We start from the raw sequence: 72,089 nt of genomic DNA on the forward strand, positions 1-72,089 counted from the left end.
GACTTTGTCTATTTATCCTATCCATGCCCCTGATGATTTTATAAAACTCTATAAGGTCACCCCTCAGCCTCCGATGCTCAAGGGGAAGACAGCCCCAGCCTGTTCAGCCTCTCCCTGTAGCTCAAATCGTTCAACCCTGGCAACATCCTTGTAAATCTTTTCTGAAACCTTTCAAGTTTCACAACATCTTTCAGATAGGAAGGAGACCAGAATTGCACACAATATTCCAACAGTGGCCTAACCAATGTCCTGTACAGCATGACCTCCCAACTTCTGTACTTAATACTCTGACCAATAAAGGAAAGCATACCAAACACCGCCTTCACTATCCTATCTACCTGCAACTCCATTTTCAAGGAACTATGAAACTGCACTCCAAGGTCTCTTTGTTCAGCAATATTCCCTAGGGCCTTATCAGTAAGTATATAAGTTCTGCTAAGATTTGCTTTCCCAAAATGCAGCACCTCGCATTTACCTGAATTAAACTCCACCTGCCATTTCTCAGCCCATTGGCCCATCTGGTCCAGATCCTGTTGTAATCTGAGGTAACCCTCTTCGCTGTCCACTACACCTCCAATTTTGGTGTCATCAGCAAACTTACTAACTATACTTCTTATGCTCACATCCAAATCATTTATATAAATGTTGAAAGGTAGTGGACCCTGCACCAATCCTTGTGGCACTCCACTGCTCACAGGCCTCCAGTCTGAAAACAACTCTCCTCCACCACCCTCTGTCTTCTACCTTTTGAGCCAGTTCTGTATCCAAATGGCTAGTTCTCCCTTTATTCCATGAGATCTAACCTTGCTAACCAGTCTCCCAATGGAAACCTTGTCGAACACCTTACTGAAGTCCATATAGATCACCTCTACTGCTCTGCCCTCATCAATCCTCTTTGTTACTTCTTCAGAACACTCAATCAAGTTTGTGAGACATGATTTCCCATGCACAAAGCCATGTTGACTATCCCTAATCAGTCCTTGCCTTTCCAAATGCATGTACATCCTGTCCCTCAGGATTCCCTCCAACAACTTGCCCACCACCGACGTCAGGCTCATTAGTCTATAGTTCCCTGGCTTGTCCTTACCACCCTTCTTAAACAATAGCACCACGTTAGCCAACCTCCAATCTTCGGCACCTCACCTGTGACTATCAATGATACAAATATTTCAGTAAGAGACCCAGCAATCACTTCCTTAGCTTCCCACAGAGTTCTAGGGTACACCTGATCAGGTCCTGCAGATTTATCCACTTTTACGCATTTCAAGAATTCCAGCACTTCCTCCTGTTTTATATGGACATTTTTCAAGATGTCACCATCTATTTCCCAACATTTTGTATCTTCAATATCCTTTTCCACAGTAAAACTGATGCAAAATACTCATTTAGTATCTCCCCCATTTTCTGTGGCTCCACAAAAGGCCGTCTTGCTGATTTTTGAGGGGCCCTATTCTCTCCCTAGTTACCCTTTTGTCCTTAATGTATTTGTAAAAACCTTTTGGATTCTGCTTAAATCTATTTGCCAAAGCTATATCATGTCCCCTTTTTGCCCTCCTGATTTCCCTCTTAAGTATACTTCTACTGCCTTTATACTCTTCTAAGGATTCACTCGATCTATCCTGTCTGTACCTGACATATACTTCCCTGTTTTTCTTTACCAAACCCTCAATTTCTTTCATCATCCAGCATTCCCTATACTTATCAGCCTTTCCTTTCACCCTGACAGGAATATACTTTCTCTGGATTCTTGTTATCTCAGTTCCCATTTTCTAGGCATCCCTTTACCTGCGAACATTTGCCCTCAGTCAGCTTTTGAAAGTTCTTACCTAATACCATCATAATTGGCCTTTTTCCAATTTAGAACTTCAACTTCTCGTCTATCCTTTTCCATCACTATTTTAAATGTAATAGAATTATGGTCACTGACCCCAAAGTGCTCCCCCACTGACACCTCAGTCACCTGCCCTGCCTTATTTCCCAAGAGTAGGTCAAGTTTTGCACCTTCTCTAGTAGGTACATCCACATACTGAATCAGAAAGATTTCTTGTACACACTTAACAAATTCCTCTCCATCTAAACCCTTAACACTATGGTAGTCCCAGTCTATGTTTGGAAAGTTAAAATCCCCCAAAATAACCACCTATTATTCTTACAGATAACTGAGATCTCCTTACAAATTTGTTTCTCAATTTCCCTCTGAATATTAGGGGTCTATAATACAATCCCAGTAAGGTAATCGTCCCTTTCTTATTTCTCAGTTCCACCCAAATAACTTCCCTGGATGTATTTCTGGGAATATCTTCCCTCAGCACAGCTGTAATGCTATCCCTTATCAAAAACACCACTTCCCCTCCTCTCTGGCCTCCCTTTCTATCCTTCCTGTAGCATTTGTATCCTGGAACATTAAGCTGCCAGTCCTGCCCATCCCTGAGCCATGTTTCTGAAATTGCTATGATATCCCAGTCCCATGTTCCTAACCATGTCCTGAGTTCATCTGCCTTCCCTGTTAGGCCCCTTGCAATTAAATAAATGTAGTTTAATTTATCAGTCCTACCTTGTTCTCTCTGCTTTGTCCCTGCCTGCACTGATTGTTTGACTCGCTTCTGTTCTCAACTGTACCAGTCTCAGATTTACCTCTTTATCACTATCTCTATCACTTCCTCACCTTACTAGTTTAAATCCTCCTGAGCAGCTGTAGCAAATCTCCCTGCCAGTATATTAGTCCCCTTCCAATTTAGGTGCAATCTGTCCTTCTTGTACAGGTCACGTTTACCCCAAAAGAGATTCCAATGATCCAAAAATGTGAATCCTTCTCCCATACACCAGCTCTCCAGCCATGCATTCATCTGCTCTATCCTCCTATTCCTGCCCTCACTAGCTCGTAACACTGGGAGTAATCCAGACATTATTACTCTCGAGGACCTCCTTTATAAATTCCTGCCTAACTCTCTGTGATCTCCCTTCAGAATCTCAACCTTTTCCCTTCCTATGTCGTTGGTTCCAATGTGTACAATGATGTCCTCCTGGTCCCTCTCCCCTGTGAGAACATTCTGCACCCTCTCGGAAACATCCTTGATCCTGGCACCAGGGAAGCAACACACCATTCTGATTTCTCACTGCTAGACACAAAAACGTCTGTCTTGTAACTCGGACTAGAGAGTCCCCTAACACAATTGATCTCTTGGAACTCAATGTACCCCTCATTGCGCTAGAGCCAGTCTCAATACCAGAAACTTGGCTGTTTGTGCTACGTTCCCCGGAGAATCCATCACTCTGTACATTTTCCAAAACAGCATACTTGTTTGAAATGGGGATAGCCATAGAAGACTCCTGCACTAGCTGCCTACCACTCTTACCTTTCCTGGAGTTAACCCATCTATGTGACTGTATCTGTGACTTTTCCCCCTTCCTATAACTGCCATCCGTCACATCCCTTGCTCTTGTAAATTTCTCATTGCCTCTAACTGCCTGTCGAACTGAACCATTCGATCTGATAGGATTTGCAACCAACAGCATTTTTGCAGATATAATCCTCAGTAACAGGTAAACTCTCCCTAAACGCTCAGATCCAACAAGAAGAGCATATCACTCTACTAAAGGCCATTTTTGGTCCTCACAATCTACACACCCAGAAAATAGCACTGCCTTATTCCTCTACAAAACACTGCTGCAGGTTAAATTAATAGTTATGGCTACTCAGAAGGGAAGGGTGGAGAAGAGCAGAGCAATAATAATTGGGGACTCGATAGTTCGGGGCACAGATAGGCGGTTTTGTGGGAACGAGAGAGACTCACGTTTGGTATGTTGCCTCCCAGGTGCAAGGGTACGTGATGTCTCTGATCGTGTTTTCCGGGTCCTTAAGGGGGAGGGGGAGCAGCCTGAAGTCGTGGTCCATATTGGCACCAATGACATAGGTAGGAGTGCTGAGGATGTTAGACAGGCTTTTAGGGAGCTAGGTTGGAAGCTCAAAGTTAGAACGAACAGAGTTGTTGTCTCTGGTTTGTTACCCGTGCCACGTGATAGAGAGTCGAGGAATAGGGAGAGAGAAGAGTTAAATGCGTGGCTACAGGGATGGTGCAGGAGGGAGGGATTTCGGTATTTGGATAACTGGGGTTCTTTCTGGGGAAGGTGGGACCTCTATAGACAGGATGGTCTGCACCTGAACCTGAGGGGCACCAGTATCCTTGGGGGGAGGTTTGCTAGTGCTCTTGGGGGGGGTTTAAACTAACTCTGCAGGGGCTTGGGAACCCAGACTGTAACTTTAGGGTGCAGGACCTGGAGTGTAGGGAGGGTAGGAATATGGTATCAATCTTAAAGGATCGTGCCTGTAAACAGAAGGGTGGCTTGAAGTGTGTATACTTTAATGCCAGAAGTATACGAAATAAGGTAGGTGAACTCGCAGCGTGGGTTGGTACCTGGGACTTCGATGTTGTGGCTATTACGGAGACGTGGCTAGATCAGGGACAGGATTGGCTGTTGCAGGTTCCAGGGTTTAAATGTTTTAGTAGGGTCAGAGGTGGGGGTAAAAGAGGGGGGGGTGTGGCTTTGCTTGTCAAAGATAGTATTACAGCGGTGGAAAGGAAGATGGATGAAGATTTGCCATCTGAGGTAGTTTGGGTTGAGGTTAGGAATAGGAGAGGTGAGGTCACCCTGTTAGGAGTCTTTTACAGGCCTCCTAATAGTCCTAGAATCGTTGAAGAAAGGATTGCGAAGATGATTCAGGAGAAGAGTGACAGTAATAGGGTGATTGTTATGGGAGACTTTAACTTTCCTGATATTGATTGGGAAAGCTATAGCTCAAGTTCGTTAGATGGGTCAGTGTTTGTGCAATGTGTGCAGGAGAGTTTCCTGACACAATATGTAGATAAGCCAACAAGACGTGAGGCCATACTGGATTTGGTTCTGGGTAACGAACCAGGCCAGGTATTAGAACTAGAGGTAGGTGAGCACTTTGGGGACAGTGACCACAATTCGGTGATTTTTACTCTAGTGATGGAGAGGGATAAGTGTGTACTACAGGGCAAGAGTTATAGCTGGGGGCAGGGAAATTATGATGTGTTGAGGCATGACTTAGGATGTGTGGATTGGAAAAGTAGATTCCAAGGCAAGAGCGTAATTGATATGTGGAACTTGTTCAAGGAGCAACTATTGAGTGTCCTTGATAAGTACGTACCTATCAGGCAGGGAGGAAAGGGTCGTGTGAAGGAGCCGTGGTTTAATAAGGAGTTGGAATCCCTTGTTAAATGGAAGAGGGCGGCCTTTGTAAAGATGAGGCGTGAAGGTTCAATAGGGGCGATTGAGAGTTATAAGGTAGCCCGGAAGGACCTGAAGAGAGAGCTAAGAGCAGCAAGGAGGGGACATGAAAGGTCCTTAGTTGGTAGGATTAGGGAAAACCCTAAGGCTTTCTATAGGTATGTTAGGAATAAAAGAATGACTAGGGAAGGAATAGGTCCAATCAAGGATAGTAATGGGAAGTTGCGTGTGGAGGCTGAAGAGATTGGGGAGGCGCTGAATGAATACTTTTCGTCAGTATTCACTCAGGAACAGGACATTGTTGTCGATATGAATACTGAGGCACGAATAAGTAGAATGGATGGCTTTGAGATATGTAGAGAAGAGGTATTGGAAATTCTGGCAAGGGTGAAAATAGATAAGTCCCCTGGGCCTGATTGCATTTATCCTAGGATTCTCTGGGAAGCAAGGGAGGAGATTGCAGAGCCATTGGCCTTGATTTTTGTGTCCTCTTTGTCTACAGGAGTAGTGCCAGAGGACTGGAGGCTAGCAAACGTGGTTCCCTTGTTCAAGAAGGGGAGTAGGGATAATCCTAGTAACTATAGGCCAGTGAGTCTCACTTCTGTTGTGGGCAAAGTCTTAGAGAGAATTATAAGGGATAGGATTTATGCACATCTGGATAAGAATGATGTGATCAAGGATAGTCAGCATGGTTTTGTGAAGGGCAGGTCGTGCCTCACAAACCTTATTGAATTCTTTGAGAAGGTGACGAAGGAGGTAGATGAGGGGAAAGCGGTAGATGTAGTATATATGGATTTTAGTAAGGCGTTTGATAAGGTCCCCCATGGTAGGCTACTGCAGAAAATACAGAGATATGGCATTGAGGGTGAGTTGGAGGTTTGGATTAGGAATTGGCTCTCTGGAAGAAGACAGAGGGTAGTAGTTGATGGCAAAGATTCATCTTGGAGTGTCGTCACTAGTGGTGTTCCGCAAGGATCTGTTTTGGGACCATTGCTGTTTGTCATTTTTATAAATGACCTGGAGGAAGGGTTAGAAGGTTGGGTGAGCAAGTTTGCGGATGATACGAAAGTCGGAGGAGTTGTAGACAGTGAGGAAGGAAAAGGCAGGTTACAGCGGGATATAGAGAAGCTGCAGAGCTGGGCAGAAAGGTGGCAAATGGAGTTCAATGTAGCTAAGTGTGAAGTGATTCACTTTGGTAAGAGTAATAAAAAGATGGATTACTGGGCTAATGGTAGACTACTTGGTAGTGTGGAAGAGCAGAGGGATCTTGGTGTCCATGTACACAGATCTCTGAAAGTTGCCACCCAGGTAAATAGTGCAGTGAAGAAGGCATATGGCGTACTGGCTTTTATTGGTAGAGGAATTGAGTTCCGGAGTCCTGAGGTCATGCTGCAGTTGTATAAGACTCTGGTGCGGCCGCTTCTGGAATATTGTGTGCAGTTTTGGTCGCCATACTATAAGAAGGATGTGGAGGCACTGGAACGGGTGCAGAGGAAGTTTACCAGGATGTTGCCTGGTATGGTAGGAAGATCCTATGAGGAAAGGCTGAGGCACTTGGGGTTGTTTTCTTTGGAGAAAAGAAGGTTTAGGGGTGATTTGATAGAGGTGTACAAGATGATTAGGGGGTTAGATAGGGTTGACAGTGAGAACCTTTTTCCGCGTATGGAGTCAGCTATTACAAGGGGGCATAGCTTTAAATTAAGGGGGGGTAGATATAGGACTGATGTTAGGGGTAGGTTCTTCACTCAGCGAGTCGTAAGATCATGGAATGCCCTGCCAGTAGCAGTAGTGGACTCTCCCTCTTTATGGGTATTTAAGCGGGCATTGGATAGGTATATGGAGGATAGTGGGTTAGTGTAGGTTAGGTGGGCTTTGATCGGCGCAACATCGAGGGCCGAAGGGCCTGTACTGCGCTGTATTGTTCTATGTTCTATGTTCTATATATTTTAAGTTCAATCAAGAGACATATCTCAATAAAACATATAATCAAGAAAGAACCCACTCTACTCACTACTGCAGACTTACTGTAAGGCCACGCTAAAATATTCACTTCTGTTTCTGTACTGTGACCTCTACCAAACAGGTTCCTCCAAGATTAGTTGTGAATTTCACTGTTTGTTAATTTTCCCAGGCGCATCCAATGTCCAGCGATACACGAATTCAAACAGCAAAGGCAGTAACTGTGGAGGTTCACTGCTCTGTCAGTTTCTTTCGCTCTCTCTCTCCTGCACTGACCTCAACATATGCTTCCTTTGTCTGTTCTTCTCCCTGTTAAAAGTGCTGTTGTTTTGACTATTTTTTTCTCCAAAGTTCCAAAACAATGCAAAAGCGGTAATTGCTGCTCCTGGAATTCGAGGAAATCACCTCCAACATCTAAAATACCTCAATTGTTGAGAGCTGTTACAGCCAGAAATTTGTAACCTCTTTGCATCCTCTTCACAAGTTACTTGTTTACATCCATTTGTGTTGCCAGCAAATCATACCTTCCAGTCTTCATCTCAGTCATTTGTGTAATTTAGAACAGTTGAGGTCTTAGCACCATTTATGGCACAGCATTTTTGTCTATTTGTCAACCTAAAAAAATTATACCTACTCTTTGCTTCCTGTTAGCCAGTCAATCTCGATGAAGGGTCCTACCCAAAATGTCAACTATCCTCCCCCTTGGATGCTACCCGACCTGCTATGCTTTTACCAGTGCCACACTTTATCGACTCTGATTCTCCAGCATCTGCAGTCCTCACTATTTTCTAGTCAATCTTTCATCACTGCCAATATGCTGCCTCCTGAGATATTTTCTGCAATAGCCTTTGCTGTGGCACTATATCAAATGCCTTCTGGGAATCCAAGTTCAGTACATTGAATTGAATTGAATTTATTGTCAGGTGTACTGAGGCACAGTGAAAAACCTTGTCTTGAGAGCAATACAGGCAGATCACAGAAGTAAGTAGATTAGATGAGTAAAGAATAGTAAACAACATAAAAACAAAAACACAGGTACACGTCAATATTAAGAGTTTGTGAGTCCATTCAGTATTCTAAAAACAATAGGGTAAAAACTGTTACGAAACTGGCTGGTGCATGCGTTCAGGTTTCTGTACCTTCGCCCCAATGGTAGAGTATGTAGAAAAACATTGCCAGGGTGGGATGGATCTTTAAGAAGGTAAAAACAATGACTGCAGATGCTGGAAAGCAAATACTGGATTAGTGGTGCTGGAAGAGCACAGCAGTTCAGGCAGCATCCAACGAGCAGCGAAATCGACGTTTCGGGCAAAAGCGCTTCATCAGGAATAAAGGCAGTGAGCCTGAAGCATGGAGAGATAAGCTAGAGGAGGGTGGGGGTGGGGAGAGAGTAGCATAGAGTACAATGGGTGAGTGGGGGAGGAGATGAAGGTGATAGGTCAAGGAGGAGAGGGTGGAGTGGATAGGTGGAAAAGGAGATAGGCAGGTCGGACAAGTCCGGACAAGTCAAGGAGACAGTGCTTCCCACCCTATCTCTTGCAAAAATGCCATCCCATATTCCCAATTTCTCCGCCTCTGCCGTATCTGCTCCCAGGAGGACCAGTTCCACCATAGAACACACCAGATGGCCTCCTTCTTTAGAGACCGCAATTTCCCTTCCCACGTGGTTAAAGATGCCCTCCAACGCATCTCGTCCACATCCCGCACCTCTGCCCTCAAACCCCACCCCTCCAACTGTAACAAGGACAGAACGCCCCTGGTGCTCACCTTCCACCCTACAAACCTTCGCATAAACCAAATCATCCGCCGACATTTCCGCCACCTCCAAAAAGACCCCACCACCAGGGATATATTTCCCTCCCTACCCCTTTCCGCATTCCGCAAAGACCGTTCTCTCCGTGACTACCTGGTCAGGTCCACAACCCCCTACAACCCACCCTCCCATTCTGGCACTTTCCCCTACCACCGCAGGAACTGTAAAACCTGTGCCCACACCTCCTCCCTCACCTCTATCCAAGGCCCCAAAGGAGCCTTCCACATCCATCAAAGTTTTACCTGCACATCCACTAATATCATTTATTGTATCCGTTGCTCCCGATGTGGTCTCCTCTACATTGGGGAGACTGGGCGCCTCCTAGCAGAGCACTTTAGGGAACATCTCCGAGACACCCGCACCAATCAACCAAACCACCCCGTGGCCCAACATTTCAACTCCCCCTCCCACTCTGCCGAGGACATGGAGGTCCTGGGTCTCCTTCACCGCCGCTCCCTCACCACCAGACGCCTGGAGGAAGAACGCCTCATCTTCCGCCTCGGAACACTTCAACCCCAGGGCATTAATGTGGAGTTCAACAGCTTCCTCATTTCCCCTTCCCCCACCTCATCCTAGTTTCAAACTTCCAGCTCAGCACTGTCTCCTTGACTTGTCCGGACTTGTCCGACCTGCCTATCTCCTTTTCCACCTATCCACTCCACCCTCTCCTCCTTGACCTATCACCTTCATCTCCTCCCCCACTCACCCATTGTACTCTATGCTACTCTCTCCCCACTCCCACCCTCCTCTAGCTTATCTCTCCATGCTTCAGGCTCACTGCCTTTATTCCTGATGAAGGGCTTTTGCCCGAAATGTCGATTTCGCTGCTCGTTGGATGCTGCCTGAACTGCAGTGCTCTTCCAGCACCACTAATCCAGTAATGGATCTTTAGGAATGCTGGCGGCCTTTCCTTGACAGTGGGCCTGGTAGATGGATTCTATAGATGGGAGTTTGGCCTTTGTGATGGTCCAAACCGAGTTCACCACTCTCTGTAACTGTCTCTGATCTTGAATGGTACAGTTGCCAAACCAAGTAGCGATACATCCAGACAGAATTCTCTCGATGGCGCACCTATAAAAGTTGGCAAGGGTATTCGCTGTCATGCCAAATTTCCTCAGCTCCCTGAGGAAGAAGACACGTTGTTGGGCCTTTATAACCAAGACGTCCACATGAAGAGTCCGAGAAAGCTTGTTGTGGATGACCACTCCCAGGAGCTTGACACACTCCGCTTGTTCCACCTCAGTGCTGTTAATGTGTAGGGGGGCGTAAGTAGCATCTCGCTGAACGTCAGTAACGAGTTCCTTGGTTTTGCCGGCTTTGAGAGCTGGGTTGTTCTCAGTGCACCATTTTCCAGGTCTTCAACCTCCCGTTTGTAGTCTGTTTCGTTGCCATCTGAGATTTGACCGAGTATGGTGGTGTCATCAGCGAACTTGTAAGTGGCATTAGTCTGGTATTTGGCGATGCAGTCATGGGTATACAGTGAATACAGTAGGGGGCTCAGTATGCTAGAATGGAAATGAGGAGACATTTCTTCAGCCAGAGAGTGGTGGGCCTGTGGAATTCATTGCTACGGAGCGCAATGGAGGCCGAGACGTAAAATGTCTTCAGGGCAGAGATTGATAAATTCTTAATCTCGCAAAGCATTGAGGGATATGGGGAGAGTGCGGGTAAGTGGCATTGAAATGCCCATCAGCCATGATTGAATGGCAGAGTGGATGGGTCGGCCGAAATGGCCTGACTTCCACTCCTATTTCTTATGGTCTTCTGCACTCTCACTTCAAAAGAATGCCAATAAAACATGATTTCCCTTTCCCAAAACCTTGTTGACTCTGCCAGATTGTCTAAGAGCCCTGCTATAACTTCTTTAATAATAACTAAGGTTTTCCTATGATTAATGTTAACCTAACTGATTTTTGGTTTCCTGCTTTCCATCTCCCTCACTTTTTGAAAAGGGGTTACATCCACTATCCTCCTACCAAATGGAACCATACCCTAATTAACAGAATTTTGGAAAATTAAAACCAATACATTAACTATTTCACTAGCCAATTCTTTCATGGCCCTAGGGTGAAGTCCATCAGGACATGGGCACTTGTCAGAGTGCAGCTCCAACAATTTACTCAGTACTATATTTCTAGTGATTTTCCTGAGTTCCTTTCTTTCTTCCTGATTTAACACTACTTCTGCAATAATACTTATAACCTCTATAGTGAAGACAACTTTGCAAAGTACCTTTTCAATTCATCTGCAGTTTCTTTATTTTCTATTATTACACCTCCAGTCTCACTTCACTTCATCTCTATTGACCTATCCTTTATCTTAATTTGCTGATTCCCTTAAGCCAACTCTGTTGTTATGCTGTCTTAATTGCCCTTATTTAAACTTTTTAAAAATAGTTTTTAAATGCACTTCTCCCTCTCCCCCAAACTGAACATAAAATTCAATGATTGTTATTACCTCGAGACACTTTCACTATGAGATCATTAACTAATCCTGTTCACATTAACAGAAGGATTGAGAACTGGAAGACACTGATTTAATGTGGGTGGCAAAAGAACAAGGTGACAGAAGAAAAAATTTTTTTTTATGCAGTGTTTGGTTAGGAACAGGAACTCAGTTCCTATGAATATCTGGGAGGAGGATTCAGATATGATATTTAAAAAGGGAAATATATAAACACCTGAAGAAAAGAACTTTGCAGGGCTATAGGTGGATCAGTGACTAACTTAGTTGCTCTTACAAAAACTCAGCACGTACACAACAAGCTAAAATAGCCTCTATCCATGCTAAACACATTCTTTGATTCCATGATTCTGAAAAACTTTGTTTATATGCAACAGAGTAGATGTAAATAGCTAAAATATAATTTTGGACATAAATTAAGGCATGTTGAATTAATATAGCATACTACACAGATGAAAAATTTTAACAATGATGTCTTGGAACAGTTTATGAACAATGTGGTGATGCTGATACGTCTGTGAATGCGAAGAAGAACAAGATTGCCGTTTGAGTGTGCTGTGAGTTCAGTATGAGTCAGGAAATATTTCAAAGTAAACAGCCATTTGCAGAGTAAGCCCATATGGGAAATACATTTTAAGGAATGGGGTAACATTTTGGAAGAACTCCATGTTTCTATTGGTTCAAAGAAATTAAACTGATTTTTAAAAGAAATATGAGTGCCCCTAAGTTATAATTTTGCACATGTCAATCCCCAAAGGCACAGAAGACTACAGACAGGCTCATTATGCTCCAAAATGCAACAAGCACAGGCTATAATAGCCTAGATGCATGAAGCACTGATTCATTATGTAATGACTTTCATCCTTTTTAACAGTCTCTCCTAAATACAGCTGAGCAGTAACCTCTGAATTTATTATTAGCACAGCCTTAAAGAAAATAAAAAAGGATAAATTGCACCAGTTCATATTGGCATTGGTCTGATTATTCTTGGTGAAAATGAGAACCACTGACCAGGCTTTATTGTAGCTGAACATACAGCTACAGTGTGAGTTCAAAGATACAGTAATGGGGGAAGGGAATGTGGGATCGTGTTCAATAATGACAGAGATTGGTGAGTGGCAAAAATAGCCTCTTTATTGGGTATCCATAGTAGCACAGTTAGAGGTGGCGATGGAATCCAAAGTACAGGTTTACAGTAGCCTCTTTAATGCATTTAAAATTTTAGCACTATGGTGTTACATAGTTACATCTATTGTACACAAGTTTGCATGACATCTGTCCTAGGGAAGCAGGAGATGGTTTAAGCACTTGCTAAATGCTGGCTGTTACTCCTGATGGATTAGAAGGTCTGAACTTGCATAATTAAGAAGTATTGGTCCTTTTGCTTTAAACTTAGTAGAAATACTAGACCTATATGATCTAAATAAATGAGAAATTATACGTGTACTAAATAAAAGTTTAGAGGATATTAAACTGATCTCCCACAGCTGGGTCATGAGATTTCATCTACCATTATCAGTTCTGATAGTTCCTACACATTCATTCATGCAGTTTCACAGAAGCGTTGTTTTGATGGTAAGTTTCTTAAAGGGGGTAGCAGCCATATTTAATATGTATCTGTAAAGTATAAATCTATATGTTAGTACAAGATGGTAGTCCTAAATCAAAGTTAAAAATAGAAATTACAGTGTTATAGAAATAGGTAGTGTGTAAGGAAATTTCAAAGCGATAGAAAACAGCATCTTAGTGGAGGGAACTGTTTGATGTCCTGCAATCTATTCTGGTCCCGAGAAACGGTTACTAAAGGCTAATTAATATTATAATCTTCCTATAGTTTTGAGGGAGTTACGGAAACACGATGATGTGGGGACATTGTTCTGAGTATGTTACAGTATTAACATGTATTCAGGGATAGCCTTTGATACAGAAATGAATCAAAACACTGCTTGCAGCATGGGGCCAATAAGAATTGGCAGCCGAGGATGAGATGTTTAATTTATGTTGTAAGAGTAAAATGTGCTACAAAAATGCAATTTTATGAATGAATGAATTGAAATGAGGTATAGTAAACGTATGGCATCAAATGTGGTTTTATGAATGGATGAATAGAAACGCAGTGTAGTAAACATAGGGCACCGTGATCATAATACAATATCTCACCGTGATAGGAAGACGTCAAAGGATGGTCTAATAATTTCTCATGGAGGGACAAAGTCAGCCATTGAGGTATTGTGTCATGCCTTTCCTTATTGAAGGTGTCACATGCTGAGAGTCTTTAGTACAGATGAGAATTAACCAGGTTTAAAGTTACAATGGTCATGCATTTTGAGTGAAAACCTACACATGCACTGGTTATTGGTCTATTTTCCACAGATTGTATCTCACTCTGATTTGAAAATAACCTTTTGTTTGAATGTCTAATAATAAAATTGATTTTGTTTTCAAATCCTCTCTCAAGAAATAAATTTATATTTGCATGGCACCTTGGCATTTCCTCACAGCAATTTTCTTGTACACACTTAACAAATTCCTCTCTATCTAGTTTTGGAACATTTTCAGGGTTTTCTGACATTCCCTAAGGCAGCGTTGCTGATACACATAGTTTGCCTCTCCCATCTCTCAGCCATTGTAGTCAGCAGACAATGGTAGACTATGGTATGCTTCTCTCCTCTCACAAGCAGGCTATCAATACTAATATACCTCTTTCAAAATCATGGGCTCTTAGGTTACTAACCTCATGGCTGGTACATTATCAAGCACCTTCTGAAAATCCAAATAGATTACATCCATTGCTTCCCATGCATCTGTCCTGCTTGCTTCCTTCTCAAAGAATTCTAGTGAATTGTTAGACTTTGTGAAGCCACGCTGACTCTGATTGATTATACTGCATTTTTAAATGCTCTGCTATTACATCCTTTACTATAGACTCTAACCATCTCCCTATACAGATGATGTTAAGCTAACTGGTCTACAGTTGCTTCTACTTCCCTTTTGAAACAAACGTGTTACATTGGCAGTTTTCTAAAATTCTGGAACTTTTCCAGAACCCAAGGATTCTTGGATTACCATGAGTTCATTCATTATCTCTGTAACTACTTCTTATTTTAATGTCCAAGGAAGCATCCCATTAAGTCCAGGGATACATTGGTCTTTAGCCCCATTAGTTTCCTTAACACTTCTTCTAGAGGCCCATGTAATGTTCTGGGAACACGGCTTTGAATCTTGCCATGGCAGGTAGTGGAATTTGAATTCAATAAAAATCTGGAATTAAGAGTCCAATGATGATAATGAATCCATTGTCAATTATCAGAAAAACCCATTAGGTCCTTTAGGGAAAGAAACTGTCATCCTGATCTGGTCTGGCCTACATGTGATTTCAGACTCAGTCATGCGTCTGATTCTTATTTGCCTTCTGGACAAATCGGGATGGGCAATAACTGCTGGCCCCGCCATTGATGCTGACATTCCATGAATGAATGAATGAATTTTATTGTATTTAATTCCTCTCCTCCTTTTGCCCTTGATTGGTTAGACATTTTAGAATGCACTTATTGTCTTCTAGTGTGAAGACTGATGTAAGGTATTTCTTCAACTCTGCCATATCCTGGTTCTCAATTATCATTTCCCAGCCTCATTCTCTAAGGGGTCTATGTTCACCTTGGATTCTCTCTTCCTTTTTAGTATGATTAAAGAAACTCTTGCTATTTGTCTCGATGTTATTAGCAAGCTTAGCCTTAAAGTTTATTTTCTCACTCTTCATTTTTTTGGTCATCTTTTGTAAGCTTTTAAAACTTTCCCAGTACTCTGGATTACACTAATCATTGCCAATTTTATGCTCTTTTTGATGATATCCATAAATTTCCTGTGTTAACCATGATTAGCCTTTCACCTTAGAATCCTTCTTCCTTACTGGGAAGTATTTTTTGCTGTGAGCCATGAATTATTTTCTTAAATGTTCTACAATAGTCTTTACTACAAAAAACTTTCCCAGTCCATCCAGCCAGCTCGGCCCTCATTCATTTTTAATTACCCTTATTTAAGCTGAGTACAGTAGCTTCTGATCCAAATTTCACCCTTTCAGTGGGATGATAAATTCTACCATGTTATGGGCACTCTTTCCTAGGGGATATTTAACTTGGACATCATTTATTAAAGCTGCCTCACTCCAAGTCACCCGATCCAAAATAACCTAATCCCTGATGGGAACCGCAACATATTGTAGGAAACTTTCCACTCTTACGCATTCTTCCTCATGGTTGCCTCTCCCAATCCACAAGATTGAAGTCACTAATGATTAATTGACTGCCTTTGTTATATGTCCTCATTTCTTCACTGTCCAACCACTAGCTACTGCTCAGGGGCGTACAGACTACTCCTACTGGCATCTTCCATAACACTTTATTTCTGGCGAGTGTACTTATTCCATTTCACGATTCGGAGATGCTGGTGTTGGACCGGGGTGTATAAAAGTTAAAAATCACACAACACTAGGTTATAGTCCAACAGGTTTAATTGGAAGCACTAGCTTTGGACTATAACCTGGTGTTGTGTGATTTTTAACCTTATTCCATTTCATACAGATATTGCTACCCGACCACCTTTCCTTTCTGCCTGTCCTTTCAAAACGTTTCATACTCCTGAATATTTAATACCCAGCTTTGATCTCCTTGTAATCATGTCTCCATAATGTACTTGTGCTGTTAAGTTATTTTGTTCTGAATCCCATGTGCATTCAAAAGCCATTGGCTTTCTTTTTAATAATCTTTTTCCCTTTTGACCCTATTTATTGCTGTTATTCTATATTCGTAACCTGTGTCCCTTCCTGTCCTACCCTGTTAAAAATCGCACATCAAGTTACAGTCCAACAGGTTTATTAGGAAGCACTAGCTTTGAAAACTAGTGCTTCCAATTAAACCTGTTGGACTATAACCTGGTGTTGTGATTTTTAACTTTGTCCACCCCAGTCCAACACCAGCATCTCTAAATCATGTCCTGCTCTGGAGTATTGTTATTCTAATAGTTGTCCTATAATGCTGCCATATCCTTTTGTTTCATAGGTTTACACTCTTCCTTTCACTCCCATTAATTTGAAGCCCTCTCTACAGCTCTAGTTATTCAATTTGCTGGCACACTGTTTCCACAATGGCTCAAGTGAAGCCGATCCCACCAGAATAGCTCCCTTCTACCCCAGTATTAAGTGCCAATGCCGCACAAACTGAAACCTATTCGGTGCACACCACATTTAATTCCTTGATTTTATTTATCTTATGCCAGTTTGCCCACGACACAGACATTATCATTTAGGTCTTAATTTTTCAGCAAAGGTTTTTTTTCCCAGTCCTGTCAATGTCCTTGATACTAACAAATAAAAACAACTGGATACCTCTTTTGCCTTTCCAAGTTCCATTCCAGACCCGAGGACTGTCCTTAACCCTGACACCAGGAAGGTAACACAGCCTTCAAGACTCCCATTCAAGGCTACAGACAACACTATCTAACCCCTTATTTATACTGTCCCCTACCACTACTACATTCCTATTTCCTCTCCCAATTCAAATGTCTCTCCCTACCAAAAGGTACATAATAAGTTTGCTAATCATCCCTACAGTCCCCACCCTTGTCCACAAAGAAACCTCTTAACCATTGGACAATTGCAGGGATGGAAGCTCCTCAATTGCAACCCCCAGGTTTTTGTATGTACCTCACCTGTGGTCACACTCTTCTGTTCCTGATCACACACCAGTTTTGTTTGACCTTTGAAAGGTGTGACCATCTTCTGCAGCAAAGCACCTAGGTAACTTTCCACCTCTCTGACTTGGCACAATGGCTGCAGCTCAACTCCGATCTGAAGTTCCTGGAGGTGAAAAGACTTACTCCAGACACGAATCACATTGATGGCCAGCAGTTTCTACATGTTGCAGCAAGACATCACCTATTCTGCCATCACTAATCATATTTAGCCGATAGAATTAATTCTTTGAGATTCCCCACTCTTTATACTTCACTATACAATCAGTTCTGTTCTCATACAATCCCGTATAATAAGAAAACCGTGTAATAGCAGCATTATTGAAACTGATGGAGCTGGAATCATATTATAAACAATATACACTTTAAAACTTTGTTCTTTAGAAACAATGTCCCCAATTCGTCAATTGTGCTATAGCGAAGTTTTGGTAAAGAGTTGTGTTAAAGAAACATGTTATAGCAGAATGATCTGTAATTGTGTATTTTTATTTTCTATAAAAATAAACAAGTCACAATACTTCTCTTTTTAAATAGAAGTATTTTACTTTAAAGTCTAGAAGTATGCACTAGTCCTTCACAATCAGCTTCCTTCTTTTCATTCTTGTTACGGTGTGTTTGGTGATGTTACTCCCTTGCCAGTCAGCCTCTCATTGCATGCCTCCAATCCTCTCCCAGTTACCTTTCCCTCTGAAGAGTTTACTTCTTACAGTAAATCCTAGTTAAAGCACCTCCATCCCCCTTTATACCAAATTTCATCTTTGAACCAAATTGCCAAAGATTTTGTCAGTAACTCACTCAGCCATCATCTCAACCTGCTCACACTGACAGCTGCGTTATTAATCTACAGCCAGCCTATCCAAATACCCATGTTTAGCCTGTCCAATGTCTCAGCTACCTGCTAGAACTTATTAATTGGTCATATGGCATCTTGAATCAGCTAATTAGTTGTTTTTTGTTGAGACAGGCATGTTAGCCAAGGCACCAGGATTACTGAGTAATGAAATATAGAACTTGCACGCACACATTTTACTTTTATACAGATATCCTTGAGAGAATGACTATGACAAACCTATCCACAAGTTGGTTTATAGCACAGACTTAACAGTAATAAAACGCCCAAATCAATTACACTGGATCTTGAAATTGCTTGACAAACAATATTGGCTAAGACAGCAAATGAACTCTGCACTGTTCAGCGCTAATTAATTCTAGTTGAGTACCAAACAATTTATTGCTTGTTGAGTTGGCTGCAGAGAACAAAGTTGAGATGTTGTATTGCTTAAATGAAACAACCAAATTGCTATCTTCCACAAAATATCAGTGTAAAGTGAGCCAATTTTAAACTCTCCATGGAATAGTGAGGGTGCAGTGGTCAAGGGGGAAAAGAGTTTGTGCTGCATTCCCATATTCCCAGTTTAATTTGCCACATCCAGAAATGGTAAGCCTCTCACAACTGGGGACCTCATATGCGTAACAAATATGTAAGCCATCAGGTCTGCAAGCCATTTTAACAGCAGACTTTCCAACTGGATAATGATGGGAGGGGGCCCTCCTCTTCTTGTGCAGTGGTAGTGTCCCTAATCTTAGATCAGGAGACTGAAATTCAGGTCCCACCTGCTCCAGAGGTATGAAATATTATCTCTGACCAGGAAAGATAGTCTAACTGGGTAATGAAAATTAGTAGTAGATAGGGGAGAAATATTTAAAAGCTTCTGAAGAGGCAAAGATGACTATCCTGGCTATATAAGGATACCATGAGCCTTTACTACCACAGTTCCACTTTCACCCTTCAACTGTAGAATTGCAGTCACTGCACCATTCCCTTACCAAACTTCTACCTTTCCAGAACTTTCCAAGGCCAGAAGGGAGGTGTAAACATACCAACTCAGCTATGTTACAGTGGTTATGGGCATATAGCACAACAAAAACAGCATTAAGGTGATCTTTGATTAAAATTACAAGATAGCAGAGTGAGGTATGCTTGCAAATATAGTCTTATGGTGCTTAAAGAATGGATTTTACATATATTTATACTTAAACTGATGGTGAAGGAGTCAAAGAAGGATAAAAATTACATCTGGATTTCTTGGGCATAATCATAAAAGTGTGGTAAATTTGAGTATGCATTGTATAATTTTTTTATACAGTTCATTGGGTAAGTTCAGTTAATTTCAAATAACACTAGACATTAGAGTCCTAGAGATGTACTACATGGAAACAGACCCTTTGGTCCAACTCATCCATGCTGATCCGATATCCTAAACTAAACCCATTTGCCAACACTTGGCCCATATTCCTCTAAACCCTTCCTATTCATATACCCATTCCAATGCCTTTTAAATATTGTAATTGTACCAGCCTCCAACAGTCTGGCAGCTCATTCCATTCACGTACCACCCTCTGCATGAGGATGTTGCTCCTTAGGTCTCTTATATCTTTCCCCCTCTCACCCTAAACTAAATGCCCACTTGTTCTGAACTACCCTATCCTAGCAGAAAGATCTTGTCTATTTATCCTATCCATGCCCCTCATGATTTTATGAACCTCTACAAGGTCACCCCTCAGCCTCCGACGCTCCAGGGAAAACAGCCCTAGCCCCGAAAGATCGGGGGGGGGGGGGGCACAAAGAGAGGAGGGGAGTGGTGTTTTTGATAAGGGGTAACATTATTGCTGTACATAGGGGAGGGTATTCCTGAGAATGCATCCAGGGATTATCACCTTTTCGGGACTGTATTATAAATCTCGCAAAGTCAGCAGGAAATCGAGAAACAAATTTGTAAAGGAGTTCAGTTATCTGTAAGAATAATAGGGTGATTATGGTAGGGGATTTTAATTTCCAAAACATAGACTGGGACTGCCATAATGTTAAGGGTTTAGATGGAGAGGAATTTAAGTTTGTACATGAAAACGTTCTGATTCAGTAAGTGGATGTACCTACTAGAAAAGTTGCAAAACCTGACCACCTCTTGGAAAATAAGAGGAGGTGGGTGACTGAGGTGTCAAGGGTGGGGGGTGGAAAGCACTTTGTGGTCAGCGACTATAATTCTATTAGCTTTAAAATAAAAGGTGATGGAAGAGGATAGACTGGATATGAAAGTTGAAGTTCTAAAGTGGAGGAAGGCCAAATTCAACAGTGTTAGGGAAGAGCTTTCAAAATTTGACTGGGGACAAATGTTTGCAGGTAAGGCTGAAAAAAAAAAGTGGGAAGCCTTCAGAAATGAGAAATGAGTCCAGAAATATATTCGTTAGTGGTAGATGTAGGGAATGCTGAATGACTACAGAAATGGACATCCTAGTTAAGAAAAAGGAAGCATGTCAGGTATAGACAGCAGAGCTTGAGTGAATCCCTAGAAGATTAGAAAGGCAGGAGGAGTAAATTTGAGGAAATCAGGAAGGCAAAAGGGGACATGAGATAGCTTTGGTAAATAGGGTTAAGGAGAATTCAAAGACATCTTATAAATACATTAGGGACAAAAGGGTAACTGGGGAGAGAATGAGGAGATCAGTAAGGCAGCCTATACATGGAGCTGCAGGAGATGGCCAGGGGTGGGGGTGGGGGGGCATTGTGAATTACTAAATGAGTATCTTGCATCAGTGTTTACTCAGGGGAGAATAGGGCAGGATCAGCAAGATTAGCTAATGTGGTGCTACTATTTGAGAAAAGGTGGTAAGGAAAAGCCAGAGAACTATAGACTGGTGAGACTGACATCAGCAGTGGGCAAGTTGTTGAAAGTAAATCCGGTCTCTCAGGCTTGCATGTGTTTGGAAAAGCAGGGATAGTCAACATGCCTTTGTGCATGGGAAAAATCACACCTCAACCTTGATCATTACTATTTCCAAATAATAAACTCAATGGAGGATTGAATAGGGCAGAGCAGTTGAAGTGATCTATATGGAATTCAGTAAGGGGTTTGACAAGGTTTCTCTTGGTTGACTGGTTAGCAAGGTCTCATTGAATACAGGGAGAACTAGCTAGTTGGATACAGAACTGGTTCAAAAAACAAACAAAAAAAGTGGAAGATTGAGGTGGAGGGTTGCCTTTCAGACTGGAGGCCTGTGACGAGTGTATGCCACAAGGATTGGTGCTGAGTTCACTGCTTTGACATTTATATAAATGACTTAAATGGAAACAGTTAGTAAGTGTGCACATCACACCAAAATTGGAGGTGTGGTGGACAGTGAAGGAGGTTGCCTCTGATTACAACAGGATCTTCATTTGGATGGGCCAATGCTCTGAGTGGCAGATGAAGTTTAAAATAAGTGTGAGGTGCTATATTTTGGAAAGGCAAATCAGAGCAGGAGTTATAAACTTAATGGGAAGGTTCTTGGGAGTGTTGTTGAGCACAAAAAAAAAATCAGAGTTCAGATGCATAGTTCATTGGATGTGGAATCGCAGGTAGATAGGATAGTGAAAGCAGTATTTGGTATGTTTTCCTTTATTAGTCAGAGCATAGAGTACAACAGGAGTTGGTCATGTTGTGGCTGTACAAGACATTGGTTAGGCCACTTTTGATTGTGTGCAATTCTGGTCTCCTTCCTGTCAGATGTTGTGAAACTCGAAAGGGTTCAGAAAGATTTACAAGGATGTTGCCATGATTGGAGGATTTGAGCGACAGGGAGAGGCTGAACAGGCTGGGGCTGCTTTCCCTGGAGCAGAGGTAGCTGAGGGGTGACCTTAGAGGTTTATTAAAAAAAACCATGAGGGGCATGGATAGGATAAACAGAAGAGGTCATTTTCCTGGGATGGGGGAAGTCTAGAACCAGAGGGCATATTTTTAGGATGAGGGGGGGGTAAAAATTTTTTTTAAAAAAGAGACATTAGCAGCAATATTTTCATGCAAATGAGCTGCCAGAGAAAGTGGTGGAAGCTGGTACAATTACAACAACATTTCAAAAGGCACCTGGATGAGTATATGAATAGGAAGGGTTTGGATGGATAAGGGCCAAGTTCTGGCAAATGGGACTAGACAAGGTTAGGATATCTGGTCAGCATAAGCTAATTGGACCGAAGGGTCTGGTTCCATGAGGTACATCTGACTATTCAGCTTCTCCTTATAGCTCAAACCCTCCAATCTTGGCTACATCCTTTTAAATCTTTTGAAGCCTTTCAAATTTCACAACATCGTTCATATAGGAGGGAGAGCAGAATTGCACACAATATTCCAAAAAGTGCCCTAATTACCTGTACAGCAGCAACATTATCTCCCAACTCCTACACAATGCTCTGACCAATAAAAAAAGGAAAGCATACCAAAAACCTTCACTATTTGATTTATCTGCAACTCCACTTAAGGAACTATGAACCTGTACTCCAAGGTCTTTGTTCATGAGTTCTTAATGCTACAGTATGAAAAGGCAATACATTTGATTTTACAAAAGTTGGAAGTGTGAAACACTGTCAGCATTAGGGGTTATCATTAATGCCTTAAAATGATTAAGGCAAGGACTGTAAAAGAAAAATCCAAAATGCTGGTAAAAAAGGTAAAACCTTCCCTTTGGTTTATGTCAGCAGCACTCTAGGGAATCTACTATAGAGAGAGTGTGGGAACAGGCCAGTTGGCCCAACAAGTCCACACTGACCCTCCAAAAGAGAAACCCACCAAGATCCATTTCTCTGATTAATGCACCCAAGATTGGTGATTTAGCATGGCCAATTCACCTGACCTGCACATCTTTGGCTTGTGGGAGGAAACCCACGCATACACTGGGAGACTGTCGTATGGAGTTTGCACAGTCTCCGGAGGCTGGAATTGAACCCAGTTCTCTGGTGCGGAGGCTGAAGTACTAACTATTGGGCCACCCACTTTAAACCTTCAAGTCTTCCAAAAACTGGATATAACTCAAAGTTAGGCCAAAGCTAATAATTAAGGCAGGGGGGAAAATGTTCTAGACAGATATTTATTGCTCAAGCAAGAAGCTATCAAGTCATTTATCACACTCTGGTGGTTGCATGCACAAATTTGCTGCTACATTTCCTATGTTTGTAATTACACTTCAAAAAGAAACATTTCAATGGTAGTAGAGTGCTTTTAAAATCAAAAGGTTTTTTTAAAAACAGTGGCTTTCTTAATCTCACATTTAGATAATGTCCCAGTGAGGAATGAAGACTGGTGGTAGCAGTCCAACACAACCAGTGTTTCTATCTTATGTGCAACATTGTAGATATGGTCAAATTGGAGTCTGGTTGCTTTCAAATTTGCCGCTATTCAATTCCTGAAAACAGTATTACTAATAGTCCACTGGCCCAATACCAATATCAAACTGGTCAAGTTCAGTATTCAATATTCCATTGCTGGCATTATTACCAAACACTGCACACACCATTACCTGGACCTTAGTCATCAGATACCAGTACCCATGTTCTGAAAGTTTTCAGTACTCTAGTCAGAGGTATACAGAATGGAACCAGACTCTTTTGGTCCAACAAAGCTATGCTAACAGGTTTCCTAAACTAGTCCTATTTTTGTGTTCAGCCCATATCCCTCCAAACCTTTCCTAGCCACGTACCTGTCTAAATGTCTTAAAGTTTAATCGTACCAACTTCTACCTCCACCAGCTCATTCCATATGCACACTACCCTGTGAGAAAAAGGTTCCTTTACAATTCCTCTTGTCACCTTAAGACTACGCCCTCTAATTTTGGAATATCCTACCCTCAAAAGACCTCAGCTATTCACCTCATGATTTTAAAAAAATCTCTAAAAAGGTAACCCCTCAGCCTCTGAAACTCCAGGGAGGCAAGTCCCAGCCTATCCAGCCTCTCAAACCCTCCAGTCTTTTTTTAAAAAACCCTTTCCAGTTTGATGACATCTTTCCTATAGCAGGATAAGAAGAAATTGTGCACAGAACGCCAAATGTGGTCTTACTAGTGCTTTGTACAGCTGTAACATGTCCTAACCCCTGGCTTCTCCTTGCAGCCTCACATAATGGCACAATGTTAGCCACCCTCCAGTCTTCTGGCACTTCACTCATGACTATGATATTAATATCTCCAGCAGGCACTTCTTTCTACCTACCCACAATAGCTTGGGAGACATTTGATCAGGTACCAGGGATTGGTTTACCTTTTATCTTTTAAAAGCATCCAGCACCTCTACAAATGTCTGCTCTCAAGACATCACTATTTCTAGTTTCCACATCTTTTTCTATAGTAAACACTGACATTAGATATAGTCATTTACAGTCTCACCCATCTCCTGTGCTTCTACACACAAAGACAACCTTGATCTTTAAAAAGGAGCCTTATTCTCTCCCAGTTACTATTTTGCCCTTAATACACTTTAGCTGTAGCAGAGAAGAGCTTCCTTTTTTGCCCTCTTGATTTTCCACTTGTGCATTCCTATACCCACTATTACTATTCATGGGGGTCACTTGATCCGAACTGCCTCTACTTAACATGCCTTTTTTCTTGACAATAGCCTCAATATCTCTAGTTATCCTGTATTCCCTATTCCTGCCAGCCTCTAACAGGAAGATGAAGGCCCTGAACTTCCACTATCTGGCTTTTAAAAAGCCACACATGCCAGACATCCCTTTACTTTAAAAAGTAAATACTCCCCACTTCTCTCTCCCCCTCCCCCCCCCCCCCCAAAAAAAAACTTTTGAAAGTTCCATCTAATTACATCAAACCTGGCCTTGCACCAATTTAGAACTTCAACGTTGTGGATCAGGCCAATTAAATTTCCAAAACTATAATTTCTAATAGTTTTAAAATAGTCACTAGCCCCTCAGTCCTTATTTCCCTTAAAATTCCTCCAATCCTAGCCCTTAACACAATGGCAATCCCAGTCTCTGTTTGGAAAGTTAAAATTCCCTACCGTTAGAACTCAATTCTTCTTACAGCTGTGATCATGTATTTACTCTTCAATTTCTCACTGACAGTTAGGGGCCTATAATACAAAGTGATCACCCCCTTGTTTCCTAGTTCTACCACCTGCCTCACTGGAAGAGCCTTCAGGAATATCCAAGTATTGCTGTAATGTTTTCCCTTAATAAAAAAAAAGGCCATTTGGGGGTCTGTACCTGGAACATGGAGCTGCCAGTCAGTCCAGTCCCTGCCTTTGCCATTTTTCTGTAATAGTTATGATATCCCAGTTTCCTGTATTCTTAACTCATCTGCCTTTCTACTCAGCTTAATTCAATCTCATTTCCTGCTATGCTCTTGTCTGCCTTGTCAATTTAACTTGCTCCCTAAGTTCTGTAAAAGCCTCAACCTTTTGCCTACTTTACTGTAATAATTTGATAATGTGATTACATGAGCAATAATCCACCTCCACCATTCTCCTGGCATGGTTCAACCAGCAAAAGCTTTATTGAAAGCATCAGGCTTATGTGTTTCCAACACCATTATTCCATGAATGTATTTTCCTTTTTAGGAGAATTCACTTGTCTTTGAGAACTACCAATGATTCTCATCAAATTCAAGAATTTTTTTTGAAGGAATAATTAGAACAAAATATTTGAAGAGTGCATTGGCAGGATTTGCAGGAAGCAGAAATCACTTTTGCCCCCTTCCTTTCTCCAGATAAAAAGTTTAATTACTACAAACACTGCTCCTTCTGTTTAAAATTGTATTTTGCAAAACAAAAAGGAGTTAGTCAATGAAGAGTAAATCAGCTTTTAAAGATTGCATGCACATTTGTGTAGGTCTCTTTCTCTTGGAGTGAAACCAAGAACGTAAATGCTGCACAAATGATCAAAAAAAAAGGAAAGGGATTAAAAGCTGGTGTTTACAGCAATTCCAAAAATTTGAAGTATTGGCCAATATTTTTGCCTTCATACAGGACATGCACTGAAGTGATTGTAGGCTTTTTGTCCAAGATATTATTCCATATTATTTATATATATATATATAAAAAAAATGAAAAATTCAGGGAGTGTGCCAACCAAGCTCAGACAGAGTGATATAGGAGAAGTATGCCAAAACAGTACAAATACTTGGAGTAAAAATCAGTACTAATTGGAAGGAGACCAGAAACTCACCTGGGTGTCTGTATTCATCCAGTTATAGCTCAATGTGTTCCGTAAGAGAGAAGCATTAAAAAATGGTTCTACAAAATGAAACCTTGAACCTGAAGCATTTCAATCAATCAATACAAAAGAGTTTTATTGACATTTTTAAAAAGGAATATAAAAAGTCAGTTAAATCTAGCTTAGGCAATTTTCTTGAAATGGAAATAAACCTAAATTTATACAAAGTGAAAAAATAGATATCCCTTTGAGCAAGAGGCTATGCACTAACATGACAATCAACAATATATATATTTTTAAAGTCTGATAAACATCTGTGCAAAGAACCTGATCTGTACAGAAACAGATGGAATCTAATCATTGCTGCTACATTAAGGCAACCCTATGAATAATACATTTTGGAAATTCTTAATAAAGTGACACTGTAGTTTATTCCTAGCCTCAAAAGCAGCCAGAATTGCGCACGCACACAAAAACAAAAGTGTTCTTCTAGCAAGTCTTTGCATCTGAAAGATACTACTGACCATTCACTTCAGGGTGGAGATTTTCACAAACTAAACCTGGTTTTTGAAATGACAACTCCTTGTAGTTGTACTTTAGCAGTTTCATCATGTCTTGGGGCAGGGTTAAAGGAGTGGATAGGAGAAGTACACTGGATTTGCATATTGCAGAATTGAAAGTATTTCTACTGTGGACAAGTGTTTAAAATTTAAAAACAGGTTTAATATTTTCCACCCTGCAGCGTGTTTGGGACGAATAAAGCTATTACACACCGCAAATAATTCTGCTCAATAGCACCAACGCTGTTAAATTGTGGTGGCATTTACATGTGAAGTTTCAAATAGAGGTTAAAAAAAGCTTATTTTTAAAAAGCATGTCAAAACAAAGTTCTAACACTACGGATGAATAATCAAAGTTGATAATATTCAGCTAAAGAGATTGCTGAGGCAGTGTCATTACTCCATTACAAGCTTCTGTAAGAAAATGCACAAAATTTTCTTGTCAACTGATCAGAGCTTCGCAATTAGCTTTAAAAAGTGTTGCCCAGCCTTTAATACCATCTATGGCAGATGTTTGTTCAAGAATCTTCAAGTGTTTTGGAACAGTCCTGCCAAAACATGCCATAATCCACAGTATAGAAAAGGGAGCTGGAACAAGCAGCTGTATTTGCATTGGACCAGACATGGAGTGCTTTCTACTTTCTTCTGTAGTGTAGCTCACTGAAAAATCATCCAGTCAGACCTGCTGACCCATAAAATTGTTCAAATTACAGTGAGGTTGAGGAGACTGGCACAAGTGGGCAAGAATACTTGCTGAATGTGATCAATGTTAGATCGACAAACTGGACAGGCCTAGGTTAAAAAGAAAAAATGGTTACAAGTAAAATGGTGCAATTTTCAATTACTTCAAGGCCATTTTTTAAAAAAACAGCGACTTTTCATGCAAGTTAAAAATTAAGTACTAAATTATTCACAAAACTAAAGATAAACTTCCCTATTAAAAAAAATTGGCTCAGATGTCAGTATGTTGTTGGAATGGTACAACCAAATCTTACCTGTAGCTGATTAGCACAAGAGCCACAGCAAACCATGTGCCCACAGGGGCAGAAGGCAGTATTAATCTCCTCAGCACAACAGACCATGCATAATAATGCTTCTTTAAGTTTTCGAATCTTTTCCTGAAGCACTTGACTTTGCTGGCAGCTCTCCCCCTCACAAGTGTTACAGTTCAATTCATGTTCTGAAGATTTAAGTGGAGAGTTCTGGCCATCTTGATTGTGTGGAACAAAGTCAACAATGCCAGCATGATACAATGTTCTTCGTGTATGGTCATACACCTCCTTGGATGTGCGTTTGATATCAAAAACATATTTCTTACCCAGATTGATATTTTCATTGAGAAACAAAGAAGCAAGGTGGCCCTTGAAGTCTCTACTGTATTGCATCATGACAGCATTGGTCACAGTATCACACCTGAAGAGGATATTAATTCAGTTAAGCTCCAGAATGACAATTTTTAAAGTACATTGCATTGTGTTCCAAATATCTCAAGTTTTAAAATGGCAGAAGGCTTTGTTTTTAAAAGCAAAAAACTACATTGGTCTATTGGGAGCCCCACTTCAAAAAACATTTTAAATGGGATGGGATGTGGGGCATTGGTGACGAGGCCAATATTTATTGATCACCCTCAAATCACTGAGGTGGGGATGATGGTTAGCCACCTTTGAACTGTTGTAGTATTTCTATAATAAATGTTTTGCTGTAACCAAGTTGTTTACTTGCCCATTTCAAACGGATGAGTATTACATTATAAAAAAGTCAGTAAACTTACACATACCAGAAGACTTTTCTCTGCCATCCCCCCCCAAAAAAACAAGCAAAACAGTCAATACAAAAACCGGAGAAGTTTTAAAAAGACCACTGAACTTCAAATGTGAGGGTATTCCACAAGAGGTGTACATTTCTTAATAGGACTCAATTTTTCAACTTTCATGATGAGCATCAACTCAAAAAAAAATGTAGAAATAAAACTACATCCAGGCTTGGAATGACTACAGCTCTTTTAGTTAATGAAAGTCTACAAAAATGAAAACCAAAACTGCAGTAATAGCACACCTGTAGAAAGCATGGGTTTCAGTTATCGCACGATAAAGGGCACTTGCTGCTCTGGTGCTGATCAGCTTCAATATTAGGACGATGCTGCTACCAGACTCCCTTGTGATTGTAAGGTAAACATTTTTTGCAGATTGGGTAGCCATCTGGATAATAGGATATGAAATCCTGTCAGGCAAAAATCAGAGCATTAAAGAAAAGTATGTTGAAATCAAAAGGCAATTTCAATTACATATCCTCCTCAAATCATTGTTAACAGTCAGCAGCACAGGAAAGAGAAAATGGAACAGCTACACACCAGAAAAATGCTCTTAGTTTAGCCATTATTATACGCACAAAAAATCTTTACTGACAATGGGAAGGAGTTAAGATAAAAAAACGTTAGCTAACCTGTTAATTAGGTTCAAGTTCTCTTTGCAGACAGATATGCCATCAGGGCCCACTCCAATCATCAACTTCTGCCCATCACCATCTTTCACCGAATGCCATTCCACACCATAGTGTTCCAGCTTACATGCAATCTGCAGAAGCCGGTATTCAGCTCTACATTGACTCATTCCTTCCAGTTCCTTGTGCTTTGCAACAATACTATGAAACAAAAGCAGTGCTCACATTACTCCAAAGGTTATGGGAAGAAAGAAAAGGACAAAGGGAAGTCATTGCTCTCTCTTACAAAGCACACTATGAAAAAAAGACAAGAACACTTAATTTCATCTACCTATTCCTTCCCAAAAATAGAAAGTTTTGAGTGCAGATGACCTTTGTGGCAAGTTCTTTAAAGTGATTTATGACTTTACAAAAAAGGAAAATACACAGGCTCAGAATTTGAAATTACAAGATTGAACTGGAGAGAGGATTTGTCAATTCTTGGAAAAGGATCAGCTTCTGCTAAAACAAAAAAAAAGGTGTTCGAATAAACAGAAAGGCGGCTAAATGCAACATTATCCAGTTGACTCACCTGTTCAAAATGGTAGTGTTTAATTCATTCGCACAGAGGTCTTCATAAGAATACTTGGCGGTGTTTTGATTATAGTCTCCAAATTCTACTTGTGCTAGAAGTGCACTCAAGTCCAGAGCCTGTTCTGGTGAACAGAGTAGGCGCCCATTTAGAAGATCATCCTGGACATGCAGAAAAAACTGATGCCTAGAGTTTGAGGGAGGATTAAAAAAAAAGTGATTTGAAGTCATTACAGAGATTTTAAAAGAATGTTTATACAGCACAAATTCTTTTTACAATTTTGGCACTGGTGGGAAAACAAAATCCAGGTGTAATATGTTGTTAATGATAGATTACTAAAATGTTTGTTTAGAGATAACAGGAGAGCCAACAATTAGTATCATCACACTGGAAGTCAGCTGAACTTATGATCAGCTAAGAAAGGAGCTTTGATTTTAAAAAATGTCAAAAACAGCTTTAAGTACATCACATTAAGTATTGCCTACTGAAATTTTAGCCAAAGTTATACTAATGTCCAATATTTCTATGTCCAATATTCAGTAATTAACCAACATTGGATAGGTCAAAAAACAGCATTAGATTTAAATTCATCTGTTGTAAATCAAAATCTCCAAGTTAAATTTGTTTTTCCATACTTTACAAGTTCAAATTTCCCACTTTTTATAAGGGAAGACCACAGTAATGACTTCCTTAGGAGTAAAACATATTCCTGGAAAATGCAGTCAGTGGAATGGCTTCCAAAATTATAGGGCTGATCTCTCAAGGTCTGTTCAGATAGATAAGGAAGTTTTGCTGCTCCATAAATTTCAGAAGTGGATCAGGCTGGTCAATTTCAAATTGAAGCAATTTCCAATGAAATACATCCTTTTGATGCACATCCCCTAAATCACCATGAATACAAAACATTCATTTATGCACTACATTAAGCAACAGTATTAAAAAAGGTTACCAATACAGGCTTTAAATAATTTGTCAATTATGATCTTCATTGAGTGGTGGATAGTGTTTGGCACACAGTCAAACTCTGTTTCTAAGAAACATGTCAGGAATTTACCTTGCTTAGCAAGGTAAGAAACAGAAAACAAAACTAGCTCCATTATACCCAAATTTTGAATTCAAAGTGGAATAGGTCATTCCAATTTCAGTAACAGTAGAGGGCAATCTGCACATGCTACTTTGAAGCGCAATAGACGATAGTAAAATGAATGGCACACTGTCAAATGCTAGACAGGAAAAACTGCCAGGGAAGGCAGTGCGTGAAGGGCACAGCAGCATGAAGCAAAATTAAAGGGAGAATGAATCCATGTAAATTGGGAGAAGGAAGAGAGTGAAGGGAAACAAAAAACAGTCAGACGTTATAAAAGATAAAAAAAAGGATAAGAGCATGACCAGAAGGATCTTTTAGACTAGCCTCTGGAAAAATATGGCCATAAAATTAACTAGTTTGGGCACCAAGTTCTTTCACAAATACCATAAGAACCCTAAAACCCAAAAGCAACAATAAATGTGCAAAAGTTGGTTATTACCTCATTTAGCTAAAGGCATTAGTACTTCCAGAACACCATATTTGCAAAAGGTTACTCTCGGTCAAATGTTAAGTGTAAACAGAAGGTTACTAAAGGGCAAGCACGTTTCAAATCACAACAGAAAAGGAAACAGTTTCAATATCACAAAAGTACCACAGTCTCAACTGTACTAAGTTACTTAATATTAATTATTGTTAATTCAATAGCAAACATTGAATTACATGACTAGCTAGAAAATACCATATAGAGTATATTTAAAAAGGATTGGTTTATCCCCACAGGTTAAAGATTGTATTTTTGAAAAATGCAAAAAAAATTCTGATATCCAGCAAATAAGCCAGAGTTCAGCAGGCTAATAAATTTCATTACTGAATAAAAGCCACTGATTAATTCTTAGCAATGCCCTGCTTTCTGAAATGTAATTTTAAGCATCAATATCTCATAACAGAATCCTAAATCAGACCATTACTACACAAGCCAATGTAAAGGACAATATAGAATGGTACCTCCTCGACAATAAAAAAATGCACTTTTTGCAGCATGGATTCAGGAACAGAGCCAGTTATTGTCAATTCTCCAACAGCTGCCAAACAGTTGAAAGCCAGATCAAACAGTGAACCCTAGAGTCCTATGCCAGAAAAAAATTTTGTCTACAGTTGCTCACTCATTTTGTGTAAGATGACAGTTTGCGTTATACAAAATAACAAAAGTTCCAGGATTCCTTCAGGCTCAGAATTTTAAAAAAGATATACAAAGTTTCGATGTGTTTATTGAATGTGCTTTGGGGCAGTGAATTCAGTTTGCTTTGAGTAACAAAACTTGTAATTTTTAAAACTGGACTGGATACAGCCAGTGATCAAGCTGCTTGCCAATGACATCAAACTAAAATTTAAACTGGACATCTAAAACCAATTTGGATTTCAATAATATTTGCACTCATCTCTGTCCAATATTTCTTCAATTAACTAAGTTCTAGAATAAGTCAGGCACCTGAACAATTTCAAGTTCCTACTGAAAGATGGCAAAATCTAGATGGACAAGTTGCATGATCTCTATTTCATCATTAATACATTGTGAATATTCACTGATCAACAAAGCACATTAACAGGACAAAATTAAATCAGAAGCAAGTCTGCCCACAAACAGATCAGCCAGACACTTTAGTTGGCAGAAGAAAGTGAGGACTGCAGAAGCTGGAGATTAGAGCTTAAAAATGTGTTGCTGGAAAAGCACAGCAGGTCAGGCAGCGAAGGAGAAGGAGAATTGGTGTTTCAGGCATATTAAGAAGGGCTTATGCCTGAAACGTCGATTCTCTTTCTCCTTTAATGTTGCCTGACCTGCTGTGCTTTTCCAGCAACACATTTTTATACTTTAGTTGGCAGGTAAGGCTCAGGTGAATAGATCTCGTCCAAGACTCAAAACATTCTGAACTCAAAAATTAAATACATCAGTCAAGTATGTAGATGTTAAAGACTTCCACCATTATTACAAAGCTCTTTAATGCCCTTGCTAATATTTAGTTCAGGCCAAATAGATCTTTCAACATATAGCTGTTTGTGGAATGATCAAAAGTCATGAAAGGTGTTATACAAGCTTCTTGGCTATGCTAGAAGTTGAACAAAAAAACTTAGTCAATGCACAGTCAATGAGACATTAAGCTGACCTGCCAGAGCACAAGATACAATTGAACCAAAACAAAAAATTTCATCGCTTGATTTGGACAACTCAAATGAGGTGAGCTGCTCCCACCATATCTAATAGGTCCTCTGACAATTGGCTAATTCAACAGCAAAAAGGTTAGAGGCCAGATAACACAGATTTCCAGTTTGTGTCAGGGAGAAAAATAAAAAGTTGCCTGCAGCAGACTGTTTCATCCTGCAATTTTAAGTTCCGAAACTAGCCAAAACAGAAGCTAAATCACAAAAGTAGTGATTTTCTAGCTGCATTGTGGCCAAGCATCAGTACTGTTGGTAACTTTACTCCAGAAAGCAAGTGGTGAGCAGTGAGAGGTAATAATCAGTCAATGCATTCAATTTTTTTTAAGTTTTACCTTTTGATAGGTCTGAATTTTGACTATTGTTAAAAAACTTATTTGTGGAAGAGGTGACATTTAAACAGGTTAGATTTGGATCAAGTAAAAACTACATTAAAAACATAGCTAAACAACAGAACCATGGATACATAATACCAAAGTTTATACAAACTTAGTGGTACTGCTTCTCTCAATACAACAGAGAACATTTAGTGGAGCTTGTACTGGGGAATGGTGGGGCAGAGAGTAGGACCACACACTCATATCAAAACCAATAACAGAACTGCCTCCCACATACCCTAATTCATCTTGAAGCTAAATAAGATATGAAAGCATGTATTTTTCTATGTTAAAATTATACCGTCAATTCAGTGAAACCAGAGCCATGCGTGGGTCAAAAAAAGTCATTCATACAAGCTTAAGAAATAGACACCCATTCTATCTGGTTTAAGTTCTTGTGTTATCACTACACAAAGCGCACTTTGGGAAAGCTATTTCAAAGTTTCACTCGCTTACCATTATCTTAAAAAAAAGGAATTAAAACAATTTTAAAATCATTTTTGAAAACTTGCAGTACAATCCATTCCTCAAGAGTCTCTTTCAGAGCATTTTTCTGGAACGGTAAATATTAGAATTTGATATTTACCTCAATTAGTTATGTTAACAATCTCAAACCTAAATAAAAAAAACAAGCAAAATTACGAATATTACATCCAGACTCATTTCGGTTCAGCTTAACTGAAGAGTTAATGTTAGAGTCTGGAACGCTAGAACCCAGTAGAGCCCAGCTGCAGTTAAAGCGCTAGTTTCTGCTACAATGACCTGTAATAACACTGCAACGGCGAGGTTACTATCGGTCATCTGGAAGTACAAACTAACAGAAAAAAAAACTTAATGATTCCTTGCTAAAGTCGATACAACCAGACTTAGAGACCACACGCGAAACGCAAAGAAGGTCAAATATCAGACTTTTATTTAAACCAACAACAAGAACTCGAATTTTTTTTTTTACCTAGTTTGCTCCTGAAGTAAAAGATGAGGCTCCACAAAGAATTTAACTCTGAGTTTGAATCTGTAAGGAGGCATCCCTTCGATCTGCTGAGAGATTCTGTTCCTCAGGTTCAGCCACAGAGTCTCCCCCTTGTTGGCGGAATACTGCAGACCCAAATAGTCATCCTCTATGATGCCGAGCCTGTGGCAGACCTGGGCAAGAGAAAGCAGAGAGAGACCACCTTACACTATTAACTAAAAATAAAACACACAGAGGGAATGACTGAACTACCCCAACATCCAGACCAACCTTCCCCATCTCCCAGATTTTACAAAAAAAAACACAAAATGCAAAATAAACCCCAAAACAAAGCGACAAATCCCCTCCTCCCCAACGGGAGGAGCATGAAGCCGAACAAAATAAAACAAAAGCACAGGGAGTATACTTCAATCCATTAAATGAGAAAGTTAGTAAATATGGGGAGCAAGGGCAGATTGAAATCAATACAAATAGCTATAAAACTTATCAACCCAGGTGGGCAGCTCGGACAAAACACCGGGAAACATCCGGAAAACATCCGGAACAAGCTCCAGTCAGAAGTTTCGGTTTTTTGATCGACGACAGATTGAAGGGGGAGCTCAGGAAAGGGGGGAGTCCAGGCCACAAAGACCACCCTTTAGGCAGAGGGCGAGGGGTGGGGGGGGGAGTCTGGGGGGTGGGAAGGGCTCGGGGTGGGGGTCAGTGTGGACCTGTTGGGCCGAAGGGGATGTTTCCACTCTGTAGGGAATCTAACCTAAGGGCTGGGCAGGATGGGACGGGCGGAGTGGCCTGCCGCTCCTCCCGGGGTGAGTGTGGAGCGGCGCCCGCCGCGGGCCTTACCTGGTTCAGGCAGTCCTCGCCGTTCGCCTTGGGGTCGACCTCCACCTCCATCACCACCGAGTCGGGCCTGGTCACGTAACACAGCATGGCGATGGCCGGCTGGGGGACCCCGGGCACCCTCACCCCCTCTCCTTCACGATACAGCGGGCGGGCGGCACCGACCCTCCCTTCAGACTGACATCGAGGGCTCTGGCGGGATTCACCGGCCTAGGCCGCTAGTCCTCGCCTGGGCCCCGGCCCACAGTGCGAGCAGGACCCCCCCTCGGGCCTGGCCTAGTCTGGTCTGGTCTGGTCTGGTCTGGTCTGGTCTGCGCTCCTCTCCCTGAGCCCGCTCTCCGGGTTCTGGACGCTCCGCTCCGGCTTCTTTCCACAAATAGCCGGCCCTGACGTCAGCCACACACCGGAAAACCAATGGCACTGAAGCCTTTTTGCTGCTCCCTGACCAATAGGAAAACACCTCAATCCAAGACACAAACAGAAAGTGACTGGATCCACTCCCTCCAAATGAGATCACCGCTGATCACAGTGGGATCTATTATAGCTGGAGGGAGGTGACCATGTAGAGAGTTATAAAATCATCAGAGGAAGAGATAAGGTGTCTCTTCCCCCCCCCCCCCCAGGGCAGGGGATTTCAAGACTAAGGGAGGAGAAAGATGTTAAAAATGATATGAGGGTCATTTCTTTTCAGTGGATTGTTAGTTGGATACATTTCCAAAGAAAGTGGTGGACGCAGATACAATTACAACATCTAAAACACATTTGGATAAGCACATGAATAAGAAATATTTAGAGGGCTATGGGGCCAAGCAAAGGCAAGCGGGACTAGTTTAGTTTAAGATTATGTTTAGCATGGACTGGTTGAACTGTTTCCGTGCTGTATGTTTCTATGATATACTTTCCCCATTGTGTGTTCTCAGTGAGATCTCTCTTGCAGTGGGATCATCGGCTGCATTAATAGCATCTGCAGTTTTCTTTTCTGTCTCTAACCATTTCAGTGGAATATCTAATCTATGAAATCAGTCAAGACAGTGAAGTGGCTGGGAAGGAAACGTGCAGGTGGTGATCCCATGTATATGCTGTCCTAGTCAGTCTAAATGAAAGGCAGAAGTCAAATGACAACAGGTTAGAGTCCAACAGGTGTATTTGAAGTCGCACATTTTAGAAGCACTGCTCCTTCATCAGGAGAAGACTTATGACTTTGTCCACCCCAGTACAACACCAGCACCTCCACATCATAAATGAAAGTAGTCCTTGGAGTTGGAAGGAACTGTCTTTGCTGCATTTCATAGATATTACACAATGCTACCACTGAGCATCAGTAGTGGACAGAGAGTACATCATAGAAACATATGGCACGGAAACAGTTCAACCAGTCCATGCTGAACATAATCCTAAACTAAACCAGTCCCACCTGCCTGTGCTTGGCCCATAGCCCTCTAAACATTTCTTATTCACTTGCTTATCCAAATGTCTTTTAAATATTGTAATTGGACCTGCATTCACCTCTTCCTTTGGAAATTTATTCCACACACAAAATAACTGAAAAGAAATGACCTTCATATCATTTTAAAAATCTTTCTCCCTCCACCTTAAAAATATGCCCCTTAGTCTTGAAATCCTCCACCCTGGGGGAAAAGACACCTATCATTCACTTATCTATAACTCTCATGATTTTATAAACCTCTATAAGGTCACCCCTCAACCTCCCATGGTCCTTTGAAAAAAAGGTCCAGTTTGTCCAGCCTCTCCTTTTAAACAATGTTTAAAAGGCACCTGGATGGGTACATGAATAGGAAGGATTTAAGAGGGATATGGGCCAAATGGGACAGGTATCTGGTCAGTATGGATAAGTTGGACCAAAGGGTCTGTTTCCATGTGTATGACTTTCCTAAATGTCAAACATCCTATTTTCCTGATGAGCTTGTTTAAATTCAGTCAACAGCAGGAGCAAATCTCCCTGCACAGATGTAATCCCTAGTCCCATTAAAGTGTAATATGTCTAGATTGTACAGGTCCCATCTGCTCCAGATCAGTCACAATTCTTCAGAAATCTCACTTACATCAGTTCACCAGTCACACAATCAATTGATTAGTCCTTCTATTTTCATGCTTACTAGCATGTGGCACTGTGGATATTACTGCTTTTGATTAGGCTAGATTCCGTACAGTGTGGAAACAGGCTATTTGGCCCAACTAGTCCACACCGACCCTACGAGGAGTAACCCACCCAGACCCATTTCCCTCTGACTAATGCAGCTTACACACTGGTCAATTTAACACGGCCAATTCACCTGACCTGCACATTTTGGACAGTGGGAGGAAACCGGAGCACCTGGAGGAAACCCACACAGACACAGGGAGAATGTGCAAACTCCATTCAGGCAGTTGCCCGAAGTTGGAATCAAACCCAGGTCCCTGGTGCTGTGAGGCAGCAGTGCTAATCGCTGAGCCACTGTGCCGCCCTTTTGAGGTCCTGCTTTATAAATTCCTCCCTAATTCCCTGAACCATGGGCATAGAGATCTACAGTATAGAAAATGGTCTTTTGGCCCATCACATCTGTGCTGGTTGAAAATAACCACCTAACAATTCTAATCCAATTTTACAGCACGTGGTCATAGCCTTGTATGCCTTGGCATCACAAGTGCCCACCTAAATACTTACTAAATGTTAGGAGGGTTTCTGCCTGTACCACCCTTACAGGCAGAGATTTTCAGATTCCCACCACCTGCTGGGTGAAAAAGCTTTTCCTCACATCTCCTCTAAACCTTCTGGCCCTTACCTCAAATCCATGCCCCTTGGTCATTGATCCCTGCATCAAGGGGAAAAGTTTCTTCCTGTCTATCTATGCCAATCATTATTTATATATCCGAATCATGTCCCCTTTCAATCTCCTCTGCTCTAAGGAAACAACCCCAGTCTATCTAATCTCTTCAAAACTGAAATTCTCCAGCTCAGGCAGCATAGTGGTAAATCTTCTCTCCAGTGCAATCACATCCCTCCTATAATGTGAATTCCAGAACTGCACACAATACTATGACCTAACCAATGTTTTATACAGTTCCAGAATAACCTCACTGCTCTTAAATTCTGTGCTGCAGCTAATAAAGACAAGTATCCCATATGCCTTCTTAACCAATTTATCCACCTATCTTGATACCTTAAAGGACTATTTTACATGCACACCAAGGTCCCTTTGAATTTTGATGCTTCCCGCTTTCAGGACCTCATCCCTCTCCCTACATATGTAATTGATTGCAATGACTTCTGGCTAAATTCTCTCTGCCAGAAAGATTCCATGAAGCTCTCCATATTTGACCCTGGCACTAGGGAAGTAACACATTATCCTGGAGTCACAATTCATGTTGCAGAAACACCTGTCTGATTCTCTGACTATGGAATTCTCTGTATCTATTGCCACATAGTTGTCTTCCATTCTTCTTCATTCTTCCCTATACATATGAGTGTTCCATGATGCCACGAACTGCACTCAAGCTGTACTCCCCTCAGGAACGATCACCCTCACCAGTATGAGCTGACTATGAAAACTTGACAAGCTATTACTGAGTGAAAGAGAGAATAAAGTCCGCAGTCTTAAATACAAACTAAGTAGCCAACTTTCACTTTGAAGGTTATAAATACTGCTCAATGCTCTCCAAACAGTTGCAATTCCTGCATTGATGACATCACACTTCCATTGATCTCAGTATTCTCAATTTCTCCTCTTCCCTGAATTCCCACTTTGATCCAAAATGTCTGTTTCTTTCCAATGAAGACTCCCCCACACTGACCAAAAGCTACTTGTTAGCTCCTACGATTGTAATGAGTTTCCTTTTCAGCAAAATTCACTCCATGTTGTTTTCTTTAGTTAATGCATCTTCCTGAGACTATTAAACAAACAGCTAAATGAGCTTACTTACTAATTAACATATATTCCTTAGAATGATATCTTCAACAGCCTTGTAGAATGTCTTCTTCTAACACTTCAACAGACTTCTGCTCCTGGAACTTTTCTCTTCGACTTCTAAGCCACTTAGGACTTCTTTTCAGCCCACGCTGATTGGAGGCTGTTGATAACAGTACCTCTACTATTAGGCATCTCTTTTCTTTGAATAAACTTGTGCACGGCCAGACATCTGGATTGTTCTAATTGTGTTCCAGACTCCTACTTATAGGCAACAGCTTCTTTTATCTTTTTTTTTCTAATGCACTGAACTGTTTGCCACAAAAGGTTAAATACTTAATTAAAATGCATATAAAGGAAACAAATCTCCAAATACTGTGTCACCACTTACAGAGTAAACTAAAAGCCATGTAGGAGCAAATTACTGCAGATGCTGGAACCTGTACTGAAAACAACAAACACTAGAGATCACAGCGGGCCAGACAGCATCCCTGGAGAGAGAACAAGCTAATGTTTCGAGTCTGAAGAGTCATCTAGACTCAAAACATTAGATTGCTTTTTCTCCATGGATGCTGTCTGACCCATTGTGATCTTCAGCATTGTTGTTTTCAACCGAAAACCATGTCTTCCCGTTGTAGGGCGGCACGGTGGCACAGTGGTTAGCACTGCTGCCTCACAGCACCAGAGACCCGGGTTCAACTCCCACCTCAGGCAACTGACTGTGTGGAGTTTGCACATTCTCCCTGTGTCTGCGTGGGTTTCCTCCGGGTGCTCCGGTTTCCTCCCACAGTCCAAAGATGTGCAGGGCAGGTGAATTGGCCATGCTAAAATGCCCGTAGTGTTAGGTAAGGGGTAGATGTAGGGGTATGGGTGGGTTGCGCTTCAGCGGGGCGGTGTGGACTTGTTGGGCCGAAGGGCCTGTTTCCACACTGTAAGTAATCTAATCTAATCTAATCACCTTCAGAACTTTATGATACTACAGTAAATGACAATACATCTTTAAATAGACAGTAAAGAATGTAATGGGAAATAATTATAAAATGTCATCAAGAAAACATTTTAAAAGTTTGATTTTTAAGGATACTGTTAAAAACCTGTTTAAAATGTTTGTATTTCGAGTAAATTGTTTTGTGAAATAATAGCAGTAACCTGCGTTAAATGAACAAAAGCAGTTAAAATATGCTCCCAGGAGCACAGCTTCACTGAAAAGTCTTGTAATCTAAATGTCTTTGTTTGGAGTATAGGAGTCAGTGCAGGACCCCTACATCATTTGTTTTCCTTGACTCTGAAAGCTTCCAGCTATAATGTTGGGTAGGTGATCTGCTCCGAGACACTTATCATTGATGTGAGAGAACTCACTAAGCTTTGGGCTAAGGGATGACTCATCTGACCATTCTTCCCTCTGTGTGAAAACCATTTGGCCACTCAGCAATATTTTTCCAGTGTAGTATGGATGACATTGTAAACTTATTGGGATCACTGCACGAATCCATCTTGATTTAATTCATGACAAAGGAGATCAACTTTATTTGCACAAGAACCCCATCATTTCTCCTGCCAATTTTTGTACTTTGTTTTGGCTTCTTTCCATTACTTCACTTGCCTTAATATCCAAAAGGGTGGAGCGGAATCCCAGGCAATGGGCCAGAGACGGGCTTAAGACATGACCATCTGAGCTGCGTTTCCGTACAGACAGGCTCTCCTAGGAACACTGTTTGGTTGAGTTTACACAACAGTGCCTAAGGAAAAGGGTAACTTTTATGATAGAGTACTCCTGACACAGAGGATAGTGTGACGGAATAATATCTTGAATTTTACCATGAAGTTTAGCCTGTTCCCTTTGTGATCCGCACGATAATTTTGTTTTGCAAATCAGAAATGCTAACATGTATACCTAAATTCCTATCAGCCTTGCAAAATCAGTTGGGCAGAGAAACGGCAGATAGAATTCATTTGGAGAAATGAGGTACTGCATTTGGGAGGCTGAACAAATCAAGGGATTACACTGTGAATGATAGGACCCTGAACAGTACTGACGATCAGAGGGACCTTGGTGTGCATGTCTGCAGGTCTCTGAAAATTGCAGAACAAGTAAATAAGGAGGCATTTGGAACACTTGCCTTGATCATTCAAGGCATAGAATACAACAGTAGGGCGGTTATGCTGGAACTTTATAAAATACTAGTTAGGCCATAACTGGAGTACTGATTGTAGCTCCAGCCATGTCATAGGAAGCTGCAGGGGAGATTTGCCAAGATCCCAGCTGGCCGGGCATACTGAACTGTAAAGAAAAGTTGGATTGGCTGGGGCTGTTTTCCTTAAAGTAACAGAAGTTGGAAAGGGACTTGACAGTTGATTATGAGGGCCATCGATACAATAGATCGAGGGCAGTTTTTCCATTAGTCATGGTGTCAATAACCAAGGTGTTTAGGTTTAAGGCAAATGGAGAAAACGAAAAGGAGAGTTGATGAGAAAATGTTTCATCCCGAGAGGGTGGTGGTAATGTGGAAGAGTCTGCCTGAAAGATTGTTTAGGTCAGAAACTTTTGTAACATTTAACTAGTATTTAGAAATCCAGTTGCATTGCTATAGCTGGCAAGGTTACAGAGCTAAAAGCTGGAAAATGAGATTAATGCAGTCAAATCTTTGTTGACTGATACAAACACATTGGGCCAGATGGCTTCTTTCTGCATTTTAAAATGTGTATGAGTGTATAGACCAAAGTCAGTCTGAGATTGAATGTTTCACTTCCGCATTCTAATAGTGTTTTAGCAGGACTAAATGTCAGGAAGGCAAGCTTTTGGTCTTATCAGAAATAACAGAATAACACCTGAAGGTAAATCGAATGTCAAACTGAATTCAAGATTCAATTGGGAGGACACAGAAAAGATTCAATCACAGTAAGGTCTTACTAATTCTCATGAAATTAAACATATGACTCTTAATATTATGAAGCATTACTTTCAAGCATCTCTTCCTCACCAGTTTATTTGATGAATTAATTAAAATTGGTTGTAGTTTTGATTGCCAAAAGATCATTCAAGCCAATCATTTAATTCATTAAAAATTCTTGTTTCAAATCGCTCATGTCAATACCGTTGGGTTATTTACAATTGTTAAAGATGATTCATCGGGTCTGTTTAAAAAAAAACGTTCAGGCTCAGAGACAAGATGCTAACACTGCATTATGATATCTCCTACTTCAGAAATATATAAACTAACAATCAGGAGTCAACTAATTGGCTCCTGAAGCCTGATCAGTCACTTAGCAAGATCAAGGCAGAGTTATGGCCTAATTCCATAGATTTCTATTGTCCATTATTCCTCAACACCTTTGGTTAACAAAAATGTATCAATCACAGAATAAAATTAAACTGTCGATCTGGCATCAATCACTATTTATGGAAACGAATTCCTATCTGGTACCACCCTTTATTACACCATCATAGAATGATAGAGACATTATACTCAGAAGGCAGCCACTTGGCTGACTGAGTGAATTTTTTAAAGAAACAATTCCTAACTTCACTCTTGAAGGGCCTATGCCTGAAACATCCATTCTCCTGCTCCTCGGATGCTGCCTGACCTGCTGTGCTTTTCCAGCGCCACACTTTTTCATTCACTCTTGAAAGGTCTGGCTGTAATTTTTAAATTATGTATCCTAATCCTAGATCATAAAGCACAGAAAAAAATCTTTTGCTCTTCCATCTGTTCCCTGAGTACCCCGAAAACACTAATCAAATAGTTTCTAAAATCCATGGAATACAATTCTAGTTTGTGCATTTTCTTTTACCTGAAGTCAACTTCTCTAGTCTAGATATCATTTTCATAAATTTATGTTGCATTCCCTACAAGGTAGATCAATATAGCCTCCCCAAGATGTGGTGACCAGAACACTTTCAGGGATGGTCTAACCAGGGTCTGATATAACTGAAAAATGTCTTCTGGATGTACATTTCATTTACTTTTGTCTTATTACTTGCTGTATCTGTTCATGTTATTTTCAGTGATCTATGTACCCAAATCCCAAGTTTCTTTAGACCTCTTGTTTATGGTTGTATATTTTTTTCAGAAAAGTACCCAGTTACATCAATCTTGGTGAATCATCCAGTGGCCTTTTAAATAATTCCCTTCAGTCAATCTTCCAAACATAATCAAATGGACTTCCTGTAGCAAGGTGACCTCTGGAGATTCCTTGGCATTTGAGTCTCCAAAACTCTTGTTTCTTTGAACAAGGATTCTGCTCTTACCAGCCCTCTGCTTGATGATTAATCCAAAAGCAATCTTTTTCTTCTGCCTGACAAAGCAGCTCCTGCTTTTGACCTTTTCTCCTCTTCCATTCTAACTGGCTCAGAGAGTCTGAACAGCAACAAAGAGATTTTTTTTCTTTAAAATTTATACCTGACTGGTGGTGAGTTTAACCTGAGGGCCATCACACCTCAGATGAGCATTGGGGTTCAGAAGGTGGGACCTTCATGGTAACATCAACCAGTACAGGAACTTTACCTGTGCTCTTGGTGTTACTCTGTGTCTCAAATTAGCCATCCATCAGCAGCACTATTAGAGGTGTCATTATTCAAAAAACATGATGTTTTTGACATTTTGACAAACTGCCATTCTGGTTGTTTCTCAGGTGAAATTAGAAGATTCTGTCACACTATTTTGAAGGACTGTGTAGGACCGTAACCCCCCTGACTGGGGGCAAAGACTCAGGAACGAGGTAGGATTTAGGCAAGTGAAAGACTTTCATTCAAGCACAACTGGTTACTGCAGGGAGAGGATGAAAGACCTTCCCATAGTTTAGCCTCAATGTCAGAAACCAGTTGTTGTCTTAATTTATGACTCAGATCAGAAGAGAGATCAATGACACACTGATTTTTACAGTGAAATACAACATTTTAGTACATTTCATATTACAATAATCACATACCATGTGTTCTTCCTCTTTATTCCATATACCCAATCCTGTGAAACACCAAATCAATGATGGGTATTCCTGTGAGCACCCCCAGATTTCTGTGATCTCATGATGTTTTATAGACATCGTAATCGCAAGACCTTGGGATCTTTTTATGCATCCTATTAATTCACATTCCAAAGTTACTGGTTATACTCTTTTGGATCTGTCTCAGACTTGCTTATCTGGAATGAGCTGCCAGAGGAAGTGGTGGAGGCTAGTACAATTACAACATTTAAAAGGCATCTGGATGAGTATATGAACAGGAAAGGTTTGGAGGGATATGGGCCAGGTGCTGGCAGGTGGAACCAGATTGTGTTGGGATATTTGGTTGGCATGGATGAGTTGGACTGAAGGGTCTGGTTCTGTGCTGTATATCTCTATGACCGTCTGAATTCTGTTATTCATTATATCCCAAGTGTTATCTCTACCAAATGCAGTCATTCTTCTTATGTTTCCACTATCCCAATAATATATATATAAGAAGTTCTGAACAATCTATTTCAGTCAGGATATGCTGGCATCTTTTAGAGATTAGATAAGTATTTCCTGAGACTAGTTAACTTTTATATCTAGGGTTTAAATTTTTTTCCTCTAATGCTTGTATTATACTTTGTTTATATGTGTATCTATACTTACATTGAAGTCTATCTCTGATTATCTGAAGAATCTTCAACTAGAATCTATTTCTTAATATAGTAAATAAATTTAAAGAAGCAAATAATTACTACAAAATAACTTTGACTATTTAATGAGTTAGGTTAGCTAGTTCATGGACTGAGATTTATACCCCTTTTTTTCTAACAGGTGCTGCTCACTTAGTGGGACAACATCCTTTCATTAATGAGGCTACAATCAATCACTTGTCAATCCTTAGGCATCCTCTTATCAAACTGTCTTGGATGATTGCTTTTACGGCCTCCTGTTAACCATAGAGTAGCCCTGTTCAAAGATTCCATTGTGTTTTACTTACTGCTGGATCAGGCTGTTTAATTCTACTTATCCCTTGTTGGCTATTTTGTGGCTTTCAAACATAGGCCACTCTTGCAAACTACAATTGGGTTATTCCCAGTGAGTTGGCCAATGTTTATACCTCAATGAATCAAGCACATCAGTAAAAATGTAATGATTGACCTTGCTATGTGCTAATTGTTACAGTGTTTCCAACTTTCCAATAGTGAACTACACTTCAAGAGTATTTCATTGGGTGTGAAGTGTTTTGGGAAGTCGTGAGGTTGTAAAAGGTTCTATAAGAATGTAAGTTCTGTTTCTGTTTTTGACACCATTCCTAGAAGTTGAGAGTTAGGGAATGGGAGCTCATCATAGTTACATGATTTAGAATCGAGAACAACAGTCCTAAGGCTGTGGATCTCATTTTCAGGGTTAATTGTTAAACCAGGAACTACATCAACATTCAAAATTGGCCTGAACAGGTAGCTAAGGAAAAGAGATGATGGGGTTTATTTGCTCCATTTGAGGGTGTACATTGGCATAAACTGGTTAGGCCTGATGCTATGTTTCCAAGACGTAGCTTCAATTTATTTCTTTACCCTTCCAGGTGTTTTCCTGCAAACTGGGCTACAGTATAACCTTGAAGTTCAAAATAGTGGACTTTAACTTAAATAGAAGCATGGAAAATAAGAACCAGAATAGCCCATTTCGTCCTTCGAGTCTGCTCTATTCATAGTGTCATACAGTGTGGAAACAGTCCCTTCGGTCCAATTCATCCATGCTGGACATAATTCCAAATTAAACTAGTCCCACCTGCCTGCATTTGGCCAATATCCTTCTAAACCTTTCCTAATCATGTATCTATCCAAATGTTTTTTAAATGTTGTAACTGTACCTACATCTACCATTTCCTCTGACAGTTCACTCCATATACGAATACCCTCTGTGTGATAAAATTGCCCCTTAGGTCCCTTTTAAGTCAATCTCTTCTCACCTTAAAAAATATGCCCCCCTAGCTTTGAACTCACACGCTCTAGGGAAAAGACCTTTGCCATTCACCTTCTCCATGCCCCTCATGATTTTATAAATTTCTATAAGGTCACCCCTCAGCTTCCATTGAAAAACGTCCCAGCCGATTCAGCCTATCTTTATAACTCAAACCCACTAGCCATGGCAACATCCTGGTTAATCTTTTCTCCACCCATTGCAATTTAATATATCCTTCTTATATCAGGACAACCAGAACTATGCACAGTACTCCAACAGTGACCTCACCAACCTCCTGTACAACTACAACATGATGTTCCAACTCCAAACTCAGTGGTCTGTTTAATGCCTTCTTAACCACCCCATCTACCTATGATGCAACTTTCACAGACCTATGTACCTTAACCCCTAGGTCTCTCTGATCAACAACACCACCCAGGACCCCACCATTAACAGAAGAAGTCCTGCTGTTGTTTCTTTTATCAAAATGCAATCTCTCACATTTATCCAAATTAAACACATCTGCCAGGCCTCAGACCATCAAGATCCCTTTATATAATCTCGGGTAACCTTAGATATGATCAATGGTTATATTGAATATGATCCCAACTGTTCATCTAACTCAGTACCCTGTACCTGTTTTCTCCCCTTACTCTTTGATCCCTTTAGCCTTAAGAGCTCTCTCCTTGAAAATATATAATGTTTTGGCTTCAACCACTTTCGGTGGCAGAGAATTGCAGGTACTCCACTCAAAGTGCAGAAATTTCTCTTCAACTCATTCCTAAATGGTCTACCCATAACCTTAGACTGTGACCCCCTTGTTCTGACTTCCCCAGTCATTGGGAACAAACATCCTGCACATACCCTGTCTAGGAGAAAGTGAGGACTGCAGATGCTGGAGACCAGAGTTGAAAAATGTGGTGCTGGAAAAACACAGCAGGACAGGCAGCATCCGAGGAGCAGGAGAATCGACGTTTTGGGCATAAGCCCTTCTTCCTGATTCTCCTGCTCCTCGGATGCTGCCTGTCCTGCTGTGTTTTTCCAGCACCACATTTTTTAACCATATCCTGTCTAGTCCTGTTTGAAATTTATAGGTTTGAATAAGAACTCCGCCCACCCCCCCACCACATTTCTTCTGAACTCCAGTGAATTTCGGTCCATCTGCTTAGTTTCCCTTCATACATCAATCCTTCTGGAATCACTCTGGTATCTTACAATCGCAGAATTCCTACAGTGCAGATGGAGGCCATTCAGACAATCGAATCTGCATCAATCCTCCGAAAAGCATCCCATCCACTCTTCCCCTGATCAACCTTCCTCACGCATTAAATAAAAATTGCTATAGAAAGTGGTAAGCCCTAGAATTGACAGCAGTTTTAGAATCCACCAAGATATGACCAAGAAATTACAAAGAAAATTATATAGAATCATACAGTACAGAAAAGGCCCTTTAGCCCATTGGGTCAGCACCAACAACTCTAAGTATGTACTATCTCACTTTCCAGCACTTGGCCTATAGTCTTGAATGTTATGATCTTTCATGTGCTCAACCAAATTCTTTTTAAAGGTTGTAAGGTTACCACCTCAACTACTCTTACAGGCAGTACATTCCAGATTCCCACCACCCTCCAGATTCAATCATGTCTAGTTAGCTATTCATTCAATCTAGTCCACTACATTTGCTGCTCACTATGTGGTCTCCTCGATATTGGAGGGACACAACATAGAATGGGTGACTGGTTTGTGGAAAATCTATGTTCTGTCCATAAAAATAACCCCAAATTTCAATATTCCATAATGCTCCCTAGCCAACATTTCTGTTCTGAGGAAGGGTCACCGGGCCTGAAACATTAACTTTGATTTCTCTTCCACAGATGCTGCCAGACCTGCTGAGCTTTTCCAGCAATTTTAGTTTTTGTTTCTGACTTACAGCATCCACAGTTCTTTTGGTTTTTATTTCTGCCTAAGGCCCGTTACAGTACTCCAGCAAAGATCAATATAAACTGGAGGAACAATATTTCACCTTCTGCTCAGGTGCCTCACAGCCTTCAGGACTCAATCGAATTTAACAATTTTAGAGCATGAGCACCCTCTTCCTCATCTACTATCTACATCTACTAGTGCAGATTCTGTCATGGAATGAGTTACCTTTAGCATAGCCAATTCATTTTCAACTACTCATAGACCCCATCATCACCTAAGTAGCTTCTTATCTTTCCCGATCTATTATCAACAGTCCCTTTGTCTGCCTAAACTTTTCTCTCTTTCTCTGGGTTCCTTCTCTATCTGAACCTCTACTGCCAGCCACCCACCCACCACCCCCCCACCCAAACGCCCCCTTTTCCTAACTCCTTCTAGTCCTGAAGAAGATTCACCGGATTCTACTTTTTTTCTCCACAGGTACTGCCAGCCTTGCTGAGTTTTTCTTTCAGTTTCTGTATTTGTTTGTTCCAATATTACCTCCCTCCTCTTATAATGTATATCATGACTGATAAAGACGTGTGCTGTTTACCTTCTTAGCTATCCTATTAAAATGTCCTATCACCTTCAGGAATCTGTGGATATGTACTCCAAGATACCTCTGCTTCTTTGAGTTTCCGAATAACAACATTGGGACACACAGGAAGGGGCAAATATGCCATATGGAACAGAGTACTTTAACAATCAGTACTGGACACAATCTGCTCACAATCTATTTCAATGATTTGGATGTGGGAACTAAATGTAAAATTTATAAGTTCACTCGATACCAAAGTGGGTGGAAATGTAACTTGTGAGGAGGATACAAAGAAGTTTCAATTTGATTCAAGCAGGCTAAGATTGGGAAAGCTCATTTCTGATGAAGGGCTTTTGCCCGAAACGTTGATTCTCCTGCTCCTTGGAGCCTGTCCTGCTGTGCTTTTTCAGCACCACACTCTCAACTAAGAATGAGAAAGAACGTGGCTAATGGAATATAATGTGTAGAAGTGTGAGGTTATCTGCTTTTGTAGAGAAAATGGAATGTTTCTCTCATGGTGAGAGGTTGGGAAATTTTGATGTTCAGAAGAATCTGGATGTTCTTGTTCATGAGTTATTAAACGTTAGCATGCAGGCATAGCAATAAAGAAGGCAAATAGAGTCATGGAGATTTACAGCACAGAAACAGACCCCTCAGTCCAACTTATCCATGCCGACCAGATATCTAGTCCCATTTGTCAGCACTTGGCCGATATCCCTCCAAACCCTTCCTATTCATATACCCATCCAGATGCCTGTTAAATGTTGTAATTATACTAGCCTTCACCACTTCCACTGGCAGCTCATTCCATACTCATACCACCCTCTGCATGAAAAAGTTGCCCCTAAGGTCCCTTTTATATCTTTCCCCTCTCACCTTAAGCCTATGCACTCTAGTTCTGGACTCTCCCATCCCAGGGAAAAGACTTTTTCAAGTTTCACAACTCCCTTTTAATGCAAGGAGACCAGAATTGCACGCAATATTCCAAAAGTGGCCTAACCAGTGTCCTATACAGCTGCAGCGTGACCTCCCAACTCCTATACTCAATGCTCTGACCAATAAAGGAAAGCATACCAAAAGCCTTCTTCACTTTCCTATTTACCTGCAACTCTACTTTCAAGGAGCTGTGAATCTACCATCAAGGGTCTCTTTGTTCAGCCACATTCCCTAGGACCTTACCATTAAGTGTATAAGTCCTACTAAGATTTGCTTTCCCAAAATGCAGCACCTCACATTTATCTAACTTAAACTCCTTAGCCCATTGGCCCATCTGATCAAGATTCCAATGTAATTTGAGATAACCTTCCTCGCTGTCCACTACACCTCCAATTTTGGTGTCATCTGCAAACTTACTAACTATACCTCCGACGTTCATATCCAAATCATTTATATAAATGACGAAAAGTAGGGGACCCAACACCGATCCTTGTGGCACTCCACTGGTCACAGGCCTCCAGTCTGAAAAACAACCCTCCACCATCACCCTCTGTCTTCTACCTTTGAGCCAGTTCTGTATTCAAAGGACTAGTTCTCCTTATATTCAATGAGATCTAACCTTGCTAGCAGTCTCCCATGGGGAACTTTGTCGAACACCTTACTGAAGTCCATATAGGTCATGTCCACTGCTCTGCCCTCATCAATCCTGTTTCTTACTTCTCCAAATAACATGTTGGTCTTACTTGGAAGGGGAGTATTAAATAAAGGAGTAATGGTGTCTCGCTGCAATTTGACAGAGCCTTGGTGAGACTGCACCTGAAATATTGTATATAGTTTTAGTGCCTTTATTGAAGAGTGTACTAACATCGAGGGAGGACAATTTAGGTTCACCAGTGTAATCCCTGGAATTGTGGGATTGTTTTATGAGGGTACATTAAAGAAACTGGGCCTTATTACTCTTAAATATACAATTTGCCTTTCTAATTTGTTCTTGTTTCTGCAAATCACACAATCTACTCTTAGATTATCCTGTTTTGGCAAAAATGGAAGTGCATAGTGATAAGAATGTTACTAAGAAGTGTTCTAGTGATAAAATTGTGGGTTGTGAATGGATTTTTTTCAAGACTTTAAAGGATATGAACCATCAGAGGAGCTTCCAAAAGTCAAAAGAGTATTGTGTTGCCCTTGCAAAGCAGGTTTTGAAGAAGTGGTAAGTGAGGATATTGAAGAGCTGCTTGAGTCCCACTGTGAAGACCTCTCTACAGCTGATCTACAGCAGCTTGTCACTGAGGAGGATGTAGAAGCTGGAGATGAAGACGATGAAGTCCAGGATGCAGCACCATGAGAGCTTTCCACTTCCCTTTTGTCTTCTATCCTGAGGGAAATTGAGAAGCAGTTGCAGCTCTTAGAGGACAACAATTACAACGCAGAATGCAGCAGGATAGCAGTTTGTTTAATAAGATATCATCTAAAACCCCATGAACAGCTTCTTCAAGACAGAAGAAAATGGGGAAAGCAGCAAAAACTGGAAATCTTTTTTAAACCAACCCTCATGAAACTGTCAGAAGACAATCAACCATAACCATTCACTTCTGAAACTACAACTGCGCATGAAGTTGTTGATGATGATGATGACCCTCTGTCCCTGTACTAACAATGTTTTTTCAATGTAATGTGTTAAATTTACTTTTGTTTTGCTAATAAATATTTAATCCTTCATTCAGACTGTGCTGTACTTTGTGTTAGGCTTTTGGGTAGTTTTTGAGTGATTGTGAATGATATTTTATGTTGGTCTGACCCAACCCCACTTTTCCCATAGGCCCAATTAGATTAGATTAGATTAGATTACTTACAGTGTGGAAACAGGCCCTTCGGCCCAACAAGTCCACACCGCCCCGCCGAAGCGTAACCCACCCATACCCCTACATCTACATTTACCCCTTACCTAACACTAAGGGCAATTTAGCATGGCCAATTCACCTGGCCTGCACATCTTTGGACTGTGGGAGGAAACCGGAGCACCCGGAGGAAACCCACGCAGACACGGGGAGAATGTGCAAACTCCACACAGTCAGTCGCCTGAGGCAGGAATTGAACCCGGGTCTCAGGCGCTGTGAGGCAGCAGTGCTAACCACTGTGCCACCATGTCGCCCACAATTACTTGTACTGAGCGAGGTTTCACTGGAACACAACTATGGCAATATAAGAGAACTACCTGTATTGACTTTCAATTTTCTTCCAATCATACTGCACCATCTCACACTTCTCTGATATGAACCTCATCTGCAATCTGTCCACCCACAAACCACTTTGCTAACTTTTGTTGGAGTTCCACACAGTTCTCTTCACTACTTCCCAGCCTAGTGTTACCTGCAAACTTTGAAATGGAATGAAACCCATCAGTAAACTGAATCTGTTGCTTAAAAGATTGAAGAATGGCTAAAAATGCAAGAGAGAGAGAAGGAGAGCCATTTAAGACTGAAAGTGGGAAGAAGAGGCCTTTAATTATTTGGTCAGGAGAGAGAGAAAAGAGTAGTGGTCGAGTTCAACTTTGGGAATGTAGCTTCCAAAATACAGATGCAGTGCAAGAAGAGGTTTGATGATTCCACATAAATGTAATCATTATTGGTAAATCCTACTAACTGCACCATAGTACACCTACTTTACAGGACTCAATGTTGAATTTCACAAGTCTAAAGCCTGATCTTGTGGTTGTCCATTTTTCTTACATTCTGTCCATGATGGGTCCATTTTGTTTGTGTCCTATTTACTTCCTTCTTAGCTAAGGGGACCCATTTCACCCTTCACAACGTAATATATACTACTTTAATACCTTTACTTCTCTTTTAGTCCAATTAGCAATTTATTTAGCAGGTATAGTGGTCAATAGTGCAGAATGCCAGCTTGATGAAAGCTGAAAGTGTTCACTCATTGAAAAGTCAGTTCAGGATTTTGATGGTCTGCACTGCAAAAGAAGCCTGTTAGATTAAAACAGTCATATCTGGTGCACTAATGTTTAACAGAAAGGCAAAGAGCATGGAGGAATCTCAGAGTTGTGCCTAACAAGCTTAAGCATTATAGTTGCAGCTGTCACTGCTCAAAGGAGCTTCCAGCATCTCTCAGTGTTCTGAAAAGTGGCAGTGGCTCCATGGAAAAGGAACCTGCTGTGCCTTTCAGAACGGCTGGCCTCCTGCTCTCACTCTTGCCACCACTTTATCTCTCAGCTAGTCCAAATTGACACAGCCATGTCAAAGTGATGCATTCTGAAGCAAGGCCCTCTAGAACCAAGGAAGTCCTCAAGGACAATTGCAATTTCCTCAATTGAAAGACAGCAATGTTCTACGATCTATGTTGCAGTCACTGGAGAAGAGCTTTGTTGAAGCACGAGGATGGATATAGAGGATTTTGTATACTTGATATACGAATGGCTATGAGTTAGTATCATGAGCCAAGTCATAGGTGGTTTACCTTTGTCATTTGGAAGCCAGTTTCTGCATTGGCCTCATGGTCTGATCCAGCTGGAAAGGAGGGATACCAGGATATCAAGCAGTCATCTTCATCATGTACTGCCTGTGTTCCAGTACAGCTACACATTGAGGGAGTGGAATGTCTTTCAGCTGATAAAAAGATCTGAGCTCAGAAGAAGAATATGAATGTGTAATTGATGGCACACTGCACCTTGGAAATGTCTCCAATCCATTCTGTGCTCACTCTACCTGTTGTACCTGGCAAGAAGGATTGAGGATGAAGCTGACATTCCATGGGTAGCAAGTCTCAGCCACCTCTCTTATACAGCAGCATACTGCAAGCTATAGATGTTGATTACTGCTCAAGCAACAGCCTAAAGTAAGTCAGACAAATTAAAAGAAAGAGCCATGGTCACCTTCACAGTCACAAATAATTCTGTTCATATCCTACTTTGAGGCAAAATTTGTAGCTGCAGAAATTAACAGATTTCTCCCATACCTCCCTTTGCAAAGTAAAGACATCTCGCTCATTCAGTATCACCAAGTTGGGGGTAAAATAATTTTATCACAAACACAACAACAAAAATAGAACTGAACAAAGGTCACTCAACTTGAAATGCTAACTCTGATTTCTCTCCACAGATACTGCCAGAGCTGCTGAGCTTTTCAAGCAATATTTGTTTTTGTTTCTGATTTACCGCATTCGCAGTTCTTTCCGTTTTTATTTAAGAGAATTTTGTCTTGAAGATATATGTCTGATATGGCCTATGCTGAGTGCTTCTCTCCCTACCCTTCTCCTTTTTCTTTTTTTAGTAACTTGTTTTGCTTTGTGTAACCTTTTATCATTCTCTTACAACTTCCTCTGGGAATTAAACAAGTGTATCATGGAGATCTACCAAATCCAGAAGCAACCATTTCCAGAACAAGTTTTTATGTGATAAAAATCTACTGAAAGACCACTCTCTGTAGACTATTCAAACTTTAGCCAAATATAGGATACCTTCAAAAAAACTGCACAATTGCACCAGTGACCAAAATAAATAATGGCAACAAATAAGGTGTAAGATCTTCATGGTACGAGTTTAAGTCAATGTGATGACTGGAAATGGCAGGATTGGTTTTGAATTGGTGTCACACAGTGATTGGCATTTGATGTCCCTGTTCTACATGCTGCATGTGGATCTTAGGAGCATGTGTGCAAGCAAACTTCTTAATAAGATGGTACCTGTGCATATTGTATTGGAATTGTGTTGAAACCATGTTGAAGTCTTATTTAGCATTGTGCCTCAAGGCATTAACATTTTAGATTAGATTAGATTACTTACAGTGTGGAAACAGGCCCTTCGGCCCAACAAGTCCACACCGCCCAACCAAAGCGCAACCCACCTATACCCCTACATCTACCCCTTACCTAACACTACGGGCAATTTAGCATGGCCAATTCACTTGATCTGCACATCTTTGGACTGTGGGAGGAAACCGGAGCACCCGGAGGAAACCCACGCAGACACGGGGAGAATGTGCAAACTCCACACAGTCAGTCGCCTGAGGCGGGAATTGAACCCGGGTCTCTGGCGCTGTGAGGCAGCAGTGCTAACCACTGTGCCACCGTGCCAAATTTGTTGCTCAGTTTAATCTCTAATATGTGAAAACAATCTCAAAGAATGTTTTCCATAAGAACATAAAAACTAGGAGCAGGGGTAAGCAGTTCACCTCCTTGAGCCTGCTCTGCCATTCAATATTATCATGGCTGATCTCTTCTTGGCCTCAATTCCACTTTCTTGTCTACTTCCTATAACCCTTCAACCCATTATTAAGTAAAAATCAATCTCCTCCTTAAATTTACTCAATCTCTCGGCAGCCACCACAGGTTGTGGTGAATTCCACAGATTCACTACTCTTTGAGAAAAGTAATTTCTCCTCATCACCATTTTAAATCTGCTATTCTGTTTGCTAAAGCTATCACCACTCATTCTAAATTGCCTCCAAAGAGAAAACATACTTTCTAGACCTACTTTGCCAATCCCCTTTGTGGTCTTATATAATGCAATTAGTTCTTCTCTCATTCTTCTGAGGCTGAGAGAGTATAGACATAAACTGCTGAATCTCTCCTCATAAGACAAACCTCTCACCTTTGGAATCAATCTAGTGAACCTCCTCCTCTGAGCTATCTCCAATACAACTACAATCCTCCTCAAGTAAGGGGGTCAAATTGTCCACAATACTCCAGGTGTGGACTCCTTAATGTCTTGTATATTTCCCTACTATTAATCCTTGATTTCTTTAGCAAAAACTGCCAGAATTCCATTTGCCTTTCTTAATACCAGTTGTGCCTTCATACTAGTTTTCTGTGATTCATGCATGAGGATATCCAAGTCCCTTTGCACTGAAGTACTCTGAAGTTTCTATCCATTTAGATGATAAGTTATTTTTCTATTCTTCTGACCAAAACGGATCATCTCATGATTTTCCTCATTAAACTCCATCTGCCAAATTTTGACCCATTCACCTAACTTACTTATTCCATATTTATTATTTATTAATTCCTTTTTGTTAATTGCAACTTACTTTCCCACATATGTTAGTGTCATCTGTAAATTTGACAATAGTACATTCTAGCCCTGCATCCAAGTTATGAATATAAATAGTAGGACCCAAGGGCAAAACCTTATGGTAGCCCACTAGTTAAATCTTGCTAACCAGAAAAATACCCAGTAATCCCAAACTCTCTGCTTTCTGTTGGTTAGCCAGTCCTCTATCCAACCTAATAAATTACTCCTAGCTCCTTGTGAGCTTACTCTAGATATTCACCTTTTGTGCAGTACCTCATCAAAAGTCTGTTGGAAATCTAGATATACTACATCTACAGGATCCCCACTATCCATTTGCTTGTTGCATTTTTGAAAAATTTTAACAAATTAGTCAAACACTATTTACTCTTAATAAAACCATTCTGACTCTGATGGATTATGTTTTGACTTTCCAAATGTCCTGTTAATTATGGGTAATGGATTCAAACAATTTCCCAACGACAAAGTTTAAATGAACTGTTCTATATTTTCCTGCTCTCTGTCTCCCACCCTTTTTGAAAAATGGCATTATGTCAGTACTTTTCCAATCACTGGAACTTTACCCACATCCAGGAAATTTTGAAATATTATAAGCACTACATTTGCTACCACCTCCTTTGTATTTCCTTCGATGTCAGCCATGAGGCCCTGGAGACTTGTCTGTCATCAATCCCAACAGTTTTCTCAGTAGATTTTCCCTAATGATAATGATTGTTCTAAATTCACCCCTTTCTATAATCTCTGCACTACCTGTTATTATTGGAATGCTGCTAGTGTCTTCTATCATGAAAACTGAGACAAAATATTCATTTAGTATCTGTGGTATTTCTGTGTTCCCCACTATTATCTCCCCAGTTTCATTTTCCAAGGGACCAACATTCACTTTACCAACTCTCTTCCTTTTTATGCACTTATAGAAGCTTTTGCTATCCATTTTTATATTTTGTACTAATTTTCTTATATAAGTTGACCTTTGTTCATTTTATGACTTTTTTTAGTAACCCATTGTTGATCTTCCAATCTGACATTAGCCTCTGCAATATTGTATGTCTTAGGTTTTGTCTTTATGTTATATTTAACTTTCTTGTTTAGCCATGAATGTTTTCTCTCCCTCTTACAATCTTACATAATGTTAATCTTAAATAATCTTAAACATCTTGAAACAATGAAATAGGACAAGATAGGAAGACAGGTCCTTTAAAGAGTGAAAGTGCTTGCATTTTTAGCATCGTGTGCATTGGTACTAAATTATCTTTTAAGTTACAGTCACTTGACAAATTCAACAAATAATTTGCACAGAGGATGTACCTGCAAAGAACAAATGAAATGAATAATGTATTAATTTATTTTGGTTGATGAATCAATGTCCTGCAAGAACATCCTTTTTGCATCTGACACATGGGTATCATCACAGTTTGTACATCCACTTGAACTGAACTTTCCTTTGACATCTCAAGTGGAATATCGCTGGCATTGCAGTACTTACTCAGTACGATCGAAGACTATCAGCCTAGAATTTTCATTTACGTTTTGGAGAATGGTATAAATCTACAACTTTATGATGCTAAAATGAGAGTGGGACATATGCCATAATACGCCCAAATGTTGAACTGAGTTCTCAATTTTTACTACCCCACAGGGAGTCTGCTGAAAGGGAGTTCAATACAGCATCGACAGTGAGTCACATAATTCCTTCGGTCAGGGATTAGTGCTTGTCAAGTCAAGATCTTGCAACATCTGTGGCCAGAAACTATAGGGTTAAAATATAATTTGTTTTACTTCACAAACTGACCAAGATTATCTTCTATTATCGACCAGACCTGAAAGGCTGGAATTGCTGGTGCCTGATATGATGTGTGGTATGGCAGAAAGCTGTACGGTTACAAAATGATGAATCCTTGATAGCTGCTATTTGCATTGCACCAGACTGTAATACATAAAATCCTGTTTTAGGATATTAATCTTTGTCTGCTGAAATCAGCACAAAATGGTTACTGCAATCAGAGAAAGGTACATATGGAAACAACACAGACAGTAAAATTGCAGTATAGATCAAAGAGATCTTTCCAAAGAACATTTTTCATGAATTTTTGATTCATTGGCCATGTTCCAAAAGTAATATTATTAGCTGATCATGCCATGGAAGTTATTTTCAGGGTGTGATGGAATGAGGTAATTCTTTGATATGTGCCAGAAGTTTAGTGCGTTTGCTTCAATGTATCTGAGCGAGAGACTTGGAGACTTAAAAATTGATAAGTCTTTCTTCCTAATAGGTGCCTCTGTGCTTAGTTTCAGGTTGGTCATTGTGTGCAGTTGTGATGTTCGCTGGTGCATCAGTACATCACAACCAAAGCCTTGCAACAGATCTAATCACTGCCTGGGTCTGTTTAATGAATAAACAATAGCCTCACAGACATGGGGCAGACATATGAGCATTAACATTAACAACAGAAGTTGGCCATTTGGTCCTTCAAGCCTGCTCTGTCATTCTATAAGATTATAGCTGATATGTTTGTGATCCAAATTCCACATTCCCATTTATTCAACAGCCTTTGATTCCCTTTGTCCTTGAATAACATACTTTAAAACATAAACAAAATTATACTGCAGCAAATCTCTCACTGTTTCCAGTGGATGGGTTTCTGTATCAACATAGGCAATTTTCCAATTCCATATTTCCTAAATGAGTAGCGATCCATTTGAAGGTTTGATACACCATGACTTTCACCTGTCTATCATTCCCAACACTGATTTTGCTGAACTTTCCAAGACCAACTTAATTATCTTATTGGGGTCAGTTTGAGACACCCTAGATTCCTGTGTCTGGGAACATGTCTATTTGAAGTGAGAGACATCACTGGTGGAATTTTCAAGGCCCATGTGGGACTTTTGGAGGGGTGGGAGGCAGATTTATGTTTCCTGTTGGCCGATTAACATTTTAATGCTGAATTCTCAGGGACTTTTAGGCAGGTTGGTCCTTTCCCGGTCAAATTTCTTTTGTATTCATTGGCATGTCATTATTAACCCAGCCCATTGGAATCACATTACTGTGCACAATTTTGACAAGCAAAAACAGGAAGCAGCTTTGTTAGAAGCACAACCCTATATACAAGACATGTTCTTGTGGAACAGCTTCTCAAAGACATTGTCTGTCTCTGGAAGACAATACATACACAGACAAAACTGCAATGGAGACACTTAGAGTTCTAAAAACCACAATTCATTTATCAGGCACTTAAACAAATAATACACACTTTTAACTACCAGACTTATCTACTAGACTCAATCACCATCTTTCACTCCCCTGACTCCTGTAACTAAACCCACACATTATTACCCAGGGGAGTTTGCAGCACGGCAGGCTGAATCACTGCTCGATGTCTTGACCACACCTCCTATCATAGACCTCTTCTTGCATAAAGTTAATCTTCGAAGTGTTGTTGAACAAAGGGATTTCTTCAGGCTCTCTCTGCACAAGTCTCTGTGCCTTAGAACGTAGAGCATCGAACATTATGACGCAGTAAGGCCCTTTGGCCCTTCCTTATTTGGAATTATGCGTGCATGTGAGCAATCCCGAATGTCTTCTCCAAATGTATGCCTTATCTGATAGAGACAGCAGTTCCTCATTCCTGCAGTTTTAACTCTTAACAGCCCTGACTGACCAGTGTAATTCCATTTACGAAACAGCCATTTGTTAAGCCTATCATCAGTTCCTGTTATCTTCAGCCTTATCCAACAAAGGGAACAGGAACAGAAGTACAGATTTACACAATTTAAACAATTATAGTGATAGAGTGAAGTTTTACAGGCCAGTTTGATTTCTCAATCCAGAGCAGTCGCACTGTTTCATGTAAACTGGAGACGAGCAGTCAAACATGCTTAAAATAAAAATGGTGGTCAAACTTAAAAACAACTAAGAGAAAGGGGATACAACATAAAACTGGGGTCAGCAAAACAAACTCTTAGACAAACAGGCTGTAAAAGAAAGAAAGGGTGTGATTATAGGAAGCTGTCTAATGTTCCTGGAGAATGGAGAAAGCAAAATGGGATGAAGAGGGGAGAGTGACTGTTATAATGTTAACAGGGACAACAGGAAGGAGGATGGAGATGGATATAGTTTGGGGAGCCATGATGTGGAGGAGCTGGTGTTAGACTGGGGTGGGCAAAGTTAAAAATCACACAACACCAGGTTAGAGTCCAACAGGTTTATTTGGAAGCAGTGGTTCGAAAGCTAGTGTTTCCAAATAAACCTGTTGGACTCTAACCTGGTGTTGTGTGATTTATAGCTTGGGGAGTAAGGTGAACACTCTCGCACTGCTGGGGAGGGAGAAGAACCAGTCGAACTGAATCAGAGAAGGTATATGGATGATACTGTGCAATGGGATTTGAATGGAAATTGCCTCCACTGGAAGGGAGAGAGTGAAAGGCCCCAGATTGGGAGGACAGTGAAGATGAAAAGAGGGGAAGGGAAAAGAAAAGTCAAGGCCATCTATAATAATAGGGGTTATGTTGGTGGACATGTAATCAACAGGGAGAGGGTAAAGGAGGTCATATTTTAAAGTAAAGTTGATCACGGTCATTATGCTCTTCAATACTGTTGTCAAAAGGAAGGATAATGAGAATATGTAGTGCAAAATGAAGGGGCACAGACCTGCTCTCCTGTGTTTGTCAGGGTGAATTCATGTCCCAAAGAGCTCAGTAAAAACAAACCTACAAAAATGTAATGAGCAAGCATTCCTCAGTTGCTTTGCATTGAAGGCAAACAGTAACTTTGCTGTCAATTTGCTCACTCACTTCTAAGCCCCTGAATTGTTGCAGTGTTCAAAGCTTAAACTCCTGCTAACCAACTCTGAACCTCAAGCAAAAACATTTGTTACACGTGTAGTCACTATAATCACAATGGGGTCCACCAGCTCTCACATCAGGCAGGTACAAAACATCACCACACCCTGTATCTCTATTTTGTTTATTCAACTCTAAATTTGTTTTTTTTTTAATTTCTGACTGGTCTCTTAGTATTTAATTAGTAAAATATTTCTCCTATTTAACTTTAATTTGAAAGCTATTTATTGTAGATCATCAAATCAACAGCTTTTACCAACCAATGAACTTACACTTTTCCTGTAATGTCATTTGTTGCTTTGTGTTGTCTCACCATGCCTGAGCTGTCAAAAGCCCTTACAAATGATGAACCAGAAATAAGGAAAAAAAAACCTCTTCCCCTCTGCACTGAATTCCCTCACTGCTCCAAAATTTCAGAAATACGCACTTGTGTCTCACTCTAGATATGAACTCCTCTTACTTCCAATGCTTAATGTTGCATCACAAAATTCTTAAAATTATACAGAATCCACAAAAATGTTAACAAAATCAAAATTTTCCAGACAAAAACGCCTCCAGGAAATATTTTTTGCTTTATCATAACTCACTTCTCTATTTGAATGTTTCTAAATACTTTGCAAAATATTGTACTTTTGACAAGTTCTGTTTTCACCCTACAGAGCACAGCTGCATTTAAGTCTCAGTCGTTCATGTGTCACTGTAGTTCAACTTAATTATTCATTTTTATTCATTAAATGTGAGGATATTGAGATCCAGTTTTCTAGCAAAACAAACTGAACTAGGGAAGGTGATCTCAAGCTAATAAAAACCCTGAATTCCAATATTAATACAAAGGAACGCATTCAGTTGCATTAAAGCAGCGACCTTGGTCAAGGATCACAGGAGTAACATAGAATGTAATAGTTTGAAAACCACTGCAGTTTTTCTTTTTCATAGAGTCGTAGAGAAACATAGAGATGTAGAGCACGGAAACAGACCCTTTCGTCCAACTTGTCCATGCCGACCAGATATCCCAACCTAACCTAGTCCCGTTTGCCAGCACTTTGGCCATATCCCTCTAAACCCTTCTTATTCATATACCCATTCAGATGTCCTTTTAAATGTCGTAATTGTACCAGCCTCTGCCACATCATTTGGCAGCTCATTCCATATATGCACCACCCTCTGTGTGAAAAAGTTGCCCCTTAGGTCCCTTTTAAATTTTTCCCCTCTCACCCTAAACCTATGCCCTTTGGTTCTAGACTTCCCCATCCCAGGGAGTGTATATTTACCCTATCCATGCCCCTCATGATTTTATAAACCTGTAAAATGTTACGCCTCAGCTTCTGACACTCCAGAGAGAACAGCCCCAGTCTATTCGGCCTCTCCCTCCAGCTCAAATCCTCCAACCCTGACCATATATTGTAAATCTTCTCTGAACCCTTTCAAATTTTACAACATCCTTCCTATAGGAGGGAGACCAGAATTGCACACAATATTCCAAAAGTGGCCTAACCAATGCCCTGCACAGCTGCAGCATGACCTCCCAACTCCCTATACTCAATGCACAGACCAATAAAGGCAAGCATATCAAATACCTTCTTTACTGTCTTATTCACTTGTGACTTCACTTTCAAGGAGCTATGAACCTTCACTCCAAGGTCTCTCTGTTCAGCAACACTCCCCAGGACTTTACCATTAAGTGTATAAGTCCTGCCCTGATTTGCTTTTCCAAAATGCAGCACCTCACATTTATGTAAATTAAACTCCATTTGCCATTCCTTCGCCCATCTTCTGTATTGATGCATATTTTTATTATTTTTGTCAAAATCTATTAATTTTAAATGCCTGCCATTTTAGTCAGCCACAGATATGAGATTAAGTAACTTTTAAGTAAAGATTGACACGTGAGTCACCTGGACCTGATTCCCTCCTATTCATATTCTAAAGAGCACCCTTGATTTCTGGGAACAAGTTGTCTGCATTCATTTTGAATAATGATTGGGATGTAACTTAGTTAAACCACATAAAAGGGCAGTGCAAAAATATATAGCTCGCAGATATAGAAGTGCATTAGAGTGCTGAAGATGTGACACAATAACTACTACTAGGGAAAATTTACTAGGTAAATCAAAATGCCAATGTCCAATGGATCTAATGACTTGCATCCTAAAATATTAAAAGAAGTAGCTTCAAAAGGAGCGGATGGACTAGTGGGTGTTTTCCAAGAACCCTTAGATTTTGGAAATGTCCCAGGTGACTAGAAAATTGCTAGTGTAATACACATATTCAAAAAGGGAGGGAGATATAAAGCGGGTAACTATTAGTCAGTTAACTTCTGTCATTGGGAAATTAGAGCCTATCACAAAGGATGCATTAGAATGCAAACCATTTAGGAACACATAATACAACAAGCACTATCAGCACAGCTTCATGAGGAAAAATTATACCTAGCAAATTTATTAGAATTCTGTGAAGATGCAACAAGTGGCATAGATATAAGGAACCAATAAATATATTTGAACTTCCAAAAAACATTCATTTTGGTACTGTACATTAGGCTACTTAATAAGAGGCAGTAGTGTTGAGAGTAGTTTTAGCATGCATAGAGGATGGCTAAATAATAGAAGGCAGAAGTGGGTACTGCAGATGCTGGAGATTAGAGTCTAGATTAGAGTGGTGCTGGAAAAGCACAGCAAGTCAGGCAGCATCCGAGGAGCAGGGAAATCGATGTTTTGGGCAAAAGCCCTTCATCAGGAATCCCTGATGAAGGGCTTTTGCCCAAAATGTCGATTTTCCTGCTCCTCGGAAGCTGCCTGACCTGCTGTGCTTTTCCAGCACCACTCTAATTAATAGAAGTCACAAAATTAGAATAATTTAGACTATTTAAGGATGGAAAACTGTAGAGTACCACAGGGATGAGTGTTGGGGCTACTCTTATTTACAGTATAAATCACTGCATTTTAGAAGAATGAGAAATGATCTTATTAAACAGATACTTTTTTGTGTTTAAAAGGATAGATGCAGCAAGGTTGTTTGCCCTTGTGGTAGAGCCCAGGACCAAAGGGTATAACCTCTGAGTAAATGGTCACCCATTTAAGACAGAGATAAGGAGGACTTTCTTCTTTCAGAGTGTAGTGAATCTGTGGGATTATTTATTGTAGTTGTATGTAGAGTTTGAGTTATTAAGTATATTTAAGGCTGAGATGGACAGAACTTTTAATCAGTCAGGAATCAAAGATTACAGGGAAAAATCAGGAAAGTGAAGTTAAGGGTTATTAGATCAGCCATGATCTCACTGAACAGCGAAGGAGATGCATTGGACATCCTATGTCTTATGGTCTTATTGTTACAGTTGTGCGATCATTCCTGATTGATAAAGGGACTCCGCAGAGCCATATGTATGCAGCCAACAGCACTCTGTACCATTAGGAAGTTCACAATCCTGCCAATCCTATGTGCCCTTTCATCCTGATTTTTCCACCTCAAGGGAAGAGAGTGAAATCATCTCTTTTCCTGAATAGCCTCTGTTATTTCCCGAATACTTTAGTGTGTAACAACATTTATGATTTTGCCTTAGCTTTCTTTTTAACCAAATTAGTTTGAATTTTTACTGGTGGGGGCAATTAAGAGGACAGCTGTTTGCAAGACTGTGGTTAAATAATCAAAGGCTGTCTAAGAGTCTAGGTTAAGCAATTGCATCTGTTTTTATTACACTAAGTACAATTCATTGTGCACCAGCTTTAAAGAAATTAGTGAAATGTTTGAACTTTGCAAATTGAAATGAGTCCAAAACCTATCTTTAATTAAGAATCATGTAATTCATGCAGGTTTTAGTTTGCTGAGTGATTCAATCAATTAGCACAAGTTTTAGAACTAAACATACATAATTTTAAACATCTTGATATTCGATTAGAAACGGTTTTTCTTAATTGCTTCAGTATTCCTGTGAACGTTAGGTTAACAATTTATTAACAATTTATTATTGTTAGCATGATTAGTAAGAGGATGTAACATTGTTTGTACAACTTCTCTGTATCTAAACATACATGTCAGTTACTCTAACAATGAAGCATTGGTTTCGGGGGCCTAGGGAATAAGAAGTGAACATTCGCTTAGCATACATATCTCTAGGTACAGAGGTAAGGTGATACCTGAAACTCTCAACCCAAGCTGATGAAAAGAATCAATTCAAAGAATTTCTTAATTAGGAAAATGAACCCCTTACAATTAGGGACTAGAGTTTGAAACTCAGAGTGTTTTATGGCACAGTTTTACCTTATCTTCTGTGATGTAATACTTATAAGGTGCCATTCAATGTAACATCACTTCAGAGACAGGAGAAGAAAGGCATCATCTGTGCTGGCAATGTCCACGGCATCCTGGCCCTTAAAAATAAGTAACATATTTACTGATTGTTTGTTAAGTACTAATGAAATATTTCTCAATAAATTCTACTTGATTCATGAATATTGGTTGTTTGTATCTTGATAGGTCAAGCAGAACTGTGGATACTATCATTATAAATTAAGAATTTTTCAGTAAAAGGGCTTTAATACTCAAAACCCCATAAATTTACAGGTTGCATAAAGGAAAGAGGTGACAGTGACCTTTACAGCCACTGAGAGAGATGTCATCAGTTGGCTTCAGGCATTACCTCTTAATCAAGAATGTAACAAAACTTAGTCACCATCATCTTTTGAAGTTCTGTCTCCTGAAGCGCAGTGTGTTTCTGGGTGGGGACACCTCATCTTTTCCTACTTCCTCCTGAAGGTTTCCCTCAGTACCTCCTCATTTGCGCATCCTGCCCATGCTACAGACCAATTTGTATTTAAACTATCACTCTAGACTGAAGTAATGAAATGTTATTATCTACCTTCTTGTGGTAAGCTAAAACCTCACAGGTTACATTTGCTGATACCCAGCAGAGTGCATAGTAGCAGTGAAATTTCTGAAATAAATTAAAAATGAAACAAAAGTGAAACAAACATGTAAGTGAAGAGATGAAAATGTTAAATGAAGTTTTTAAATTTTTAAAAATATATTAGCTTTATAATATTAAGTGTATGCATATTTAAAGCAAAATTGGAGGTGAGTTCTCACAGTCAGAATTTATCATTGGATCTTTGATGCCAGCAGAGATGGGAACTCTCAAAATGCTGACCACAAGTCTTTCAACCAATTTGCCTCTGCATAAGTAATTCAAAAGCACATCAGCTCCAAATTATCGAATGACACTTTTTAAACGTTCCCTAAACAGAGCTAACCTGCTTCAAAATGGTAGTTATTTCAGGACTGTATAAGGGAGGGTTTCTTGAACACTTAGTGACCAAGCTTGGTACTTTTTGGAGCATTATTCCATAAAAGCAATCTCACCCTTTCAAATCTCTCAGTGTTCACAGGGTACACCTGCACCTGCACGTACCATTCCAGTCACACAATGCTATGCAATCAGCTCAGAAGCACCTCCCCCACTCCAGAACAGGTATGTCTGGCACATGTGATTGCGTTTTGTACCCATTAATAAAAGTATTGATGCATTCAGCACAGAAGGAGACCATTCATCCCATTGTCTTCACCTTAGTTTCTTTCAAAGCCATATGCAATTAATCCTATAAAAGCAAAATAACTGTGGATGCTAGATATTAGAAATAAAACAAAGTGTTGAATAAGCTCAGCAGGTTCTGCATTTGTGGAGAAAAAATGAGTTAACATTTCAAGTCCAAAGACTCCTCTTCAGAACTATTCCACAAAAGAGTCATATTGAACTCAAAATATAAACTCTGTCTCTCTACAGATGCGACCAGACTTGCTAAGTTTCTTCAGAACTTTCTGTTTTCATCCAATTAGTTCCACTTCCCCACCATTACAGAATCATATGTTGCTATTCATGCTAATTGCACCTCAATATATCACTGTTCTTAAGAATTTGACCTTATGCTGGCATGTGGAAGATTCTTCGCATAATTTTGCTGAATTATATAAAAATCTGTCGATGGTTCAATCAACACAGTGTGTTTACAAATGTTCAGTGCAGTTTCTTCTTTTCTTTTGATTAGCTACTGACATTCCCAGATATGCCACACTGACAAAAGCTTTGCAAGAAATAAATCCTCAGCATTTTCACAATACAAGCAAGTGCATATCGAATTTAGAAGAATCAGAGAAGGAATCATATAGTCTCAAGAAAGAAGATTAAATAATCAAAATGTTCACATTCTCAAGTAACATACACAGGATAATTTTCCAATCAAACATTTCCAGTGCAGGATCGAACATGTACAGATTGCAGAATTGGCATTTTCACTTTATGATTATGATTTCGGACTCCTGAAATCCCACACTGCCAGTTTTCATGTTGGAAACCTTGCTTCGCAAAATTACCACTGTTGTTTAATTTTTAAAAGATCAAGAACAATCCAAATTTTTACCAGCTTTCAGTTTCTTTATTACTTACTGATGATAAAGAGCACATGCTGCATTGTTGTTCTCAAGTCACACACAGAATCAGAAGCATTATTTACATGACACAATTGCTCAGCCATCTGGAACCTTTTAGCAATGGACCCTTGCCACCACCACAAGCCTTCTGGGCACGGCTAACTGATGCATCATCGGGTTAAATTAAGAACTGTTTTTCACTCTGTGCTTGTTTATGAACAATGAAAATAAGCAGCCAGGACTTTGGCTCACCAGCACAGATCTTTTTCTGTAATCTGATCATCAGATACTTGAGCTGGAGCGCTAATTTATAAGATTGTCTTTTCATTCATTCGGTTACATGAAGAGTCAGGGATCTATATTGTGACTGGATAATTATCTGACAAAAGTTCCAGTGAAAAGAGCAGGATTATAAAGAAAATTACTGTTGAAGCAATCTTCTGGGACATGAATGAAAATCTGCTGAAATAAGCAAAGGTGATTAGTGTATAATAATCAAATAGCTAATTTTTGGGTTATAAACCTAACAAAAACAACATATTAACAATCCTTAATTACAGGAAAGAACTATGCTAAGCTGAACAGAAATCAAATCCAGTCTAACAACTGAATCGAGTATATGATAATTCTTTCCATTTTCCAGTGTGGTGTTTTCAAATACTCGGAGCTAGCTGCAATTTAGATGCAAAACTGCACTGTTATCCCAAAAGAAATGACATATTTGCTGGCAGGGACCTGGAGGTGCTAGTTTACATGGTGGTGGAAAGGCGGGCTGTCCTTTTTCCAGCTGACTGCCAAAAGAGGCCATGTTACCATACTCACAGCCTGATTTGAAATAGCAGACCAGGTCAGTGCAGTGTCCCAGGCAAATTGCTATGCACAGCAGTACAGAAATAAAGTTAATGGTCTTCTGTGCTCTAGAAGGTTAAATGCCACTAGTTTTCTCTCTGCTACCTAACACTGCATACATATCTCATAAAGGCTCATGGACTACAACTCATTATTGAATACATCATGTCTACTCAATGGTTCTTGATTCACATCATCTGCCAAAACTACTAATCTTTCCTGACCTCTACACTTCCTACTCATTCACTTGGACACCTCACCATTCCTACCCCTATTTTACCTTTAATGGCTCTTCCATCCACTCCTATCATACCAAGTTGTCCATTTTGTCCTATTGCCAGAAGGAAATGTCTCATGATCATGTTGGCTCCAGCATGCCTGCTTCCATAGATTACCATAGACACCCAGGTCCAACAAACTCAATGTTTGCTAGATATGTGCAAGGACATACTTTTCACCATCATTCTAGCCATTGGCACTCAGCATCACTGGCAAGGCAAGAGGAGGTTGAGAAACTCAACCTCAGTCCTGGTACCACTTGCTGTCAGAGAGAGGAGGTGGCACACACAGGACAGCCAAAGACTTCCTCATAGAACACCAGATGTACTCACCTCTCCAACTTGCCTGCCTGCAATGCCAAAGCTAACAGAAGGACTGCATAAGCTTGCATCTGGGCAGGATACTATCAGCCCCCAAGGGTCATTCAGCAATGTCTTTCAGACTAGCAAGGCCAATTGCAGAGCATGGTCATTGAAACCCTGAACACTGAAACACTGAAGTAGAGGAGCACGGTGGCTCAGTGGCTAGCACTGCTGCCTCACAGCACCAGGGACGCAGGTTCGATTCCAGCCTTGGACAATTGGCTGTGTGGAGTTTGCGCATTCTCCCCGTGTCTGCGTGGGTTTCCTCCGGGTGCTCTGGTTTCCTCCCACAGTCCAAAGATGTGCAGGCCAGGTGAATTGGCAGTGCTAAACTGCCTGTAGCGTTAGGTGGATTAGCCAATGGGAAATGGACCTGGGTGGGTTACTCTTCGGATGGTCAGAATGGACTTATTGGTCCGAAGAGTTGTTTCCACACTGTAGGGAATATAATCTTCAACCTAGCTGTGGAAATCAGAAAAACACTTAAGACGTAGTGAGAGAGAAAGGGAAGTGCCATTTTTAACTGGTTTGGTTTACATGTGACTACAGACCCACAGCAATTTGGTCAACTCTGAACTACCCTCTGGGCAATAGTTATTGGTCTAGCCCTCAGCCTGTGATTTTTCAAAAAGATTATCTACAACATCAGGCAGGAACTAAGGATATCCTGGGCCACCATCATTGAGCTGTATCATCTGCTGGAGTAGGACTTGTGCTCAGAAGGAATGGGTAAGGATTCGATCCCACTGGCCATCAAAGTTACATCTCCTTGGAATTTTTATGCCGATGGCTCTTTCCAAAGAACAACTGTGTCTGTGTGGCATCTCCCAGTCCACAGCCTACATACACATTAAGATGTCACTGATGTCATCTCTCAATATAAATTTTACCAACTTCTTTCTTCCCCTGTGATGAGGAGGGTTGAATAGATTGGGCAGTGGGATTCTCCAACTTTGCTAGCTTTCCCTACATAATGGTACTATAGATTCTACGCAGGTTGTTTCGAGGATGCCCTATTGCATGCCTGCAGAAGTTGTCAAGTTCTGCTTCATCAATCTCCAGCGTATCTGTGACCATTGCTGCTAGACTTTGGAAGGGTGTGCCTGCTACTTTGGAAATGCAATGATATGTAGATCAGGTTCCCTACAGTCCACACCGACCCTCTGAAGAGTAATCCACCCAGACCCATTTCCCACTGACTGATGCACCTAACACTACAGGCAATTTAGCATGGCCAATTTACCTGACCTGCACATCTTTGGACTGTGGGAGGAAACCGACGCAGACACGAGGATATTGTGCAAACTCCACGCAGACAGTTGCTGGAATCGAACCTGGGACCCTGGTGCTGTGAGGCAGCAGTGCTAACTACTGAGCCACCTTACTGTGTGTACTGACTAGAGAACTCTCTCTAGAGAGAGACTGGAACTCTAGTGATTCTCTGGTCATTTGGGGAGGCAAGAGCTAACCTTGCAAATATGCCTCATGTCACCTTTATGAAACCTTTGGACTGACATACAAGCCTGTGGCAGGGCTCTGCAATATAGCCCAGAAAACATATGCTGTACCATTTTTACAATTGATACTGTACTTGGGAATGAGTGGCTTTACTAGTTTGGATAGGGTGGAAAAGCTGAGCTTGTTTTCACTGGAGTTAAGAGAAGTAGGTGTCGGGGATATGTGGCTGGGGTTGGGTGACTTGATTGAAATGTATAAGATCCTGAATAGTCTTGTCAAGCTGGACATGGAAGGGATGCATCATCTTGTGGGTCAGTCCAGAACTTGGTGGTACTGTTTTAAAATCAGTCGTCATCTTTCAGGGCACAAATGACACCAATTTATACTGTGCACTTCGGAACCCTCTGTCTCAGAAGGCAGTGCAAGTGCGTCATTGAATATTTTTACGATCAAATGGACAGAATCTTCTCAGTTGTGGAATCAAGGATTATCGAGGGTAAGTCGGAACACAAACAGTTTAGCCATGATCATGTTGTATGGTGAAGCGGGCTGGGGAGACTGAATGGTCCAATTCTGATCCTATTTCATATGTTTGCATGTTCATTTTTTTTGTAGCAAACAGTACCCTTCACATATGCGGCTGACAAAGAAGGAGACCACAATAGAGCTATGCACCATTGAGTGGGAGAAGCCAGATGGAAACCAATTGAAACCAGCTTCCAGCATAAAAGAGCTGAGTTTGAACTTCCTTTCATTGCATACTTTTCTGTTGGTTATATAGCATGCAACCATGGTCATCCACATATGTATGGATCTGGTTATTTCTGTACTCCTTGAACTCTTCTGTTGCTGAATAAATGTTTTCTTCTCCACATGATTGCAAGTGTGGATTTCTGCAATGAGACAATGCCAATAGTTTAAGATCTGGTTATTCTCATTCACCTCCTTGGGCTCTTCACCCCTTACATATCCTCCTGAGGCTGTGTGGCTATCGCTAGAACTTTCTTTCTGGGCTTCTCTGTGATGATGTAATTTCTCTCCCTTTTAATGCTGTAATTGGCATTGCATCGAAACCACAAGAAATCCTTCAACCACAAAGTCCATTTTAGCTCGTGCATCCAAAATCTGTGGGGGAAGTCAGCAATAGAACAACATATGAGTAATGATACTCCTGAGCCCTTGCATCAATCACAGTGATGTGTCATGGGCTGATGCAGTTTTCTGTGGAGCTTTTGCAAGGAGGACAATGTCATGCTTCGATAAGGACCTCTGAGCTATGTAACCTTATCCTGATTGTGTTGCCCAACCAAGATGATAATGCTGCAATGGGAAAGTGAAATTCAGGTCCCCTCATCCCTCATGATAGCACTCTCTCCAAGGAAAGCCATCCTTTGAACATCACAGACCTGCACACTTATAGCTTGGTGGGAGATTGTGACAAATCTAAGGCCATGTATTCCCATATTAGGTTTGAGAAGTGATGTAGAAATGACAAATCCAGATGGGACTTCTTTGGTTAGAGTTGTGTACATGACAAAACAGGGAGGCATTTAATGATCAATGATTTCTTGAGGCCATTGTTTTTAAAGTTCTTTCTCACAGAAAGAATGACCTGCCAATGAATGCCAGAGGCAAAAATACGATAAAACTTGCAAATGATACACACTGACCTGACTTGTCTTGTCCACTTCAAAATTTAGCTGCAGTATGCCCAATATGTTCATTTCTAAGTATTACTTTTTTAAAACTTGTTTTTCCTTCTGGGGTAGCAATTTGGTGCTAAATGGATGGTACTATTGAATCAGTGGAAGCATGATTAATGCATTTGCCACCAGCAAGGCCTTACATTCAAGGAAGACTCTTGCAAAGAAAACAGCAATGTAACCCACTCTACAACAATTTTGTCTCATTATTGCAAGTTGAGACTGTATCAAAGATGGGAAAGTTTAACTTTGTGTCCTTCTGAGTGACTTGTAGACTCCATCAGAGAAGCAGCATAGTTCTGTTCCCATTTCTGTTGCTGAACCTGGACCCCTATGACCTTTCAGAGCCCTGCCCCTATTTCCATTCATCCCCTTTGTATAATCTTTATGACCACAACTTAACCACAGAGTGTATGGCTTTGAGAATTGTCATGTCCTTTTTGGCTATACACTGCTCAAGTTTGAGGCCAGAGCGATTGTCACTTGTGAAAAACCGTCTCCTGCAGCTTCCCATCCCTTTCTATGATCTATGAAATCCTACCCTTCTGTCTTGAATTGTCCCCTTCCATTATAATCATTCCCTCAGCAACCCAGTCCAATGAGTCCTATTCCCAGACTGGAGTTGCCGCTTTCTCCAGGACTCCCCTGACATCGTGTCTTACTAGTAATGCACAAGCTCCCAGGACTGATTGTGGCCCACCCTTGGG

The 72,089-nt window shown here is 40.6% G+C and overlaps 1 protein-coding gene across 1 annotated transcript; it reads right to left on the minus strand.

The window, feature by feature from the left end:
- Positions 1–26,314: 26,314 nt before the first annotated feature.
- mylipa (myosin regulatory light chain interacting protein a) lies at positions 26,315–35,599 on the minus strand. Its single transcript, XM_072560819.1, has 7 exons — positions 35,204–35,599; positions 34,346–34,536; positions 29,776–29,961; positions 29,208–29,405; positions 28,821–28,985; positions 27,761–28,178; positions 26,315–27,557 (listed from the first exon to the last, which is right to left on the minus strand). Exons 1-7 carry the CDS (start codon positions 35,288–35,290, stop codon positions 27,468–27,470), a joined length of 1,335 nt encoding a protein of 444 aa, XP_072416920.1. The 5' UTR covers positions 35,291–35,599; the 3' UTR covers positions 26,315–27,467.
- Positions 35,600–72,089: the final 36,490 nt, after the last annotated feature.

Source organism: Chiloscyllium punctatum, chromosome 41 (genome assembly GCF_047496795.1).
Source record: "Chiloscyllium punctatum isolate Juve2018m chromosome 41, sChiPun1.3, whole genome shotgun sequence".
Taxonomy (NCBI): domain Eukaryota; kingdom Metazoa; phylum Chordata; class Chondrichthyes; order Orectolobiformes; family Hemiscylliidae; genus Chiloscyllium; species Chiloscyllium punctatum.

Bases quoted from the DNA above. Each gene is read 5' to 3' on its own strand.
- mylipa (XM_072560819.1), bottom strand. From the start codon at position 35,290: ATGCTGTGTTACGTGACCAGGCCCGACTCGGTGGTGATGGAGGTGGAG. The intron at 29,962-34,345 runs GTAAAAAAAAAA...CTCAAACTCTAG, and splicing joins TTACTTCAGGAGCAAACTAG to GCATCAGTTTTTTCTGCATG. The intron at 29,406-29,775 runs GTGAGTCAACTG...TTTGTTTCATAG, and splicing joins AACACTACCATTTTGAACAG to TATTGTTGCAAAGCACAAGG.